This window comes from Mesoplodon densirostris, chromosome 4 (assembly GCF_025265405.1).
Source record: "Mesoplodon densirostris isolate mMesDen1 chromosome 4, mMesDen1 primary haplotype, whole genome shotgun sequence".
Taxonomy (NCBI): Eukaryota; Metazoa; Chordata; class Mammalia; order Artiodactyla; family Ziphiidae; genus Mesoplodon; species Mesoplodon densirostris.
The window spans coordinates 182880144-182951983 of NC_082664.1; the positions used below are offsets into that span (position 1 = coordinate 182880144).

General features: G+C 44.5%; 1 protein-coding gene across 2 annotated transcripts; it reads left to right on the plus strand.

The window, feature by feature from the left end:
* The first annotated feature begins 2976 nt into the window (after positions 1 to 2976).
* On the plus strand, positions 2977 to 28584 carry MAP3K8 (mitogen-activated protein kinase kinase kinase 8). 2 transcript variants are annotated; one of them, XM_060097850.1, is made up of 8 exons: positions 2977 to 3388; positions 8148 to 8509; positions 17143 to 17310; positions 19459 to 19720; positions 21213 to 21319; positions 25341 to 25493; positions 26117 to 26363; positions 27653 to 28584. In XM_060097850.1, exons 2-8 carry the CDS (start codon positions 8171 to 8173, stop codon positions 27781 to 27783), a joined length of 1407 nt encoding a protein of 468 aa, XP_059953833.1. In that variant the 5' UTR covers positions 2977 to 3388; positions 8148 to 8170; the 3' UTR covers positions 27784 to 28584. The 2 variants fall into 2 exon arrangements, with proteins under 2 accessions (XP_059953833.1, XP_059953832.1); XM_060097849.1 differs by lacking the exon at positions 2977 to 3388 and adding an exon at positions 3655 to 3732.
* The last annotated feature ends 43256 nt before the right edge of the window (positions 28585 to 71840 follow it).

Here is a 71840-nt window from a genome sequence, read left to right on the forward strand (position 1 = left end):
AAAGAGGTCATTGTCTAAACCTCTTGATGGGTAAATAGGTATAGCTGCAACAAAAGCCAGACAGAAAAAAGTTATGCTCATGAAATCAGGCTCAAGTTCCTCTTAACTTTAAAAACATCTTGGGCTTCCCTGGTGGCGCAGTGGTTGAGAGTCCACCTGCCGACACAGGGGACACCGGCCCCGGTCCGGGAAGATCCCACGTGCCATGGAGCAGCTGGGCCCGTGAGCCATGGCCGCTGAGCCTGTGCGTCTGGAGCCTGTGCTCCGCAACGGGAGAGGCCACAGCAGTGAGAGGCCCGCGTACCACAAAAAAAAAAAAAAAAAAAAAAAATCTTATTTAAAGCTTTACTGAAATTCAGTATTTAATGACCTTCCTCAAACCCTTTTGTATTTTACTGTTATTATAATTTAAGAAAATGAAATACATTTTTCACCAAGCCATATATAGGTATCCCCTTTTTTCCAGTTTATCCCAGTATTCTCTAAAAATATTATATTTTTTGAATATGAAGAAGACTGGAAAGCAGCGTCCTGTATTCTATTTATTAGTCTAGAGCCCATTAAGCTTACATAGGCTGATGCACTGACTGGGTCACCTACCACTGTTCATCGTTTTGGTTCTGTTGAGTAAATGAGCTCTGATTTCCAAACTACAGACGACAAACCTATTATTGTTCCAACCTGCCAGTGGAGAAAGCCTCTTCAAGTACACTGCAACCTTGCAGCTCAATTTTCAAGTGCATTTTGTTGGGTGCAAACAGCTTCCAGAGCTGTTTTGTAATGTGCTTTAATCAGCCACCTCTGGCTGTGCACACTCCCGCTGCGGTGGTTTCTCCTTGGCAAGTTTAAACCTCACTGTTCTAGCACGCTGAGCAGTATTGCTTTTGCAAGCCTGTGTTACAAAGTCTTGATGGAGAAAAATGCAAGTAGTCTGCAAACTTTTTCTTTCTCTTCAATTGTCCTCTCTCTCCGGTAATCCGGGTCACCAGATCCAATCTTTGCTAGACTTTAAAAATGTATTTTAGTAAAATCTCTTAATTCACCCCACCAGCTGAAATCTGCTACTGCATAAGCAATGAACAGCCAGCGAGAACCCCGCTGGAGCAGCCGTTTCACCAGCTCCCTAAAATGCAACTATATTTGGAAGACCTCTATGTAGGGAGTAAGGCTAATACTTAGTTCCCAGAAGATTAGGTGTGGTTTTCATTAGCTCATCAAGGGGGTGGTTCCATGTTTCTATTTTTAAAATTGCTTATAAAGATCATCCTTCGTTGGTCAGAGACAACAGATAGAGGAGAGACGTCTCTCACGTTATGATTAGAGGCAACAGCCAGGACAATCTGGTTCCCAGAGAAAAGGCGAAGGGAGCTGATGCTACAGTTTCAGCCGAGACTGGGATAATCTGCTTTTGAGTCCCGGCCAAATTCCACGGAGTCCGCGGCCAGGCCAGCCGGGCTTCTCCCCGCCTGGGCGCGGGCTGCATCTACCGAGTCAGGGCGGCAGGGTCAGTCCAGGCAGCGCGCCCTCCTGCAAGAGCAGAAGCCCGGTCCCCTAGACCAGGGTCGGGGGGTGGTCCAGCCCTGAGACCACTTGGAAATGGTACTCGCCCCGCGTCATTCATGCCGCTGCACTCTAGTACTTAAAATAATTTGGGGGATGGCTCAGGGTCCCCAATCAGTCGTCACCGTTTAATTTGCTAGTTGGGCTCGCTTTTACTAAAGTCTCGGGCGTCTGTCAATCCCCTTGTTATCACCAACGCCGCGGGCCCAGAAGCACAAAGAAGTGATGGGCGTTAAGGTCCTACAGCGAGGGCCTTGCTTCTCATCTCAGCTAGCCTCTGTCCGCCGGCAATTCTCAGATGACTCCCTTGGGTGGGAATAACAATTCACTTTCCGTAGGAGAAACGTGGAGAGTCTTCGAGCGGGTCCGCTGCAGTCTTGTCCTTGTGTGCGTGTGAGGGTGCGTGGGCCCGACACGAGCTTGGGGACAGGAAAGGGCCGGACGCGGGCTCAGCGAGGACTTGGAATCTGGGTTCCACCTGGCGCGTCCGACGTCCGGGTCGCCGAGATGGAGAGGGTCCTTACAGCGTCGTACAGCGTCTCTCCCTCTCGGGGCTGTCTTGCAAAATGTCCTGATACTCAGGAAGTACTGGCAGGGCCGCGGGGCTGGGGGGAGCGTGTGCCGCCTCTCAGTGGGTATCGGCAATGTCCTGGAGAGAGGATTTCGTGGAGGGAGGCGCTGTTTCCCTAAACTTCCTTCCGGCTTCGCCGAGAGAAAACGCTTTCCACTCGAGAAGGAAGATCGCTCGAGACGCACGTGGACCTTCTTCCCCAGCGGGACAGAGAATCCCAGACTCGAAGCTGTGGGTTATAGGAGGAGACGGGGCAGATACACTTTGTAACCGGGCGGTGCCACCAATAACCAGTTCCCATAGAGGCTGCAAAGAGCGAAAGCAGCTTTTGCTGGCGGGGACCCCGGCCCTCGTCCGGCGCCCGTCACCTCCCACGGCAGCCTCTCCCAAGCCCTTAAACTGGGTCGGTGCCGGGGGCCACGCATCACCCCTCTGCGTGTGTGACCTGGACCGAAACCTGAGCGGGGCGGGCCGCGGTTCCGGGAAGCTCCCTGCGCCTCCTGCAGCGCGGGGGGGCAGCACGCGGCGCCCCTGTTCGCCCCCCACCCGAGCACATAGACACACCCTCCGGCATGGGGGCGCAGGAAAGGGCCGGGGACCCCGCAGCAGCGCCGAGGGCGCCGGCACCTTAGGAAAGACGAGCTTCCCTCGGCGGCCGGGGGCGGAGGCAGGGCCGTCCTTTCCAGCTCCGCGTCGGGGAGCCCTCTACCCCGCGGCTGCCGGGTCCCCAGGGCGGAGGGACCTCGGGGGTGTTTTTCCAGGCGGTGGTCCGGGGCCGCGCAGCCGGCAGGGGCCCCCGGGAGGCGTGGCGAGGCCGACCCGCTGCCGGCGCGCCCCACCCCCGTCCCTCCTCCAGCTCCGCCCAGCGCCCCGAGGGCCAGCGGGGGGAGGCCGGAATTTCCCCTCGCGGGGGCTCGGGCTGCCCCGCAAGCCAGCGGGCTCTTTCTGTTTACGGAGAGAAAGGGGAAATGGAAGAGGCGGGGAGGCGGCGGCTGGAGTCCGCTGCGCCGCCCCTCGGCCGGCCCAGAAGCTGTGAGTCAGGGGCCGACGAGGGCGGCCCGGGCGCGCGAGAGGCGCGGGGCTCACTCGACCGCTTGGGCCCGAACGGCGCGCCAACGCTCCGGGGCCGGTAGCCCTGGTTCCCGCTCCTGCCGACGCCGGACCTGGGGACCCCGGCGCGCCCGGCTCCCGGGGGCCGCCCGCCAGCTGCGCCGCGAGCCGTCGGGGGACGGCGGCGGGGACGCGCGGAGGCCGCAGGTAAAAGTTCGGGGGCTCGGGGCTGTCGTTCGATCGCAGCCCTGCTGCGTGCCCCGGCGGTTCGCACCCTGAGGTCCGGGGCGCCCCGGCATCCGGGAGGGCTCCGGGGCCCTGGGGGGGGGGGGCGTGCCAGTCTCCGGCTGCGGCGCTTCGGGGCTGCGCGCGGGTCGCGGCTGCAGCCGGCACAGCTGGAAAGCACCTTGCGCAAGGGTCCCACGGGGCGCCGCCCCGCGACTCCTCCCCTTTCCTCCTCCTTCCCGGATCCCTGGCGCGCGAGCAGGGCAGGTCCCGGCTTCCCGCCGCGGGCGCCACCCGCAAGGCTGCGCCCTCCCTGCTCAGACCCGGTGAGTGCGCCCCGGAGGCGCGGGGCCCGGCTGCCGCTGGCCCTGGCGATGGGTGCTCTTCTCATGTGCAAGCCCTTTAAGGCTCCCTTCGTCTTAAGGACCGGGAGGAAGGGAGGGGAGGGGGGGTTAGCGGGGTCGAGAGCCTCCGAGCAGCTGAAACAACTTCACGCTTGCATCCCAGATCCCATTCTGCGACCAGTGGGGTGGTTATAGCAGAACACGAATGCTGGGCTTTTGGCCTGAGAAAGAATGTTAAGGGGGAAGATGTTATTTCACAGATGTTTCCCCGTGGAAATGCAGTATCAGGATTCCGAAGTTCTAGTTCTAGGCGGAGAACCACGTTGAAAAGGAAGCGCAGCGTCCAGATCGTCCCAAAATTTAACGGGGAAGGCCGCGAGCTGTCTTTAAGAAAACATTGCAATGTCAGTTTCACTTTTGGAAAGACGTATTTTGGCCCAGAATAAAGGACTGCTCCGGACAAAAACAGGGAAAGAAGCAGTAATACAGTTGCTTTGCGTATCTGTGGCCTGAGTTTTAGGTACTTGCCAAGTAGAAGGTAATTTGAATCGGCAGACGCCCCCAGATCTGATGGATTGAGGTTGGTGTGCGGTATTTCTGGCAGACGGCCAATAAGGAAAATTGGATGGTTGAGGCATCTAGAGGTTTTGAAGCGGCTGTGCTTCTAATACAGCTAGAATGGCTTCATTCTCGGTTTCTTTTAAAAAATAAATTTGTTTATTTATTTATTATTTATGTTTGGCTGTGTTGGGTCTTCGTTGCTGCGCGCGCTTTCTCTAGTTGCAGAGAGCAGGGGGTGCTGAGGTGCGCAGGCTTCTCCTTGCTGTGGCTTCTCTTGTGGCGGAGCACTCGCACTCTAGGTGCATGGGCTTCAGTAGTTGTGGCTCGCGGGCTCTAGAGCGCAGGCTCAGTAGTTGTGGTGCGCGGGCTTAGTTGCTTCGCGGCATGTGGGATCTTCCCGGACCAGGGATTGAACCCGTGTGCCCTGCATTGGCAGGTGGATTCTTAACCACTGCACCACCAGGGAAGTCCCAATTCTCGGGCTTTTTGAGAAAAAAAATATTATTAGAAGAAGTCTTATTGGAGGTGTGCCCTGAGGGGCAATGTACTATTTTGGCAGAAAAATCTTTTAAATGTGAAGTAACACGAGGTATAATCACCTCTGTGCGGTAGGAGCTACGCCAGTAATCTTGGCCATTGTCATTCGCACTTGCCAGGAAACCCTCGACTTTTGTTTATGGAGATGGAAGTAGCTAAGAGTTTGCCATTATGTTAGGAGAGTATTTCCTCTTGGCTTTACTGCCAATTTCAGAAATTATTTGAAGCAGATAATTTTGACTGTATCTGCCCATTTGTCCATTTCTAAAATTGGTGTAGTCCCCTCCTGCGTTAACAAGTGGGGATTTAATGCAGATTTTCATTGAACACTGTGTGGGGAAGGGTGCTTGCTGTAAAGTGAAATACAGATCTCTTCATCATTCACTTTTCTAGACGTCTACTGATGGTGAATAACGCAGAAATCGTTAGCATCTTGTCTGCTTAATTAAGGTGTGAAAACGCTGAGGTTTTTGCCGGCGCCCTGAGCGGTCGGTCGTCAGGGTTTTCTGGGGCACACGAGGGTTTGCACGCGGGTTTGCGGGAGTGGAGGCTGGCTTGCTAGGGGATTAGTGGCACCGAAGACACACGCCTCCACCTCCCTGCCCTTCCCCAGCAATCAGATTACGGGCGTGTGTGTTTCCGCCTCTCAGGTTTTACATACAAATGTTCCAGGCTTTGTGCAGGATTTAAAAACCAAAACCCGCCTTTCCTCTCCAGATCAGCTAACCGACTTGTAAACTGTATGGACCTTTTCCTCTCTTTCTATAGCCCTGTTACTACTGGGCACTTTACTTTCTCTCTGGCCAGCCATTCGCTAAGTAAATCCAGCAGCTTTGGAACTTTTCAGCCAGTGGGGTCCTAAATTGAGCTGTTGTTGTTTCAATTTCATTTTTTTCCCTGTAAATTTTACAAGTAGAAACTGCAACTAAATGGCCCCATGAAACCCAAGTCCAGTGTTCCTCCATTAACCTAAAAAATTCCTTTCATAACTCAACAGACTCCAAGAGCCTGAATCAGTCTTCCTCAAAGACCAGCCAGGTCTGAGAGGGCGCTTTCCTTTGCTCTCTAGATGTAACTGTAATGATAGCAGCCATCAAAACATTTCATTGGTTTCTGCCTTTTTTTTTTCTTTCTTTCTTTGTCTCTTATTTTAGAAACAGTCTTTAAAACCTTACTGTGAAGGAGGGGGAGGATGGGGGGTTGGGGGGGAATAGGTAGCCGCAGCCCATCTGCAGTTAAGAGAGGCGGCCTAATGCAGTATCTGCAAAGCCAGGGATCCAACCCAGTCCTTCGATGTCACGCGCATCGTAGCAGCTGCAAAAGACATAGTTTACTTACTGTGTACCAGACTCTGCACCCAGCACCTTATGCTCCCGAACTCCTTTGACCCTCACCACCACCTACAAGGGACGTGCTGTTATCACTTGCATTTTGCAGGTGGGGGACGTCGACATGCAGTGAGGTTAAAGTACAAAACTTGCCCAAGATCATGCAAACGCTAAAGGAGGGGCTGAGATTGGTCCCCTGCGGTCTGAGTCTAGATGCCGTGTCATAACTGCGCAATCCTAGACTTCTTTCCCCATACACAATTTGTAGTGGCGCAGGGGTTAAGACTCCGCGCTCCCGATGCCGGGGGGCAGGGTCCGACCCCTGGTCAGGGAATTAGATCCCACAGTGCATGCTGCAACTAAGACTTCACTTGCCACAACGAAGGAGCCTGTGAGCCGCAACTAAGGAGCCCACTGGCCACAACTAAGACCTGGCCCAACCAAATAAAATAAATATTTTTTTAAAAGAGCATTAAAAAAAAGAAAGAAAGAAAGAAATGGATCGTCCAGTAACTTAATAACGACACTAAATTGCATGGTTCTTTTCCCAAGTGAAATTCACCAAGAGGCCTATGTCTGGGTCTTGTGGGCAGGTGGCCCCAAGGTGGAATATTTCCTGGAGTTTGGTGCTTGTGCTCCAGGTTGATGGGAGCCTGTGGCTTTTATTTAGCCCTGTATGTTGAACGCATTGAAGGACTGTGCTTTCAAGAAGCTGAAACACTTGTCAGAGAGAGGCTGCTTCCAGGAGCACAGTAGTTTAAGTAGACATACATACCTTTTCATTTTCTTAGGTCTCTTAAGTCCTTTTATCTTTAATCCTTTGGAATGGTGTTGTTCCAAAATCGTGAGTAACAGGATCATTGTTTACCCTTGATTTACCTTCTTTTTCTCATTTACAGATCCCCAAGTGTGGCTCCTGATTTGTATATAAGAACTGAAATACGGTTTTGGCTAATCAGAGTTAGTTGACCTTGCCCATGTCTTGCTTATGATAGATTTGGCTTCCCTGACTTCTTTATAAAACCACAACTTCTAGAGAGTCATTGATCTAGATATTAAGTTAACCTTCTTGAGTCTTTGAGATGCATGCTTTGTACTGTTAAAGAATCCTGGTCACAGGAGGGGACAGCTGATTACAAGTTAAAGGAATCTTCTCCTTTCTCATACCCATCCTCAGCAGAAAGAGGATTTGAGATTTGCCATCTCCCTTCTAAATGAGCTGTTATTTGTGTCAGAATTATTCCTGAAACTTGACTTACCATCATCACATTTGCTTAGATTAAAATCCATTTGACATGCTTCTGGCTTCAGGGCCTGAATTTTATTTGCAAAGTTAGCTCCTGAATTTGGTAAAGGAGTTTTTTGTTTTTAAGTAAATTTCCACTTTAATTTTATTTATTTATTTATTTTGGGCTGCGCTGTGTGGCTTGCGGGATCTAAGTTCCCCAACCAGGGATTGAACCCGGGCCACCACAGTGAAAGTGCTGAGTCCTAACCACTGGACTGCCAGGGAAGTCCCAAGGAGTTTCTTTTTTTAAAAAAAGCCACCCACGGCCTAAAAGCCACAGAGATCATGCAGGGAAGATTGTCCCCTTGGGGGAGCAGCAGGGCTGGAAACGGTCAAGGACCAGGCGCCTCACCTCCTGCCGCCCTAATTCATACTTACATTTAGTGGACGTTTATTTTCAGTGGCTACAGCTTATGCCACCAACTCAGTGAGTAAGTGGGAAGCAAGTGAGCTCGCTGGATCTCAGGTGGCCTCTCTGTAAAACGAGCGCCGGACTAAAGGTTATCTAAGGTCCCTTTCTTCACTGTCTGTGCACTTGACCTCACACACGCTGTGGCCAGAGCCCTTATTTTATAAACAAAGCCATATAGAAGCCTGTTCCCAATCCTTTCACGTCAGTTTCCCATTGATCTCAAATGCAAATACAAATACAGTAAACTAAGTAGCTGAGGTTTCTTTTGCAGACTCTCTGGAGAGCCTGATAGTGATGGAGTTCATGAGCACTGGAAGTGACAGCAAAGAAGAAATCGATTTATTAATGAAACATTTGAACGTGTCTGATGTAATAGACATTATGGAAAATCTTTACGCAAGTGAAGAGCCTGTGGCCTACGAACCCAGTCTGATGACTGTGTGTCAGGACAGCAGTCACAAGGAAGAGGGGCGTTCCGACTCTGTGCTGCTCAGCGGCCAGGAGGGGCCTTGGCTGTCATCCGTCCGATACGGAACCGTGGAGGATTTGCTTGCTTTTGCAAACCACATATCCAACACCGCAAAGCGTTTGTACGGACACCGACCACAAGAATCTGGAATTTTATTAAATATGGTATGTTTTTTCCTGATCAGTTGAGTGCCGTGTGTTCAGCTTTCTGCTGCTGCAGCACTTAATGCTGAGTGGGATTTGAACTTGGTTCAGACTGGCTGCCAGGTATGGTTTTTAAAAATGGAATATCTGTAAGAATCACCTCCATGTGAAAGGTGCAAAAAAGAGTCTTCGTTAAAAGTTCCATTTAAAGAATCTTTTCCATATTTTAGGATTAGTTCTACAAATAGATAATTAAGAAGAATGAATTTTAATTTAACAATTCACTGAAGAGCTCATTCGTCAATTAGGCCGAAGAGAAAGGCTTCCTGAGATTCCTTCATCTGAGAGGGGAATAAAGACTTTGTCTTTAATTAACATGTAGTTTTTATGTAGTATAGTTGATGTATAATTTTATCTAAGTTATAGGTGTACAATATAGTGATTCACAATTTTTGGAGGTTATACTCCATTTGTATTATTATGAAATATTGGCTGTATTCCGTGTGTTACACGATATATCCTTGCAGGTTATTTTATACATAATAGTTGGTGTCTTTTAATCCTCTCCTCCTTTCCCCTTCCCTCTCCCCACTGGTAACCACTAGTTTGTTCTCTATATCTATGAGTCTGTTTCTTTTTTGTTATATTCACTAGTTTGTTGTATTTTTCAGATTCCACATATAAGGGATAGCATACAGTATTGGTCTTTCTCTGTCTGACTTATTTCACTTAGCATAATGCCCTCCAAGTCCATCCATGTTACTGCAAATGGCAAACTTTCATTCTTTTTTATCACTGAGTAGTATTCCATTGTGTATATATATATATACATGTACCACATCTTCTTTATCCATTCATCTGTTGAGGGACAGTTAGATTGCTTCCATTCCTTGGCAATTGTAAATAACACTGCTATGAACATTGGGGTACATGTACCTTTTCAAATTTGTGTTTCCATTTTTTTGGATATATACCCAGGAGTGGAATTGCTGGATCATATGGTAGTTCTCTTTTTAGTTTTTTGAGAAACCTCCATACTGTTCTCCATAGTGGCTGCACCAATTTACACTCCCACCAACAGTGCAGGAGGTTTCCCTTTTCTCCATATCCTCGCCACGTTTGTTATTTGTGTTTTTTGATGATGGCCATTCTGACGGGTGTGAAGTGATATCTCATTGTGGTCTTGATTTGCATTTCCCTGATGATTAGAGATGTTGAGCATCTTTTCATGGGCCTGTTGGCCATCTGCATGTCCTCTTTGGAAAAATGTCTATTCAGGTCTTCTGCCCATTTTTTAATTGGGTTGTTGTTTTTTTGATGTTGAGTTATAGGAGCTGTTTACATATTTTGGATATTCATCCCTTCCTTATTGGTTGTATCATTTGCAAATATTTTCTCCTGTCCAGTAGGTTGTCTTTTTGTTTTGTTGATGGTTTCCTTTGCTGTGCAAAAGCTTTTAAGTTTAATTAAGTCCCATTTGTTTATTTTTGCTTTTATTTCCTTTGCTTTAGGAGACAGATGCAAAAAAATATTGCTACAATTTATGTGAAAGAATGTCTGTTTAGTTTTTTTGAAGGCTGAATTTTTATGCTTCTCTCGTCACATCTTGAAACGTCACGCTATTAATACTGGCTAAATTCAGTTCTTGCAGAACTGTAGTTTGTGGGCAGTAAATAGTTATCCACAGATTCACTCTCTTTAGTTGACAAAGTATGAATGACAAGGGCTATACTTGTTTAGTCATCCCAAGTATCCAAATAATCCAAAATATTGTGACAACACTTAGTTGCCACAGTAGGGGATCAGGTGATGTGTTTGGGTGTGGTCAGTGTCTTAGTCTCTGAAAGGTGAATGTAGGTGCTGGCTTGAGGTGATTTTTAGAAAAAGGACAATTCACAAAGGAGTGGGTGGGAACTTGCAAAACACGCTTATTGATGAAAGTGCCTCCTTTCCTTTGGTGTATCTAAATGGCAAGACGGCTAATGTATGGGGGGCGGTGCTGAACAAGTAAAGATTCTGGACCGAGTACGTAATTATTATTATTATTTTTTGCATACCACATTCGTTCAGTTCAAAACAACACAGTGATTTAGGTCAGCTGTGTAGTGAATTGTTTTGTTAGAAGCCAGTTGTGTTCAGCTATAGCTCAATTTGCAGCAGAATTGCAAAATTACCTTTTCAAAAAAAAAAAAAACAAAAGATTACATTTTGCATCATTGTATGACTTGCTTTGGTCTGGATATACCAAACTGTACTTGATAGTTAACTTTGCCTTGAGAAGAGTACTTCTGTTTATAAATGGCAAGTCATAATTTGAATAAGGGTTAATACCTATTTGTCTTAGCTAAAATATAGCTGGAGAATTCTGGTTCAAAATAATATATATATCTATAATCAGAAACATAATTGTTTATGTATTTCTCTCTTTTTTAACATTTATTTGTTAAAATGGGTATCTTAAAGGAAAACATGCAGAATAAACACATTATTTTTGCTTGTAAATATGTAGAGACTTGGGCTTATTTCCCCTGGACTATCAGACTGATGAGAGATGGGCCATAGAATTGGGAATGTACAGAAGGGAATTCAGGAAAAATATAAAGAGTACAAAGCAGTAGCTTCCTGAAGGTTTTGGAGTGAGGGATAAAAAAAGCTAATGCAGCAAACGAGAGAAATGAAGGCATTAAAAGGAAGTGAAAATATTACCAGCAAAGGGTAAGAGTAGATTGTTGTCAGTCCTGTCGTGGAGCCTGTGCTCCAGAAATGAATCAAGTCATATTTGGGAGAAAATTTGCAAATAGGACATATCAAAAACGCAGGGATCTTTACAACTTTCAAAAAGCTTTTTGTTTTAAAAAGTGGTCAAGAATATAAAATACAGCAAGAAGACCTAAGCTTAAAATCCACAGGAAAGTAGACCATGCCTTATTTGGCAAGTCACCCTGCGGTTGATGGCTCAGGGGGCTGTGGTTGGCTTTCCTGTCACTGTCCTTAAGGATTAGGTGCATCTCTGTGACAGCTAGTAGCCTGTCACAGCTCCCTGTTTTATAAATAATGGCGCAAGAACGGTGACTTGCCATCCCAGATCATAGCCAGTCCGAGACAAGATGGTGAAGGAGGCCACGCTGGCTTCTGGCTTCCTTCATCCTCACATGTGTTCTCCTGGGAACCATCCCACCTTCAAGACCTTCCTCTTCCCATGGTCTTCCCACGAAGACTCCATCAAAACTTTTCTCTCCTGGCCTTGCTGCTGTCTGTTTCTCTGCTTTACAAGATGGCAGCTAATTATCTACCCAACAGATTGGTTCCAAGGTAAAGTCGACCTTCAAGTGTATCTACCGATGGACCAAATGCTTTCCTTCCAGTATTCATCCATTCATTTGCTAGACAGAGCTCAAACCTCTACAGGGGATGAGGTACTTCTCCAGGTGCTAGAGATACAGTTTGTGTTCCCTGGTAGCTTTTTGCCTGCTGGAGAGGGCAAGTAGACAGGTAATTGTAATGCAGTGTAGGACTTCTCAATACAGCTAGCCCTGATCGCTATGGGAACGCTCAGGCGGGATACCTCACATAACCACGAGGGTGAGCAGGAGGAATGGAGGAATGTCAGATAGGCTTCCAAGAGGAATTTAAAAAAAAAATTTTTTTTTTTTGGTCGCACTGCACAGCTTGTAGGATCTTAGTTCTCCAACCAGGGATTGAACCCAGGCCCTCGGCAGTGAAAGTGCCGAGTCCTAACCACTGGACCACCAGGGAACTTCCCCAAGAGGAACTGATGCCTACATTACTGAGTTGGAATCAGCCAGATAAAGGGGCTGGAGAGCAGAGAATGTTTCAGATGGAGAGAATGGAGGCACAGACGCCTGGTGTATTACAGGCAACCTACAACCACAGCGCCTGTGGAGTTAATTGGACAGGGTGGAGGACCCAGGAGTTACAATCATATCCTGAAGCGCATAGGCATGGAAAATGGTGGTCTGCATGTGTGTGCAAGTGGGTGCTATTTTCCTGAAAATAATATTTAAAAGATTCCACCAACATCCAGCAGGACCTGGGGAAGAAACTTTAGGAGACTAAGCCAGGGGTTGCTTTGTGTGAGGGTGTTACAAGTTACTTATAATCTAGACCAACTCTCACCCTCATCTGGGGATGAATAACCTAGAATGGGTTCTAAACAGTCAACTCTTGGGTGATTGTTTGGGAAGCTCAAGAGCCCCAGAGAGCTTGCTCATAGATGTGGGTGTGAGATGCTGTCCTGCTCCGCAGGCTTAGTCACGGATTCCTGGCTTCTCAGGGTTAAAAAAAACCTTAAAGATCCTTGAGTCAAGCTCTCTGTCTGAAGCTTGAATCACCCCCTTTATCAGCTCCAATAATAGCTGGGGCATTTTGGTCTGTGCTTGGAAACCTGTGATGAAGCATGCATCATATTCTAGGGCATTTAATGTCATTTTGGGCCAATGCTCATTGTAGGGAAGTCCTTCCTTAGAGGGTACTAAAAACCATCTCTGACTCCCCTGACTCCTAAGCCCTACTTCTTGGCCATAAAAATGTGTATATACATATACGATGAGGAGTGGTGAAGATGGCAGGCCCTTGAATTAAAGTGCCCGGCATGTATCTCAGCTCTGAAATGGACTAGCTGGGTGACATTGGGCCAGTCATTACAACCCCTATGCCTCTGTTTACTCATCTGTAAAATGGGTAAATGGCCTCATTCATTCCACACAATGAATGCACGTGACCTGTGTACACACAGCGCGTGTTGAAAGGATGCAAGTGTTGTGCTTGTGGTTGTCATGCGCCTTCCTTACGACAGTCCTCCCAATGTTTACAAAACTGCATGTTCCCCACGCCGTCTTCCCTCTTCTTTCTCTGATGCCTCTGGCTTTGCCTGCTCTTTTTCATGCACTGTGGTGTTACCTTTCCTCCTCCTGTGGGTAGCCCCCTCTGGCCTCAAGCCCACCTTACTGCCCCGAACTTGAACCTGGCTGTCCCTTTGCTGTGGGACCAGCAGAGCAGGACAGAGACGGCTGGGCCTTTGTTCTAGAGCCCATGCCTCTTTTCCTGTAGACCGAGGTCACATCCATTTCCTAGCTGCTACTTCACACGGGACCCTTATGGAATTATTCTCACTGACATACCTACGGCCTTTCTCAAGTGCTGCTCCTGGGCCCAGTGTTGTTCTGTGTCAATGGCAGTGATTGGGATGAGGAAATGGACTGCGTGTCTGCACCTGACCATGGCTTTAGTATGTTAAGGGGTTGGCAGAGGTAACGGTTAACATAGATTTCCATAATGTTATTAGCTTGGACCCCTAGAAAGAAGAAGGAGAAGAAGAAAGGGGAAAAACATTTCAAACCGAAATAGGGAAGGTGTCGGACTTGGGGGAGATCCAGGGACTTTGCAGACCCACAAACGCGCCAGCACTTGCATGTCATACGACACGTTCAGGGACTGTCGTCTGAGGTGGCCTGGGAGAACTTGCAGGATGTTTGGAAGAGGGTCCCCAGAACGCTGGGGATGCTAAACTGGCGTGAAGGAACTGTAGTATTTGATCGAAAGCGAAGAAGGCCAAGTTGTGCTCAGTGACGTGTAAATGTAGACATTTAACATAGACATTTAACAACTGAGGTTTGACCACAGCTCAGCTTTAATTACAGCCTCTGGAAGATCAAAGGCTCTCATCTAAAGAATAGGAGCTGTGGCTTTGGGGTCAGACAGACCCGCGTTTGAATCCTGACCGTCACTGCCTAGTGAGTTCCTTAATCTCCTGAAGCCAGTTTCCTCATCTGTGAGTGGGGATAAAGAGTCCTTACGTCACAGGCCCGTTGTGAGAAATTGCTGAGTTAATGTATGAAGTACTCAGCACAGGGCCTGGCCCAGAATTAATGCTCAGTAGATGGCTGGTATTATTACCCTTCGTCCTGTCGGCTAAGAGGACACTGCATCAGAGTGGGTTGGAGAAGATTTGGGTTGGACCAAAGTGAAACTTTCAAGTGAAGTAAGTCAGACAAAGACAAATATCATATGATATCACTTATACGTGGAATCTAAAAACATGATACAAATGAACTTATTTACAAAATAGAAATAGACTCATAGACATAGAAGAAAAACTTATGGTTTCCAAAGGGGAAAGGGTGAGGGGAGGGATAAATTAGGAGTTTGGGATTAACAGTTACACACTACTATATATAAATAGATAAACAGCCAGGACCTACTGGTTACAGCCCCGAACTTGAACCTGGCTGTCCCTTTGCTGTGGGACCAGCAGAGCAGGACAGAGCCAGATCCCACGGATCTAGAACAAAGGAACTATAGCACAGGGAACTATATTCAATATCTTGTAATAACCTATAATGGAAAAGAATCTGAAAAAGAATAGATACGTATATGGATAACTGAATCATTGCCGTTCACCTGAAACTAGCACAACATTGTAAACCAACTATACTTCAATTAAAAAAAAAATTTTTTTTTTAAGTAAATTTTTTTTTCCAAAGGTGAGTTAAGCCCTGAAGTGGATTCCTGGAGAATCGAATGAAATTGGGTCTGTAAATATTTAATAACAAGGAAGAGGCAATAAAGCGAGTGCAGCTGAGTGCCGTGAGCCTGGTTCTGTCTGCATGTGGTTCCCAGTGTGCTGTAGAAGTGGCCTCCAGGAACTTGAGGTGACCCTTCTTGAAAGGAGGTCATATTTCAAACTTGGCAACGCTGCGGGCTCCACTTAGTCATTTTCCCCTCGGGTCCTGCGCAGAGGCTGCACTCAGTGAATACTAAAGTTTTAAGTGTAGTGACTTCACATTTCGAAGTATTAGCGTCGTTCTTTGCTTCATTCCCTGATAGTGAGCACGCCTGTTCATGGGGTGTAGCTAAGATTAGCAATGGTAGGTCCTGAGTGAATAACGCTTACGGTCACCAGGATTATTCCCAGAGCAGGGCCCGTGTGAGGAGCCCCGTGCATCCGGAGATGAATCGGAGTCTCTACTCTTTACCCCCGTGATCCGCACTCCCCTTCACCCTCTCCCATGCTTGAAATAACTTCGTGTCACTTTGATAGTTTCATAATTCCCGAATTCATAATCTGAAGTCATAATATTACTAATGAAACATAGGTAAAACCTGTATTTTGAGACTAACCCTTGAAAGCATACCCAACAGATTTTTTTAGGTCATGTCTCCCACGGACTCTCTTATTAATTTGTTTTCATTTTATCTATAATTATTTCTCCTCTCAATCTTTCACTTTTGAAAAATTGAGATAGACTTTATATGCAGTAAAATACACAGACCTTTAATATCCAGTTTGATGAGTTTTGACAAGGGTACATACCCTTATACCCCACACTGCTATCAGGATATCTCTCTCTGAAATTTTTTAATTGTTATTTTTATTCATTTATTTAAAAATTGAAGTATAGTTGATTTACAATGTTGTATTAGTTTCAGGCATACAGCAACGTGTTTCAGTTATACTATACTGTGTATATATATATATATTTTTTTTTTCAGATTCTTTTCCCTTATAGGTTATTGCAAAATATTGAGTATAGTCCCCTGTGCTATACAGTAGGTCCTTGTTGGTTATCTATTTTATATATAGCTGTATGTATATGTTAATCCCAAACTCCTAATTTATCCCCCCCCATCCCCTTTCGTAACCCTAAGTTTGTTTTCTATGTCTGTGGGTTTATTTCTGTTTTGTATGTAAGTTCACTTGTATCTTTTTTTTCTTAAGATTCCGCATATGATATCATATGGTATTTGTCTTTCTCTATCTGACTTACTTTATTTAGTATGATCATCTCCAGGTCCATCCATGTTTCTGCAAATGGCATTATTTCATTCCTTTTTATGGCTGAGTAGTATTCCACTGTGTATATGTACCACGTCTTCTTTGTCCATTCCTCTGTTGATGGACACTTAGGTTGTCGCTCTCAGCTTTTGAGTCGACTGGTTTTCAGACCTCTTGTTCAAAGTGTTTACTGACTCACGAACCCTCAGAGGTCAGGGGTCATCTGTCTCTTGTTCATCGCTGCCTGCTCAGCTCCAAACACAGTGCCTGGCACATACCATGCACTCAGTAAATATTAAATGAGTGAATGGATGAGAAATGGTTCTGCCCTTACTTTGCTTACGTGGCACTGTCAACTCATAGCTCTGGCATAACACATTGTTTTCCAGAACGTCTGTGATCATCAGTTCATTTCCCTACTCTCTATGAGTGTGCGTCACCTCTGAGTAGTAGGTATGCAGACTAACAGGTTAGCACATTTTAACTGGAAACGAGTCAGCTTGCATGCACACTTTACATTTCTGCAATGTTTATTTTCAGCCTTTTTGTCACAGCAGTCATGGTGCCTTAGGTAAATCATTTTTAAAGTTCTCTTTGGCAGTGAATTACTCACACGTAGATAGAAATATGATCAGGTCTTATCAGGGATGTGTTTCTGTTACATGCTTTCTCTGTTTTGCTGAAGCTCTAAATGGGAGCTCTAAGAGGCTTCTGTACACTGTTATGATTATATACAGTGACATTAATTTTGAACCCTGCGTGTAGGAATGTGGTCGAACGTAACCAGTTTCTAAAGGGCAGGTCTCAGAAGAGGACTTTGCTGAAATTCTCACCCTCCTGCATTTTTGTTTTGTTGTAGGTAATCACTCCCCAGAATGGACGCTATCAGATAGACTCTGATGTTCTTCTCATCCCTTGGAAGCTGACTTACAGGAATATTGGCTCTGATTTTATTCCTCGGGGAGCCTTTGGAAAAGTATACTTAGCACAAGACATAAAAACTAAGAAAAGAATGGCATGTAAATTGGTACGTACTTCATAACCAGACAGGGTGCCCTGCGTGTTCGGCATAGGGGCTTTTGCGTGTTCGTTTATTTACTTTACTCAAAGCTGGCTACCCTTTGACTGCCTCTTATCTAAGGGTACTGTGTCCAAAAAAAGCATCTGTGTTTTATAGATTTGCTTGCTACCTGGGGCCATTCAGCCCCCAAGTCTGCTTAAGGGCATAGTTGATTTTAATCAGTTTGCTCTGATAACAAAGAAAGTACCAGCTTCTTTAGCGCCAGCTTGGATAACTTCATCCCTCTTGTGGTGGCTGAAGGGGGGCCACCCTGCAAGAGCACATCTGTTTGCTGCTGCTTTAATGCCACCCACTGGGGAGGGGACCAGGCAGGGAAGCAGACGCTGGGAAAGCTGCAAGCCTCCTCAGGACTATAGATTAAAGGGCTGAATTTCAGAGAAAAACCCCATCTCTTTTTTTTTTTTTTTTTTTTTTAAGATGTTGGGGGTAGGAATTTATTTATTTTGCTGCGTTGGGTCTTCGTTTCTGCGCGAGGGCTTTCTCCAGTTGCGGCGAGCAGGGGCCACTCTTCGTCGCGGTGCGCGGGCCTCTCACTGTCGCGGCCTCTCTTGTTGCGGAGCACAGGCTCAGTAGTTGTGGCTCACGGGCCTAGTTTCTCCGTGGCATGTGGGATCCTCCCAGACCAGGGCTCGAACCCGTGTCCCTTGCATTGGCAGGCGGATTCTCAACCACTGTGCCACCAGGGAAGCCCCCCATCTCTTCTTACTGGACAATGAATGCTGAGGTGCCCCACTTTGGAAAACCGTTTGGCAGGATCTAGCAAAGTGAACGCGCACACGCCCTGTGACCCAGCAATTCCACTCCTGCAGCTGCTCGCCCAGCAGGCATGCACACGCGGTCACCAGAGCCACGTGCTAGAGTGTTCATGGCAGCAGTATTTGTAATAGCCCCAAACTGGGAAGTTTCCAAGTGCTGAAATATGGTGTATTTACATACTGGGATGCTGTCCAGTGAAGAGAAGAAATGATTTACAACTTCCTATTGATGATGATAGATCTACATTAGGTTAAGCCAGAGCAGCTGGACACAAAATAAGATCTACTGTATGAGGCTCCTCTTACATAAAGGCCGAAAAAGGCTAACCAAACCCATGCTGTTGGAAGTCCCATTAGTGGCTGCCCGTGAGGAGCAGGGACAGGCAGGGGGCAGCAGGGGGCTTCAGGGCACTGGTGGGCTTCTGTTTCCTGATCTACATAGTGGTTACATGGGTGTATTCAGTTGAAAATTCATTGAGTTTGATACTTAACCAGTTTTGCACTCTTGTGCAAAAAAGTCTGTTCTACTTTAAAGTTTTTTTTTTTTTTTTTAAAGTGCAATAAAACAAACTCACTGGGCTTCCCTGGTGACGCAGTGGTTGAGGGTCCGCCTGCCGATGTAGGGGACGCGGGTTCGTGCCCCAGTCCGGGAAGATCCCACATGCCGTGGAGCGGCTGGGCCCGTGAGCCATGGCTGCTGAGCCTGCGCATCCGGAGCCTGTGCTCCGCAAAAGGAGAGGCCACAGCAGTGAGAGGCCCGCGTACCGCAAAAAAAAAAAAAAAAAAAAAAAAAATCTGGAGACATTATTTATAGCTCTTATTTTGGAGACATTCCATATCTATCTGCACTGAAAGAGCTACTTCTTTCTTTATTAATGACTTCCAATTTTCTGTAGAGTAGATGGCCAGTGCTAATTTAAATGCACTGTTAGAACACAAACTGAGAGACCAGAGACAGTATATTATTTCATGACAAGGAATATTGAAAATATGACCTAAAATCTAGGTGCCATAGAAATTACATGTATAAAAGATGGGAAATTACCTCCTTTGTTTCAATCATCATGAAAAATTCTTTGGTTGGGTATCTATACTCTAAATAAAAGCAGTATTTCATTATTTTGTTTTTTATTTTCTTATTTTTTTTACCTTAAGCGGACATGAATGTAAAGGCATATCTCAAGTAAACATTATCTTAACTCAGGGGTACAATTTCACAACATGTCTGAGTGTCCTTGAGGGCATTTATTTGCCTTCTGGTTTGTGAGTTGACCTATGTTGTGTATTCTTTTCTTTATCCTGGGGTTGTTTAGAATCTTCCTTGTGTTTTGTGTTCTAGATCCCAGTAGACCAATTTAAGCCATCTGACGTGGAAATCCAGGCTTGCTTCCGGCACGAGAACATCGCTGAGTTATACGGCGTGGTTCTATGGGGCGAAACTGTCCATCTCTTTATGGAAGCAGGCGAGGGAGGGTCTGTCCTGGAGAAACTGGAGAGCTGTGGACCCATGAGAGAATTTGAGATTATTTGGGTGACAAAGCATGTTCTCAAGGGACTTGATTTTCTGCACTCAAAGAAAGTGATTCACCATGACATTAAACGTGAGTTCTCCTTGGACATGTCCCTTTTTGGCTTAAAAAAGACTAGTTAGACCTTAGGCACATGGCTCCTCCTTCAATCTGAAGGTGGCAGGGAAGACACCCCTCCCCGCCAGCACTCTCGCCCTTTCTCCCTGGGTTCCTGAGATACATTTTAGAGTCTAGTGGGGTCACGAGAGCTTTCAAAGTCATAAGGAAGGATGATTTTCCAATTGTTGTGCAAGAGATTATAGCCACATATCATTAACGACTGCCTTGTTAATAGGCTTTAAAAATAGTAACATACTTAAAAACACAGTCAACGTTTTTGAAAAACAAATTGCTTTTTAATTTTGAATACAAATTTGGCAATAGTCCATTAAAGAAGCTTTCACTGACTGCTTTCTAGGAATAAGAGATTGTGGGGAAATACATAAGAGAGACCTGCTATGAACCCTTAATATCTAAGGGTAAATTGGACTAGCAAAACTTGTCCTGACAAAAATTGGGTATTTTACTTTTTTGTTTTAGAAAGTGGCTTGATAATACTATGCTTATGTCTTAGAACTTGAAACTCAATATATAAAAAAAATTCTTCCAGCTTTATTGAGAAATACTTGACATATAACATTGTGTAAGTTTAAGGTGTACAAGGTAATGATTTGATATATGTATATATTGCAAAATGATCACCACAATAGGGTTAGTTAACATCCATCCATCTCATGTATTTATGATTTTTCTGTGTGGTGGGAACTTTTAAAATCTATTCTCTTAGCAACTCTCCAATACGCCATTCAGTATTATGGACTGTAGTCACCATGCTGTACGTCACAGCCCCGGAACTTTTTCATCTTATTATTGGAAGATGAAATAGTATTCATCTTATTATTATTTTTCATCTTATTACTTGTAACCTTTGACCACCTTCCCGAATTCCCCCCACCTCAACCTGAAGCAACCACTCTATTCTCTGTTTCTACGTTTGTTTGTTTTTTTCTTTTTTAGATTCCACATATGTTAGATCATGCGGTATTTGTCTTTTCCTGTCTGACTTATTTCGTTTCGCATAATGCCGTCAAGGTTCGTCCATATTGTCACAAATAGCAGGGTTTCCTTCTTTTTTATGGCTGAATAATATTCCATTCTATATACCACACAATTTATATGTATATATTATGTATCACAAAAATGTATATATATACAAATCTTCTTTATCCATTCATCTATCAACGGACACTTCGGTTGTTTCCATGTCTTAGCTGTTGTATCTTGAGGATTATTAATGGCTACAATCATTTATATCCACCTTGGCTGAATTCTTGACAAATCTGAAGTGATTTTTACCTAAACTCTCACCCAGATTCATCCTTCTCTTTTGAACATAATAAGCCCATTTTAGTAGGGGAAGCATTTCAGTCTATCTTTATATGGAACTCGTTGTTTTAAATAATGTTTTCATTTTATTTAGGGATAGATACACAATTTTTTACTGAAAAATTTCCTCTCTTTATAGCTAGCAACATTGTTTTCATGTCCACAAAAGCTGTTTTGGTGGATTTTGGTCTAAGTGTCCAAATGACTGAAGAGATCTATTTTCCTAAGGACCTGCGAGGAACAGAGGTAATTATGTTCACACCAGAATGGGCAATATCTTACTAAGAGTAAAAATAAGATGTGCTAGCATTACTGCAGAAAGGACAAAGAAGGGGAGGAAAACCATTACATTCAATCATTGTTATCATTGGACCATGTTTAATGAGCATTTACTCTGTGCCGTATACTCTTTAGCCCTTGAAATAAATTATATTGTTTAATCCTCACAATACTGTTATCACAGGCAAATACTATTATTCCCATTTTAAAATAAGAAAAGAAGCTTGAAGAGGTTAAAATAAAGTGCCCCAAGTTACTCAGCTACTGATAGATCAGGGCCTCGAAATCTAGTTCTTTCTGAGCCTAAAGTCTAAGGTGTAACGGCTATGTAACTTTTTATTTATTTATTTATTTATTTATTTATTTACTTATTTATGGCTGTGTTGGGTCTTTGTTTCTGTGTGAGGGCTTTCTCCAGTTGTGGCAAGTGGGGGCCACTCCTCATCGCGGTGCGCGGGCCTCTCACTATCGCGGCCTCCCTTGTTGCGGAGCACAGGCTCCGGACGCGCAGGCTCAGTAATTGTGGCTCACGGGGCCAGCTGCTCCCTGGCATGTGGGATCTTCCCAGACCAGGGCTTGAACCCGTGTGTCCTGCATTGGCAGGCGGATTCTCAACCACTGCGCCACCAGGGAAGCCCCTATGTAACTTTTTGATATAACCAAGGTATGTGGTTTTAGCATAACGAATATTACTGCTTCGGTTCAATTACAGCCATAATTGTCATGGTTCTTAAGAACATTTACTGAGAACCGACAGCATTTCAGGCCTCTCTTGAATCCTGGAAATCTTAAAAGAAGTCTCATTGACTGGAGCACAAATGAATCTTATTTGAAGATATAAACTTGCTGTACTATTTAACTCATTTGTGAAGCAAGAACAACAAAAACAAAACTTTCCTGAATCTAAATGGGATTCAGAGAAATGCGGGCACGGGCTGTCAAATAATATATGTAGCGCTCACCGTATTAGGCTGAACAGTTGACCCATGTAGTGAGTGTCTATCCAGCACCTGCTGTGTGAAGACCGCTGTAGGTACCAGGGATGGAGCACAGGGCAAAGCCAATAAGGAGTCTGCTCCGGAGGGAGGACCCATTTTAAATTTACCTGAATTATTAACGTTTAACCGTTTGGTTCACGGTTGGTTATGGTGGGTGTGGGGTTGTATGCATCTGGGAAGTTACATGGGTGTAGAAGCTGCCTTCCTGCCCCTTCTCCGTGACTGTGAGATGATAAACTATCAGAGGGTGAGCTGTCAGAGCCTCCCAGCCCCCCATGCCCTTCTAGCTGTTGAAAGTGCCCTCAGGAAATGGAGAGGGGACAGTTGGCTGGACGTTTGCCCCGAGATTATCAGGTCAGTCCCGGTGTTAATCAGACGATAACCTTTAGTTTAGCTAGTAAATGTATTGCACTGAACTCATGGCAGTGCTAAAAAAAATTGTCTGCCTTTCAAACCAGGATTCTGTAAGCCTTTTCTTAACTCTCTGAAAGCAAAGACTCCCCGCCCCGGGCAGCAGAAGAGATCTTTGTTTTTGCTGTTATTACTGAACTTATTCTGGAAAATACTTGGGAGAGGATTCTGGAGAGTTGTCTTCAAGCAGAATAATGTTCAGAAGAGAACATTATTAATTTATTATTTTTTTTAAGAATGTTTTAGTCACCAGATCTTAGGAAAACTTTCCCAAAGCACAAAATCTAATAAGACAACACTTATGACATGTTTTTTTCGGAAAATACTTCAGCATGTTTTGGCAGTCGTCAGACATTCAGATATGTGACACTCTACCCTTTTTCCTGGAGCCAGTTTGAGAAACAAACTATTTATGGTATTAAAGATGGAAAATACCTTTCTCTTCCCAGCAGGGTGATCAAATTGAACATTTTGCAATAGCCAGAGAAAGACATCTCCTTTCTGGGATTTTCTAGCAGGAAGAGAGTGTGTGCTTGGGTATGAGATAGGAGCACAGCGTCTGTTCCTGAATAGTATTTGGATTGAGGTATTTTCACCAAGTGTAAGTTGCTTTCTATGATGGGCTAAACTGGCCTTGGCGTTCCTAGTTATAAACTCTTCTGATCAACCCGGGTTTGCTTACCCTTGGCACTCACGATCGAAGTGTGAGAGTGAAGTGTGACGGTGAGTTGAAGTGGGAAGGAAAGCTCTCGGCAACCTTGTTATGACTCCTCATCCTTAAAGAGCCAAGAAGGTATAATTCGTCAAGGTCAACCGTGCAGATTCGCTTCCCGTTAGAACTTGATCACTTGGCTACAGATGATTTCTGATTCCCCCAACAGAGCTCATTCAAATTCGGGACATGATCTTGTAACCATATATTGATAATACACATACAGGGTTCATCTGTCCTATCTTTAAGCTATTGTGTTTGAATTCCCTACTACAGAGAAGGAAGGAAAAATCAACGTGAATAGCTAATTAGAATTCCTTTGATTGCATGCTTCCTTTTGTAAAGTTCTTATGTAAGGTCACACGTCATCCTCACGTGCCCGGACACACACACACAAACACACACACACACACACACAGTCTCTTTCCCTTTGTAATAAATGTCTTCAGAGGTGAAGGCCTTGACCCCTGACCGCTAGGCTCCTTTGCTCCAGTGCCCACACCCTCGGGCGCACGACCCCCACAGAGCCAGCCCTGAAAGGAAGTGCCCTTGACCCCCATGCCCTGCTGCTCGGGCGGCTTGAGGAGCGAGGAGTGTGAGCCGTGGGCCCCTGCGGGGGCGAAGGGGAGCTGCCCGAGGGGCCGCAGCCAGGCCTCCAGGTGGGTGGGATGCTGCCGCCCCCGAGGTGCCATCGCACTGTCCCTCCAGGGCCCTGAGCACATCGCTGCCCTTGGTGACGCCCGCAGTAACGCTTTGCCTAACCCTTGCTTAGGGGAGCTGGCAAGGGTGGAGCAGGGTGGGCACTGCTGTTGGCAGCTGTCCGTGGCGCGAAATCTTGTGATTTTATTTGGTAAGAAAGTCCTTCAGAGAGAGAGAGAGAGAGAATCAGTGAGGGAACCAAAGCCAGACAGCCCGGAACTGTGTCGTAGCAAGTACTTGAGGCAAGTTAGGAAGGGGAAACTGGGCAGTTTCCCCAGGTTTTGTAAGCCAGTTCTTTATTTATTTACTCTGCAATGTATTCTGGGAACACTCACCCGCTTTTCCATGTTCAGATGACAGACGGCATCAAAACTTCTTAAAGCTAAATCTTGACAACGAGGGTAGTAACTGCTCTATGCCTGCAGCCGCCGTAAAGACGCGGCTCCCCAGGGTTTGCTCTTTTTCTCTTTTTTACGTTTAGAAACAAACGCTGCTTACAGAAACTATTTCTAAAACTAGCCCTCCTTTTCCAGCATCGGCTCATAAAACCAGACAGAACTTACACAATGTGAATCTGGCATGCCTTTAATATTTAGTCACTGGGCTCCCTGGTAGGTAGAAATAAGAAGTGGTTCATAGAAATGACCGATTAGGATCCCTTGCCCACTATTACACTTTAAATTCTTCTCTTCTGCGTAGTCGGTGTTGATACCCTGGAGACTTCTGCTGCCTTTGGATGACTGCAGACAATTAGTGGTTTGGCATTTTAATGACAAACATGAAATGAGGACATGTATTTCAGTGTCATTTAAATATGAAAGGAATTGGTGTTTTAACAGAAACAGGAAGCGTTGATCTGTGCTTTGCAGAACTTGGATGAGTGGGACTCCCAGGTGGGTTCTCGGCTGTGGCTCCTTTGCTGCCTGGTCTGCCTTGTGTTCAGTCTGTGCGAAGAGGTGTTCTGAGGCTGCAGGGGCCCCTTGGCCAGAGCTGCCTGGGTCCCCGAGGGTCTGTGCTTCTCCTTCACTGAAGGGAACACAGCAATGCCAGGCCCTTCTGAGGGGATGAAGTGTGCGGTGAATATGGTGAAGCTTCCCGAACTGGATTAGGGAAGTGGTACCTAGACAGGTGAGGGGAGTCAGACTGACCTGTCCTGCTTCTCTTTCAGATTTACATGAGCCCAGAGGTGATCCTGTGCAGGGGCCATTCGACCAAAGCAGATATCTACAGCCTGGGGGCCACACTCATCCACATGCAGACAGGCACCCCGCCCTGGGTGAAGCGCTACCCACGCTCCGCCTACCCCTCCTACCTGTACATAGTAAGCACCTGCTCAGGGGAGCTGCTCTTTCTCAGATAACACACCTGAGTGGGATGATGGTGAACTACGACACATGAGGGGAAGCTGAAAGTTCCTCCCACGTGGAGCGATGACCCGTTCCCGCAAAGAAGGCATCACTGTTTGAGCGGGGACCTACCCCAATGTGCATGGGCAGAAATTATAGCTATGCTGTTATACAAGATGCCACTGAAGAGCATCAGAGTAGCATAAATCATTGAGCCAAGGAAGTTGTATGTGTTCTTTGAACACATTCCAAAAAATGATGTTAGATTATAGATCCCCACGGCAGCCTGGAACGTAGTGAAACACGCAGGCCCCCTTTGACCGTGGAGAGGTTGAGAAGTAGACGCTTCCCCATTACTGCACAGGGACCTTCGGCCACTGCTCTGATGGAAAGCTGTTTATTCAAACCTCGCATGTATCTTTGACTGCATTCAACCAAAAGATGGGTTTTACTCGGTTTCCTTAGGAAATGTTACTGAAGGGTATGAACTGTATTTGCTTCGAAACAAAAGACTGCCCAGGTCTTGTAACTAGAGTACTTGTCCTGTCGAGGGTATATTTTCATACCGCTGATGCTAAGAGAGCTGGTTTGTTCGTAGATCCACAAACAAGCGCCTCCTTTGGAAGATATTGCTGAAGACTGCAGTCCGGGCATGAGAGAGCTGATGGAGGCCGCCCTGGAGAGGAACCCCAATCACCGGCCCAGGGCAGCAGACCTGCTGAAACATGATGCCCTGAACCCCCCTAGGGAGGATCAGCCCCGCTGTCAGAGCCTGGACTCTGCGCTCTTTGAGCGGAAGCGGCTGCTGAGCCGAAAGGAGTTGGAGCTTCCTGAGAACATTGCGGGTACGGACGCCCTGTGGTGGGCAGCGCCCTTGCCTCCCTTCTTTGTCTCTGTCCAACTTCTAATAATTAGAGCTCATGAAAGCACTTGGGAAAAAAACTGAATTAGCAGATGCAAACTGGTATACATAGGATGGATAAACAGCGAGGTCCTACTGTAGAGCACAGGGAACTATAGTCAATATCCTGTGATAAGCCAGAATGGAAAAGAATATGAAAAAGAATATATGTGTGTATAACTGAGTCACTTTGCTGTACAGCAGAAATGAACACAACATTGTCAATCAACTAGACTTCAGTAAAATTTTAGAAAATTGAAGTGACTTCCTGCATGCCATAAGTTGTTGGAGAAATTTCAGCAAGAATGTTAGCAAAAGCATATACAAAAAAAAAAAAAATTGGCTGGGACTTCCCTGGCGGTCCAGTGGTTAAGACTCTGTGCTTCCACTGCAGGGGGCACAGGTTCTATCCCTGGTCAGGGAACTAAGATCTCACCTGTCGCGGGGCACGGCCAAAAAGAAAACAATCACAATTAAAAAAAAAAAAATTGGCTAATTTACCAGCAAAGTCTAACTGGTTTCCAGGCACATGGAGATAATGCAGTCTTTGAGAATTGCTCTGCCTTGCTTTTTTGCAGCAGAGAATAGCATTTGCTTTTAAAAACAGATCAAGCATGACAGTTTTGCTGTTAGCGAAGAGCCGGGTTCTTTTTAATGCAATTATGGTGAACCACGCCAGCCCTTGTTTGGAAACATCACGGTGCTGATAAAATATTGAGTTTGAAGGTGACTTGCATTTCTGCTTCCTCTGCTCAAAATCTCTCTGCCAGCTGTGAAGCTTTCGCATTTAGGAAAGACAATACGCATTCCAGGAGCATTGAATATTCACAGAGCAGGGTTTCCAGTTTTCTTATGAAAATCTGGGACATTCTAAATCTATTTGGGTCCAAACCCAGATGTCAAGCCTGGAACTCTTGTTTGCATTTCTCGGCTTCTTGTCTGACTTTTCTGCATTTAAAAAGAATCATCTGGGATGTTGGAAGACGGGCCAGGATTTCTAGCTGATTTCTTGTGGTCATTGACTGTTTTTTGAATTCTTTTGTCTGTGTCGTATCACACAGACGAGCCAATAGTGTTCAACTCTGTGGCTCCTTAATAAAACCAGAGTTTGAATGCTGTTCCATTAGGCCCACCGTTTGTTGTTGTTTTCGTGTTTTGCTGAAGAGCCAGGCATTTATCATTGAACATGTCCCCTGGTCGTTTATTTTATGTTCTCGATGTTTCCCTTTTCAGATTCTTCATGCACAGGGAGCACTGAGGAATCGGAGATGCTGAAGAGGCAGCGTTCTCTCTACATAGACCTTGGGGCCCTGGCTGGCTATTTCAACCTTGTCCGGGGTCCACCAACACTAGAATACGGCTGATGGATGGATGGCGGCATTTGCCCTAAATTAGGACTCAGCATTTACTGGTCTCTGGGAAGCTGATTCTGCTGACTCCGCACAGGGGCTCTGTCAAGTGAATTGTGCGTTTATCGGCTGGGCTGCCACGACTCATGAATGTGACTCCACGTGGCTCCTGTGTGTTGATCTGTGAAGCTGCCCCGGGGCCCCATCAGGCTGGAAGGTTCTCATTTCTCAGGTGGTACGTCTGACTCAAAGGAAGCTGAGAGTTCACAGAAAGATCATTTCCAGTGACTGATTCCATTCACTATGCACTTGGCTCAAAATTTTAAAAATACCAATCACAGGGATAATATATTAGCCTAAAATTACTATTCTCGGTTCTAATTTAAGTATGGGAAGTTCATTTAACTCAGAGTAGTTTGGTGTATATTAGTGTGTATTCTATGATAACTCTTTGAGCCTTTGTCAGTAAATTGCAATATAAATGAAAGCCTTTACATTTGGGGTGACTAGAACAACTTGAATATTGTAGCAATAAGCTGAACTAGTGTCTTAAAAATGGCTAACTGATTAATTAGGAGCCATCCGACAGCAGGCCATAGAGCTGGGTTCTGTTATGTTCCTATGGAAACATTTTGTACTGTACATGCTATGCCTCAAACATTTAAAACGTGATGTTTTGAATGTGGATAAAACTGTGTTAAACCACATAATGTCTGTACATCCCAAAGGATGAGAATGTGACCTTTAAGAAAAATGGAACCATTTATAAATTCTTAATGATGCGACTTTTATAATTCTTATTTCTCTATTTTCTTTAAAGCATTTGTATATTAAAATAGCATACTGTGTATGTTTTCTATCAAATGCCTTCATGAATCTTTCTTATTATATATATATATATATATATTTAACACTGTAAGGTATGTGAGTATTCCTACTTCAGTGTGTTTTTACATCATGCAAATAAAAATGACACTTCTATCCAACGTGACTGGTCAAATCAACTGAACAAATTCAGTATTTTGCCTGAAGTCTTGTAAAGAGTGTGATTCCCAGCTGGCACGGGAATGGGTTCTAGGTGTTGGAATGGAACTTGGAGGAGGTCAGGTATCATGAAGAGGCAAAAGATACCTGAGAGCTTTGCAGTCTGTGTGGCTTCTCTCCTCTTGCTGCTGTATGAAGCCACTGTTATCATCTGGACTGTTGTCTGGATTGTGTTTTATCCCTTTGGTACATTGTGATAGGAAAATAATTCTTGGCTGCCTGTTCAGGCTAAGTGTGGTTCTATTTTGCATCTTGTTTTTACATATTTATGCTACCTCTGAATATCTGCTTGCATTCTCCATGCCGATTATTGTCAAGCGAATAACCAACTTGCCTTTGTAGAAGGTAGATTTCAACCACATCTACCAAACTCTAATCAACACTGTTGAATGGGAGTTTGATCCATCATTCTCTGAATGAATAGTATTAAACACTCGTGTCCATGTTACATAAACACGCCCTCCTTGTAATTCTCAACAGCGCACCTGTGAAAGAGGCATTGTTACCTCTGTTTTTTTTTCAGAGGAAGAAACTGAAGCAGAGTGAGGTTAGCTCAAGATCACAAAGCGAGGAAAGAGACAGCTGGTATTTGCATCCAGGCCTTTCTGGCTGCCATGCTTAATCTCTTCCTCACACTGTTCTTATGATGGTGATAGACCAACACAAGTGATAGAACATCCACGGCACAGAAAGCACAGTGTCCCCAAGATTCAGGTCTCTAAATGAGGACAGAGGTGGAATTACCATGAAGCTAATGCAGCTTCAGCCTCAGGGCTCCTCCCTTGCTTGGGCCCCTCCGTGACCCTGGGCCTGCTTTCATACTCTCCCAGACCAGGCCCCACAAACCTGGATCTGCACTAGTGTACACGTGTCAAGGTGTGCACAATTTTGATGATTTTCATAAAAAACCTAAAGAGCCCATGTGATTTGAGTTCCAGTTAAATTCCACTTGGGGAAGAACATTCCTTTTAAATGAACGAGAGCTCTCGTGGAAAGATCTGGGGGTGTTTGTTTGCCAAGAGGTGATCAGGGTGGAGCGGCTGGGAAGGAGGACAGCCAGGGGAGCTCAGGGCTGGGACCTGTGCCCCACGGACTCGCAGAGCTGTCAACCCTGGAAGCCACAAGGTGCAGCGAGATGGGCCGCCAGACAGCATCAGCTTAAGAGAGGCGAGGAGACCCCGAGAGGGCTCGAGGGAATCCACTGCTCACCTCCTCCTGAGAAGATGAGCAGTGGGGCTGTCAGGCCCACCCGGGTACGTCCTGCTTCAGGCACCAAGGCTTCTGACTGTGTGGGTGCGTCGGAATGCGTCACGGAAGATGGATGGGACCTTTCCAGCTTGGGCCTTGGAGATGGTCTCGTCTAAACCCCTCTCAGATGGCCTGTATATAGACGTGCTCACTGGAGGTCACACAGGCAATGCTGGAGCCGGGTCTTCTCGTGCTCACAATGCCCCTTGTGTTTGCCTTGAGGTCTGAAACAGATCATGAAGACTGCCTACCAGGAATGATCTGGACCTAATGGGGGTTTGCACAGCCTTGGAGAGATGGCTCCCAGCTCGGGGGTCAACCGGTGCATCTACACTCCTGGTGGTGTTTCCACTGGACGTGTGCCGTGTCACGACCCAGTAGGACCTGAAAGCAGTGGGGTGATTTCTATCAGCCCCTGAGCTCTTCCACTATCGACAGACCAAAGCCAATCGATCTTGCCTTGATAGCAAATTTCTGTGGTGTAACTCACTAGAAAACAATGTTTTCTAGACAGCCTGGGGTTTTTTTTTAGTAGGTCTGCAATGTGATTGGAAGTAAAGGTTGGCCAACCCCTGGGGGCAGCCAGGAAGGATTGCACTGCCCAGCGGGCGAGCAGTTGAGTTGAAGCCTTAAGGGGACTTTCTCTGGGCAAAGAACTGGGCTGGCCCCTGCAGGGGACACAAGTAGCGGAGGGTCCTAGCCCCCTCACACATCCAGTCCCTGCTGAAAGGAAGCACATCCCATTTTGGAATTGTTAGAAAATTCTTTGTTTTGATCTATTACTTGCTGTTTCCAAAAATATTTTTTGGCCAAGCATTTATCTGCAGTTTTACCTTTTTGCCTGTGAGCTAGAATTTCAGATGTCAATTTAGTCTCAAATGCACAAGAAAATGATCATCGCAGTAACATGGTTTCAGAACTTCACTTTGAGCCAGAGAGAGGAGAGGTGCAAAGTAGCTGCACACAAAGCACTTTTGTCCCAATCTCACGCATCCTCGCTGGGATTTTTGCTTGGCTCTCTGCGGGGAAGGCGTGCAGGTGACAGTGTCAGAGGGAGGGGGCATCGTGCAATCATGGGCCCTGGAGTAGCAGCTGTCCCCCAACCTCTACAGCTGGAGCTGGGCTCATCCCTCCGTAAGGACCACAAGTTCTCCCCATTTTATCTATATTTCACCTAGATATGGGAAGTCTGTTCTGTCTCACTCCAAAATCAAAGTGACAGATGACCACTGCAAGCGATCACACGTGAGGACGGGAGCGTGTGCTTCATTTATGATCAGTGCTGGGGGAAGTTCTGAGTACTTAACCTTCAGACATCTGTTTAATCAGAAATTATGGAGATAGAAGTGATAAAACCTGGCTTATCTGGGTGCCCAGAGCGCCAAAGCTGATTTCATAAGATCCTGTTAATTCTGGTGACCGTACAAGGGAAGTGAACTGGAAATACAAGCAGTGAGGAATCAGCTAGAGAGCAGAATCGTCTCTCATTACAGCCCTCCGTCCATGCAGAGGTGCCCTGAGTTGACCTGGTAATTGTATCATCCTAGGAATAACACTAAAGATTAAAAGAGATAGGGAATCACTCTACAAACGTTTGCTACTCTTATTATTTTCTTTAATAGATTCATGCTAATTTTTCTCTCTTTGAAGCTTCATGTACTTCAGGTCTCTCTTTCCCACGTGGATGTAGAATTCCAGAGAGCAGGAATTGCCTTGCGTTTCATCGGAACATGTCTCTATAGTGGTCCAGCGATAAACTGCAATAGACTTGGTACTTCTGAGCCTAACTAACATTCTTCCAAGGCATCAGGGGGATGAAAAGGAACACGAAAATTCTCAGGAACAAGAGAGTTAGTGCACACCAGGGGTGGAGTTGATTTCTAGTTCAACACGGCTTCTCACAAAAGCGTGTGTGCGGACTCCAGGGACCGTGAGCCCACGGGCAGTGAGGATAATGGAGAGGTTACAGGATGACAAGAGTTGGTGCCAACAAGGACTTTGCCAACTCTGGGGCTCAGCAGAGCCTCCCCGCTCTCTGCCTGGGTATCTCTTCTGCTTGGAAATTCAGGTCTTGCCAAAGCTTTGCTCCCAATAGAAGAGAAGGCTGGGTGGGGACTCGGGGGTCCAGGAAACGCCCTGGACCTCTCACAACTTCTGGGTGTGGATTTATCTGTGAGTCCTCTCCAGGGCCAGCGAGCAAGAAAGCGCCGATTGCTTCTATCTTAATTAAATTACAGAGGAAAGAGAGAAAGCGAACAGGGTAATTAATTCAGATTTCCTCACTGAAACCCAGAGTTCCTTTTGTCGCCTGGCCAGCAGGCAAGAATGAACAGAAAGATTTGGTAAATACCTTCCTCATTGTCCTCTGCAGCCCCACCCGGTCCCCAGCCCACTGTCCAGAAGCAGTCGCTGCTCCCAAAGCTTTCTGCACATATACACACGTATGTGATTATCCAACACCCTTCCTTGGAAAACAATAACAACAAAATGCATACACGGCAGCATAATGTGTACATAGTTTTACGTCTTGTTTTTTGACAGAATATTTCCCAGCGATGACAGAAGGAAGTGTTTTAATAAGAGCAATCATATTTAACATGTGTCTTGCGTTTGTCTGAGACAAAGCCTTTCCCCAGCTGTTTCTGCCAGGAGGCGGGAGGCTCCAGTCTGGCGCCCCTGCTTTTCTTTCCTCTAGAAATGGAGGGCTGGAGCCAGAGGGCCTCTGGGTTTGCTCCCAGCCATTGACATCTTTAAGATTCATTGTACGTTGAACAAGCCAAGTTTACCGAGCCACAGAAGGTCCAAATTGAACTGTTCTCAGGACAGGGATGGGAACCAAAGCTTCTGACTTCTAACATCAGGATCTTGCCCCCAGACCACGATGGGGCTCTCGAGGGCCTGGGAAATCCCAGAGCAGAAGCAAGACAGCACTTTACACTCCTGTTAGCTTTGGGGTGCACCGAGTGGATAGGACTGAACTGGACCCATCAAGTTTCCCTTCTGTGGGTACCAAGAGGCTGGATCCTGTCTCCAGCTGAGGTCATGAGATGTGACCTATGAGAACAGGCTCTGGGGGAAAGGATGCAGGAAGGAGAGACTCTGTACATGGAGGAGCATCAAGGTGACATTAAAGGAGAAGAATTGATGGTGTTTGATACAGAAACAAGGTCATGAGCTTCTCATTAAAGTTAACAGTGACAAAATACTTTGCTAGGTGCCCACCCTGTGCCCCAGAGCTGTGGAATGCAGTGCGGAGAGAAGGTCCTATTCCAGTGAACGAACTCTATGGCATTCAAACTCCTTTTCATGCAAACTGTGTTGTAGTTTTGATGTTGAATCCATTTCTCGTCAACAGTTCTGATGCAGGGGGTGGTTCTCCACGTCACCCGCAATTCTCAGGCACTAGCTGGCTGTCCTACAATTCAACACGATTCTGACACATTCTACTCAGAGCCGGTATCAGATCCCAAGGAGAAGGGCTCAGTCCTACAAGACTGCCCTCAGCCCCCACTCCAGATGCCAGTCACCAGTCCAGGTTGTCACCTGGGCTTCTCAGGTTCCCACAACCCCCTCCTAGAGTGGCTCACAGAACTCAGAGAATCGTTTTCCTTACTAGATCCCCTGCTTATTACAAGGCATATTAAAGGAATTAACAGCCAGATGAAGAGATCCACAGGGCGAGGTCCTGAACAGAGGAACTTTTGTCCTTGTGGAGTTTGGGACCTCACCTGGTGGCAACTGGAAAGGTCTGGTTGGAACCTGGAAGCTCTCTGAGCCCCTCCTTTTGGGTTTTAATGGAGGCTTCATTACACAGACACGATTGATTGAATCATTGGCCATTGGTGACTGACTCAACCTCCAGCCCCTCTCCCCTCCCTGGAGGTTGGGCGGTGGTACAATCCCAGGGCAGTGAGAGTGAGGAAAGAGGGAGTGAGACGGGAAAAGGATGGGAAGCAAGTCAATGTATTACTGAACTGGCCACAGCTTCAGGAAAAAGCACAGCTCTCCTGTCTCATTGATCAAGGTTTGCCCGTGAGTGTTGGCTTCCCTGCACCACGGGGTTCAGTCTCCAGGCACCTTTGAACAGTTGCTGGGAAACCAGTTTCCATGTGCTCCAGTTTGGCACTTCACTCAAATCCGTAAGTGAGGGAGGAACCAGAGCCTTCTGGGTCCCGTCAGGCCTGGGCGTCAGAGCTGCTGTGGTTCCCACCAGCGAGTAAGCAATGGACGCCATGTTGGCACGTGGCTCCCTGGCCCCTCCACCTGCCTTGGTGGAGACCTGGCATAAGCTGGTGTCAGCTGTGGCAATGGCAGGGGGCTTGGATCACCATGAGCGAAAGCAACCAAGGACACAGGAGACTGGTGGGGTCACGTGACTCTGGGGAGGTGTGTGAATGGCATTCAGTACAGAGTTCCAAGGGAAAGAAGGCAGATGTTCGAGAGACAGAAAACCTTCTAGAGTATCCTTTTCAAGAGATAAGGCAATCAGAAAAATTGATTCACAGTGGCACTCTTTCCAGAGATAGCTACCTAGGGGAACCGGGGGGTAATTAGATAGCTCTGGGCTGGCAGCATCAGAACTGCCACCAACTCCAGGCTGGAGGGATGGGGAGTAGAGAGTGATTATTGAACTCAGGACAGTCATGTAGCAGAGGCCACCTCGAAAGGCACGGTGACCTTTGGTCAAGGGACACAGTCAACCCCAGGGCAATCTCACCAAGGGGTTAGAGGGGTTAGAGGGTAAGAGCTTCAGTCAGAAGCCAGATAGCAAGAGTCCACTGAGGTAGTTCATGTGGTTACCCACCCCCACCCCACCTCCGTCCGCTAAGAGCTGGGTGGAGGAGTTGGGGGGTGAGCATCTGGAAGATCTCTGGCACAGGGTTTCACGGAACCCCTCATCTAGGATTTTCTCATTCCTGCCATTCTTGTGTTTTAATTAGATGAGAGATGACATAGATGCTCAAGTTTATAGCACCAAGAGGGACTTTGCAGGGTTCGTAGGAGATGTCTGGGCCAAGAAGCTTGCGCCAGGCAGGAAAAGAAACACAAACAAATGCCCGGGGGCAGGGATGAGCAAGGCAAGTTTGTGAAGCCTTGAGGGGTGGTCCTGGCCCAACAGAAACCAGAGGATTGTGGGAAATACTGGTCAGTGGGTGGGGTCATGCTTTGAAGGGCCTTGAAAGCAGGCAGGTCAGTTTCCGCTTGATGTGGCAAGAAAGAGTTTCTGAGACAAAAGCAGCCCCAGGTAAGATCGGCCCAGGCAGAACAGAGTGAGCACAGGAAAGGAGGATGGAGCCTGGATCTGAATATGGGAGAGGATGGTAGGAGCTTATATTGTTGGGCCTGGAAGTGAAAGAGAGAAACGAGCTGGTGCTAACAGAAGTTTTATTGTTTTTTATTTTTTTATTTTTTTTATTTTTTAAAGAAGATGTTGGGGGTAGGAGTTTATTAATTAATTAATTTATTTTTGCTGTGTTGTATCTTCGTTTCTGTGCGAGGGCTTTCTCCAGTTGTGGCAAGTGGGGGCCACTCTTCATCACAGTGCGCAGGCCTCTCACTATGGCGGCCTCTCTTGTTGCGGAGCACAGGCTCTAGACGCGCAGGCTCAGTAGTTGTGGCTCACGGGCCTAGTTGCTCCATGGCATGTGGGATCCTCCCAGACCAGGGCTCGAACCCGTGTCCCCTGCATTAGCAGGCAGATTCTCAACCACTGCGCCACCAGGGAAGCCCCAGAAGTTTTATTTTTATTTTTTCATTTATTTAATTTTGGCCGTGTTGGGTCTTAGTTGCACGTGGGATCTTTGTTGCTGTGTGCGGGCTCTCTCTTTGAGGCGCGCAAGCTCAGTAGTTGCGGTGCACTGGTTTAGTTGCCCCTCGGCATGTGGGATCTTAATTCCCCAACAAGGGATGGAATCCATGTCCTCTGCATTGGAAGGCAGATTCCTAACCACTGGACCTACAGGGAAGTCCCAGTAATGTAAGTTTTAAACCCTGGGGGACTGAAGAGATGGGGATGAGTCTGACAGAGAGAGGAAGGCGAGATGCCTGGGCATCCAGGGTAGGGTGGGGCTGCAGCGATGATAGCTTGGGTTGAGACATGTTGGGATTGAGAAAACCCACCACTAATCATCTCTTCTCATCCTGACATGTGCAACCCAGGATATTATCTCTGAAAGGATAGACCGAGGATGTGATGCTGAAAACTCGGCCTCTGTGCACTGGTGCTGAATTGAATCTTGGAGACAGAGTTTTGGATGAAGTAGAAAAGAATAGCCTTATTGCTTTGCTGGGCAAAGGGGGCCGGAGTGGGCTCGTGCCCTCCAAAAACTGTGTGTCCCAACATGGGAGGATTTGATGCAGAGTTTTATAACAGTGGTTCAAGGGTGGAGTTGCTGATAAGGTTAGGGTGTGTGCAGGGCCTGTACTCCTTTAATCTGGCCTCAGGTGGTCTCTTGAAGAGCTTCTCTGGTTCTCGAGGCTATCAAACCGTGACCTTCTCTCTGGAATGAAGAATGTCAACATCTTCCATTTATTGGGGGTTTTAGTTCTGCAGAAGAGCTCAAAGATACTGTTATGCATATCCCTTGAGGCAGAACCAGGACCCTGCCCCAAGGCTGCCCTATTGTTTCTTGGCTGGTCCTCCCTTATCTCTGCATCCCCACCCTTCCCTGATTAGCAACTGTTTGAATCTGCCCTTCGGAACTCAGGGAAGGTCATGGAGGCTGAAGTCTATCCCCTACAAACAAGCAATGGGGGACAGAAAGGCTTCCATACCCAGTAGCCTCACAGGGTCCTACTTGGTTTCAGATGGGGCAGTGGGAGCTGTCCTCCAGGGTTCAGGGGATGGCAGGGCATTGTCTACAGAGAACTCACAAACTATAATGAAATCAGCACAAGTTGATGTGCTTTTGATTACTATGCCCTGATTGGTGATAAAATGCTCCTTCCTGAAAAAAAATCTCTTGATCTAAATTCTAAACAATTGCTGTGGTGACTGTTGACTTTTCAATACATGTGTAAGCTAAAAGTTAGCATATTTTAATTACTTATCCTTTTTTTGTTTTTCAAAAAATTAGTTATTTTTTAAATTGTGGTAAAATATGCTACATAAAATATACAACTTCCCATTTTAACCGCTTTGAAGTGTACAGTTAAGTGACACTAAGCACATTCACGTTGTTATGCAACCATCACCACCACCCATCATCCACAGAACCCTTTCCATCTTGCAAAACTGAAACTCTGTCCCCACTAAACACTAACTTCCTGTCCCCCTCCCCCCAGCCCCTGGTGACCACCCTTCTACTTTCTGTCTCTGAATTGACTGCTCTAAGTACCTCATAAGAATGGAGTCATTACTTATTTAATAAACTTATGGTGCTGACTTAGGGAGCTAATTACAAAGTTATCCCCACAGAGAACTCAGCTCCATATATTTGTTTCAAGAGTAAGTTTCCAATGTGACATAATTGTGGACCGTCACTCAGTCACGGTTGATGTCTACAGCCCCTTGGTCTTTCGCATCCCCATGCTTAAACCGATTCAAAATAAACAATGACTGATAGCCCAGTGGTTTTAGAGAATAAGAAACAGATTTGAGTCACTTCAATTCTGTCATTCTATGTGACCACTTGGAGTTCCTATTCGTGTTTAAAATTTGAAATAGTAAAAAAGAGCTAACCTTGAGGTACAATATTTTTATTTTGTAAGTGTAAAATTTAGTTCACATGTGAAATATTTTAAATTTGAAAAACATCTTTAAAATTAAAATCATTTTTTCTTTTTAAATTACTGATTGTTGTTTTAAGACTAAAATATGGACCAAGAAAATAAAACTTTTTTTTTTGTGGCCAATACCAGTTGCATATGACTTGAAGAGTAAGCTCATCAAGAAGGAAAATGAGTCTCTCACAATAAAGATGGTCCCTACTCTACTGTTTAAAAGAAAGGAAAAAAAGAATAAAACAGGCAGTTGATGTTAACAATATCATGGTTTCATAAATGTCTACCAAGTACCAAAATTACAGAGAACATAGGTGGTTTATTAAAATTATTTCCTTCCAATTTTATTGAGACATAATTGATATACAGCACTGTATAAGTTTAAGGTGCCATGCTGGGGCCCACACCATGCAGCAACAGAACAGCAACATCCTCATGAGGCAGGGCCAGGCAGCCCACTGGACTGGGGTCAGCCCCGCCTACCAGCGTGCCCACAGGAGTCAGCCCCACCACGACAGAAGGGCCCCCACAGCACACATAGCGGCACCCCTAGAGCATGCAGCTCTGGTGACCAGAGAGGAGTGTGCTGCAGGGTCCCACTGGAGTCTCCTACATAAGGCCACAACTCCAAGATCAGAAAATGTAACCAACTTAACTAATGCATACAAATAAAGACAGAGAATTAGGCAAAATGAGGCAACAAAAGAATATATTCCAAATGAAGAAGATTAAGCTCCAGAAGAAGAACTAAGCAAATCAGAGATAAGCAATCTACCCAATAAAGAGTTCAAGGTAATAATCATAAAGATGCTCAAAGAACTTGGGAGAAGAATGAATGAACACAATGAAAAGTTTAATGAAGAATGAAGAAATATAAAGAAGAACCAAGTAGAGTTGAAGAATACAATAACTGAAATAAAAAATACACTAGAAGGAATTAAAGTAGATTAGATGATACAGAGGAACGGATCAGTGAACTGGAAGACAGAGTAGTGAAAATCAACCAAGATGAACAGAAAAAGAAAAAACCAATTGTCAAAGATGAGGACAGTTTAAGAGACATTTGGTACAACATCAAGCATAATAATATTCACATTGTAGGAGTCCCAGAGGAAGGGAGAGAGAAAGGGGTAGAGAATTTATTTGAAGTGATAATAGCAGAAAGCTTCCCTAGCCTGGGAAAGGAAACATACATTCAGGTCCTAGAAGCAGAGAGTCCCAAGTAAGATCAAACCAAAGAGGTCTACACCAAGACACATCGTAATTAAAATTGCAAAAATTAAAGATAAAGAGAGAATCTTAAATGCAGAGGGAAAAGCAACTAGTTATGTACAAGTGAACTCCCATAAGACTGTAAACTGAGTTTTCAGCAGAAACATTGAAGACCCGAAGGGAGTGGCATGATATAGTTAAAGTGATGAAAGGAAAATACCTACAACCAAGAATACTCTATTTGGCATGGCTTTTATTCAGATTTGAAGGAGAAATAAAGAGTTTTACAGATAAGCAAAAGCTGAAAGAGTCCAGAACCACTAAACCAGCTTTACAAGAAATGTTAAGGGGACTTCCTAAGTGGAAAAGAAAAGACCACAACTAGAAATATAAAAACTAGAAAGGAAAAAAGCCTCATTCATAAGGGAAAAGATACAGTAAAGGTAGTAGATCAATTACATATAAAACTAGTAGGAAGGTTAAAAGACAAAATTGGTTAAATCATATATATCCATAATAAGTATATGCAACAAGTGATACACAAAAGAAAAAGATGTAAAATATGATGTCAAAAACATTAAATTTTGGACATAATAAATAAATAAATAAATAAATCTAACTAAGAATAAATCTAACTAAGGAGGATAAAGACCTGGTCACTTAAAACTATAAGACATTGATGAAAGAAATTGAAGATGACACAAACAAATGGAAAAATATATTGTATTCATGGACTGGAAGAATTAATATTGTTAAAATGACCATACTACAATCTACAGATTCAATGCAATCTCTATCAAAATACCAATGGATTTTTTCTTATAACAAATAATTTTAAAATTTGTAATTCTAAATTTAAAAAGCAAAACATTTTATAATTTGTTTAGTTTTTGTTGGAGACAGCTTGCAGATGAGGTTTTAAAAAATGGAACATTCAACTTTTAACCAGCTTTAAAACCTGAGGAAATTGAATCTTAATGTCCTTGAACATGAGATATCAGAGTCACATCTCTCTTGCTTTAGACAAGTGGAAATGCTGGCAATAGAGTCAAAACTCCTAAAAACTACTGACAAAATCCATCAAGTGGAAATAGATTAAGAAAGAAAAATAGTGAGAAATTTTGTATCATCTTTTGAGCCTAATTAATTTTTAGCTAAACAAAATCTTTCTAAGGTTAAAAAGCAGATATATTATCAGGAATAAAAATAAATTTGTTGACACTGGTGGAAATAGCCTCAAACTGCAGTCCAGTTTTGAAGGAATATTTTGTAAAAATTAAAATACTATTCCTTTAGAAGAGAATTTTAATTCATGTGTATTTAAAAGAAAATTCAAAATTAATTTGTTCATATTCTGGGAAGTTACACCAAATTGAAATTAGTGACACATGTTTAAAAAGCAAAATACATGGGCATTCCTTTAACTGCAGTGCTGATATTTCTCACAGTTATTAAATATTTGAAGTGATCAGATGTGTCCATATTGATGATGATAATCAAGTTAAAATAATCAGTTCTGGGCTTCTTTTCCAATTCTGGGAAGATCGCTGCTGGACATATCAAAGAAATCTTGGGGGTTTCCCTGGTGGCGCAGTGGTTGAGAGTCTGCCTGCCGATGGAGGGGACACGGGTTCATCCCCGGGCAAGATCCCACATGCCGCAGAGCGGCTGGGCCCGTGAGCCATGGCCACTGAGCCTGCGCGTCCGGAGCCTGTACTCCGCAACGAGAGAGGCCACAACACTGAGAGGCCCATGTATCGCAAAAAAAAAAAAAAAAAAAAAGAAAAGAAATCTTGGAACAATTGGATGTGGATGGACTGAGCATAAATCTCTGCCATGGTCAAAGAAATGTCAACACTGCAGTTCCGACCAGTGTGCACGGTGATGTCTGGCAAAGATCTAAGAAATTGATCAAATCCTAGTTGTGTCTCTTGGAAATCATTCTCTGCAACTTTGCAGAGTGTACTCTTTTGTGTGTGTTCCTTCATGTGTGATATTGTTGGAATTATGGGAAATTTTAATTAATTCTTAGTAGTCTCACCTCATCAATGAAAAGTGCTACAGATTATAGGTATCAAACCAAAAGTCTTTCCCAGAGAAGATGGGCTCAGTATGAAGCTGTGCATGCCACAGACTAATTTTGAAAATTAATCCTGACTTGGAAGTTGGGAGGATGTGCTTAGGTTTTAGGAAAAGGTCTTTAATCCTGCAACAACAAAATATAAACAAGTGATGCTGACATAGAAAAAGAATTAAATTTTGAAGAAGAATGTAGAGGAATGACAAAAGATGCTAGCCTTACCTTGTCAGAAGAAACCCAGAGGGCACTGTTTGAATGCCCCAATGATTTTCCCCAAGAACTTGATGCTTGTTCTAAAGGAACAGAGCCGATAATGTCAACGTTTATGCTATGATTTTTGGAGATGAAGAAAAACTTTGAAAGATTTTAAAAAATATAGAAGAAATGTATGGTGAATTTTCTGGAGAAGACATTTGGAAGATAATGGAAATTTTTTTTAGTATGAAGGCTTTTGAAAGCCACTGGGATCAGTCCCCAAGAAACAAAAATATTGACAGTGTTGCCATTTCTGGAATTTATTGTGAAATGGGATTTATGGGAATCTCTGCTAAACTATATTCTTTTCCTAACTATTTGTATACCTGGTGTCTCATGTGGAAGAAACTTTTTGCACTTAAAATTAATAAACATTGTTCTTCAGTCAACTATAAGTGAAGAAAGATGGACAAATCCAACCATACCACAGAGGGTATTGCACATGAATATGCAAAGAAGATCAATCCAAACTCAGTCTGTCATTGACAGATTCGCAGGTGTTATGGCTGGAAAACTGAAACTATAATTTATTATTGTCTACTGCAACAGAAAAAAGTATAGTTTTTACCTCTTTCAAAAAACAAATTAATGGGGCCTCCCTGGTGGCGCAAGTGGTTGAGAGTCCGCCTGCCGATGCAGGGGATACGGGTTCGTGCCCCGGTCTGGGAGGATCCCATATGCCGCGGAGCGGCTGGGCCCGTGGGCCGTGGCCGCTGAGCCTGCGCGTCCGGAGCCTGTGCTCCGCAGCGGGGGAGGCCACAACAGTGAGAGGCCTGCATACCGCAAAAAAAAAAACAAAAAAAAAACAAAAAAAAAACAAATTAATGCAATTAAAAATATTAATCATTTGACATTTTTGTTTTTTGAACTGTAATATTTATTTCATTTTTAATATTTTTACTAGCATGGTTATTATATAGTTGAAGCTCAGTAAAAGAACATTGTGCTTCTTTTCTGGTCATAACTATAATTTATTTCATTTCATAATTGTTTTGTCATATAGAGGAAGGGAGTGTTAAAACATGATATGCTCTGGGCTTTATGTTAGGTGTGCCAGTGTGATAGAGTCATCTTTGCAAGTTGTACAAAAACGTCTTTTTTTATTGAGGTATTCAGAACATTGAATATCTTCTTAACTCTTGATCAAAGTTTGAGATTAGACCTGGGGCCCGGGTCCTGCTTTACATCATCCAGATCATGGTATAGCAGACTGTGTATCACAAAGCTCACTCATAGTGGGTTCTTTAATAAACAGTTTTTGAATAAATGAATGAATAAGTGAATGAAAGACTTCTATCTGGCAATCTGCTTCTGCACAAAGAAACATGTGGAATTTTAATAAGACTTAGAAGAGATTTAAAAATACACCCAAAAATGTACCAAGGATGGGATAGTTTATTAGTATAAGGTTTCTGGAAGTTCTATAAACTTTGGTGTGGTTTTTAATATCTTGGCTGTACAAAGCATAGTTTGCAAGAAATTGTGAACCGTGGAAACGGTGTTTCCTTAATGAATAAAATTTAATTTGAGAGGAAGCTAAGTGGTCAAGAAAGATGACACAATAACAAGAAGAGTTGCAACGAGTAGGAAATAACATGGAGAAGCAGGAACACCACCTTTACCTAAATAGTTATAGAACCACCAACACTTGTTTCGGCTCTTTGATACCCAAGCTGGAGAAATGAGGTTTAGTAATTTATGACACTGGTGTGAAGCTTCCCAGAACTTTTAGTTCCAATCTTCAATTGGGGATCCATGACATCTGACCTAAAATAGCCCAACAACTCAAGAAGGGTGGCATATGCTTCCTTCCTCTCCCGTACTCACTGATGGTAATCAAGAGGTAAGCTGAGGAAACTAAAAAAAGGTCCGAAGAAAAAGAGGAAGTGTGTGAAGAGGGTTGATGTGAGTTTTCAGTCCATTTTCGGTTAGTGTGTATGCTGTCAATATACCACCACGTTCTCTACCCACTGGGACTCCCGGCTCCTTTCGGAAACACACGTGAACCTGTCCACTGGGTTTTCTTTATGATGTGAAATGTGCCACAATGCTGAGAGCGCCCGTGGGAGTTTGGTAGTGGATGGAGGGGTGGGTAAACTTGGACAGTCAAGCCCAGGTGGGACCTCCTAGCCAGCCGCTGGTCCTAATAGGCCCTGCTAAACCTGTCGTCTGGTTAAGTGCTTGGATTGGAGGCATGAAATATGAACTAGAGTCGGAACAAAGAAAATGTAGGGCTAAGTACGTAGAAGGGGCTGCTCGGTTAGCATCCCAAAGGGTTTCAGTTTGTGCAGAGGAGAACCCAGGAGAAATATGTTTACTGCAACATCATTTATAGCTGTGAAATGTCAGGAACAGTAGGGAAAGGATTAAGTAAGTTATGGTATCTCCTCTTATGAATCTCATGGTATCAGTAAAAAGTATATTAGGGAGAGTTAATAATTAGACAAGGAGTTGATCCCTGCTTCATGACTGTAGCTACAGTTGTCTTACAGGAAAATCTAATTATGCTCAAAAGGAAGTGTCTGGCGCTCTTAAGATAAAATACACACTCAATAACCTGGCTCACACCGTCTATTATTGCCTCTCTAGAATCAGCCTTTAAACTTCTCTTGCCCTTTCCCCTCTATGCTGCACACATGCTGTTTCCTGTGCCTAGAACAGTCTTTCCCTATTGCCAGGTAACCCCTGCTAATTCTTTAGATCTTAAGTAGGACCTCGCTTCACTGCGGGGAGCCTTCCTGATCACCCCCTCCAAGACCAGATTTTATGCTTACGCTCAGTATCATGAGTGCCCTGTTACTTCTGACATTAGACCATAAACTCAAGGAGGGTGGAAAACATTCTATCTCCAGGACCTGAAACAATCCTTCACACACAAAAACATACAATGAATATCTGAGGAACGAGTCTTAATAGTAAGTGAAAATGGGAGGATCTACAACTGTATATGTAATATGATTACAATTAAAAAAAAAACAACCCGCACCTTTTAAACAGAAGAAAAGATATACTGGACAGCAAAAGTTAATATTTCAATTGACAATTTTCTATTGCAACCATGTATTATTTTCACAACAACAAAGAATACCTTTGTTATTTAAAAAATACAACAGAAAAGAGGAAACACTCTGAATTCAACTGTGCCGTTGAGAATGGGGTTTCAAGCATAGTGCCTGTATCTGTGATTTGAGTTTAAAAAAACAAAAAGCCTGGGGTAATCTCTGGTGGAAGGAAGTTACATTTATATAAACTACTCACATGCAGGCCACAGCGGAGGTGGGCCCAGAGCGAGAGGGGAAATGAAACACAGGGCTGGCAGGGGACCGCTAGGGCAAAGCTTGCAGGACAGGTTTTGGGCAGGAACAGGGGTGGATCAGTGCATGCTGAAGAAATTGAAGGGATGCTGAAGAAGTAGCTGGGAATAACCATGAGAAGAGGGAAGGACAGGCAGAAGCAGATAATCCCCACTGGGGCAAGGATGGGCTCACGTGGTTTAGATCCCTAAAGGGAAAGAGGGAAGGAGAGGCACAGAGGGAAAATCCGTCAAGTGGAGGTGATGGAGGTGGTGGTGGTGGGTGTATGTGTGTGGGTCTGTGGATCCAGGGCACACGGGCAGCAAGGTCCTCGGAAAAGACCCCAAGAGAAATTTGAAGAAGGAGACACTCAACTTGACCAAAGGGAGCAATCATACTTTATCTGAAAAGAAGCTCAAGGTACACAAAAGAAAGGTGTCAAAGGTGAAGGAAACTTGGGAGTTCAACTCAAATGAATCAATTTCCCACGTGATAAAACTCAGCTGAAAGTTGAGAGGCATGTGACTCATCCAGGGAGCAGCAAGGGACACAGGGGAGGAAGTGGGGAGATGGGTGCGGGGGCAGAGATGAGAAGTTGTTTGTTGTGCTAGAACAACGGGGTGGAGGTGAGTGTCCCCGACAATTTCTGACTTGTTGGACGGCAGCTCGGGCAGTTATATAGTGACAACTCCCAAGGACCTTCCTAAAATAACAACCTCACCAGCAGCTGATAATCACAAATAAAACAATAACGAAAAAGGAAACTAGAGTGAGTTGAACTGATAGAGCGTTGCACACTAAGCAGGAGAAAGCACATCACCCACGGGTGAGGAGAAGAAACCTGGAAGATGATGGATGGCCCGTGGGGTCCAGGAGACCCAGGGTAGAGGAGTCTGTGGGACTCTCCACCAGCACCTCCATTCTCCTGGAAACGGCCCCTGCCTTTCTCGCTCTGGCTCCAGCTCATCCACTTAGGGATGGAGAATCAGATGCAAGCTGGTTCCTGCCTGGATTTTTGGACTGGGGACCCAATGCCATGGGGTTAATTACCTCAGTGTCAAAAGCACTAAGGTATGTCAGACGTTCACCAAGCACACCAGTTAAGCAAAATGAACTCTTCCTCACCCAGAGTCATCAACAAAAACTGGCCGAAGAATCTGAGAATGCACCAGAAACCACCCGGGTACATATATCACCAAGAAGCCTGTTTCCTGCCTTAAGAACCAAGCTGTTGGGAGATCTCTCCCCTGTATCCAAACAGAGATCTCATCAATGCTCCAGACAGGATATGTGCCTTGACCCACTGTGCCCTCCCAGCCAGGTGTGACCTCAGGGACTCCTGGTGGTCATACCCCAAGTTCATACCTAGGAATTGATGGAAATATGGCTATGGCTCCCCAGCACCCAGGTGTAAAACTTGGGAGCACAGAAACCACATTTCCTGGCATGTGGTAATGCTAGGCATCCAGGGGGAAGACTCAAGCTGATGACCCAAATAGGTCAAGAGATGCAGGCAGTCTGGGGGCACTCATGTCTCTGGTTCCAGTCTTTCCTCAGGATCAGCTGAATCACATTATCAAAATTTTTCTTAGCCCCTTGAGTCAATGAATTCCCCATTGGAGCTCAGCTGGCTTGAGTTGGGGTTCTATCTCTTACCATCAAAACAATACAGAGAGGCTGGTGAAATCAGTGTGGGCACTTGCCAAAAAACATCTAGCTGCTGAGGAAGAAGAGCACAAACTTCACAGCAGAAGCAGGCTGGTAAGGGTCTGGGTGTTCAGGACCCAGAAGTTCTTGCTCTTGACTTTGGGGCTATGCCGGTGAACGCTGCTATAGGTGACTAAAAGAAAGACAATCAGATCAAGCTGGAAAGCTGGGACAGGGTGGATAAAGAAGGTACCAAAAAAAAGCTGGGAAGTTGATGGGGGTAAAGGCAAGGATGCAGATGCTACTGTTTTCTGAATGGCACCTCCAGGGACCATGACCATGAATAGGACGGCAGGTTTAACCTCCAGATTAGGGAGCTCGTCATTTAGAGGAGAAATTTGGCTGATCTAGGGAATGGTCAGAGACAGACATGCAACGCATGTGACTCAAGAAAACATGCATCAGGAATAGTGCTCCAATCTGCAGGATTAGGACAGAAATGTAACTCGAGAGGAAATTATACAAAATGACAGTCGTATGGTAAATCATATGTCTGCACACAACGGGGTGACCATAAAACCCCACCTGCAACAGTCCTGGTTTACACCTATTGTTCTGGCATAATTGTTAACAGCACCCTCCTTCACACTCAAAGTATCTCAGTCTGAAAGATCAATTCTACCGTCACCTTAGTGAATAGCTAACTTGCTACTGTGTCACAATTGACGGGAGTGTTAGATTTCAAGGTCCCAACTGAGGAAGGGGAATGGTACCTTTTGCCCTGAAAAATACAGGGGAGCCACAGAGAGCAGTGAGAGGATGGGAAGGAGGGAAGTGGCAGTTTGGGGAAGAAAGAGAGGAAAAATGAAACTGCTGTCCATAGTTGGTAGGAAAAAAGAGGAAGATATAAGGAATAAACAAAATGGTATGGAAAAAAACATCAGCAGCTAGAAGAAAACTGCTGAGGACAGAATGGGTGGAGCTGCTGGTGAGGTCTGGTGAGCTCAGAACCACAGGACATGTGATCCCGGGCACAGCGGGATGACCTTGGGGGACCCTGAAGTATCACTGATGGAGATTAGTGAGTCACAGAGGTAGAACGAGACCAGGCAGAATCCGAGGTTGTGTCATTTGCTGCAGGCACTCAGGTCAGCGTGCGTCACTGCCAGGGACCAGAGCTGTGCAGAACTAATGATTAACCAGTTCAGGACCAAGGTCTGGGTCAAGGGGAGAAGATGGTCACCAGGGAGCCCTCTGAGGAAGCCGTTGCTCTGAGGTTCTCCCAAGGACTCGTGCTTTTTATCCCAAGAAATTCAAGGTTATCGGTCAACCTTGACGCTGGAATGGACAACAAATCTTAAAAATATGAACATCATAGATCAACCCCTTAACTCGGGCGGACAAGGAAGATGAGATCCAAGTGGGTTAAGTGGCTTGCAGTGTCCAGAGAGCCCGGCAGTGGCAAACCTGCAGCTAGAATCACGGTAGCCTCATTCTCAGGGCGGCACATGTGTGTATCATAAAGAACACAGTGGTCCATGAGATGCTCCCAAGAAGCCCTTCCTTTTGGAGATTAACTATGTACCCTAGAACAGAACACGGCTTCAGAAACCTTGAAGTGAAAAATCAGCTTAACCCAGGATTTTCTGAACTTATCTGATTACGATACCTTTTTTTCATGGAACATGGAATTTCATTTTGAGAGGCACATCTAAGAACATACTTTGGAAATGCAATCTGTGTGGTCCTTGGGGGCTTAGAACACACCTGATTTCGCTGGGGTGGAGGGTGCTTCCTTGTCTCCCAGGAGCCTTTGCAATACAGGTCTGAACATGCAGTCGTGCTCTTTTGGTTGGGAAGCGTCTCAACCAAAGTCCATATTTTTGGTGGGTTTTATTGGGTCCTAGCGTCCTTGTGTAGTGTGTTTTCCATTTGCCATTCCAGATCCGCTCTCCACCTTTTCTCCACCTTCTCTGTACCAAGAGGCTGACCTATATGGACCACATTAACAGATTCTGGCTCCCTTGCCACTCTCCTCCCTGGTGTCTAGTTTGGGCAAAGGGAACCCATAGGAGGTGAGGGCAAAACATGAGGTCGGGCACTTAGTTCCTTGGTTCCCTCCCTCAAGCCAAGATCCCAGGTGCTTCCAGGTGATGCTTGTTCTCTCTCCAGGCCAGTGATCACTCTCTCCATGTCCCTTGGGCCCTGGGGTGGTAACAGCGTGCCCCCTGCCCTACACCTTATGGTTTCTCTACACACTTCCCCCACCAGGTCCTCAAGTGGGAAAGAGCTTGGCACATTAAAACAATGGCAGCAGCCATGTCCAGATCCACATGGTGGTGAGAGGCAGAACAGGACCGTGGCCGGGAGGAGCTGGGGTCTCTGGGGCCAGAGCACACAGGGCTGCCGGCTCCGGGGACGAGAGCCTTTGGCCTCCTCCTCCTGGAGACCCCCAAACAGGCATCTCCAGCCTATTTACCCGAGTTCTAGTTACCTGCACCTGGGAGCCCCATGTGGGAGCCAAGTGTGGGTCACATGGAGACTTTTCTTCTTTTTGTCTAAGCCTGCTCTTCCTCTCACGTCCTAAGGAGCCTCATGACAGACGAACCTCAGAGATATGTCAGGGTTGGTTCTAGACTACCGCAATAAAGTGAATACTGCAATAAAGTGAGTCACACTGAGTTTTTGGTCTCCCAGTACATAGAAAAGTTATGTTTACACTCTACTGTAGTACATTAAGTGCGCAATAGCATTATATCTAAAAAATGAATTTACACACCTTAATTTAACAAATACTTTATTGCTAAAAAATGCTAACCATCATCGGAGCGTTCAGTGAGTCCTAATCTTTTTGCTGGTGGAAGGCCTTGCCTGCATGTTGACAGCTGCTGATTTTGACCGGTAGCTGACAGCTGGGCTGGCCGTGGCAATTTCTTAGAATAAGACAACAGTGAAGTTTGCCGCATTGGTTGGCTCTTTCTTTCACAAGTGATTTCTTTCGCACGCAATGCTAGTTGATAGCACTTTACCCACGGTACAACATCTTTCAACTTTGGAGTCAATGCTCTCAAACCCTGCTGCTTTATCAACTAAGTCTATTGAATATTCTAAATCTTTTGTTTTCATTTCCAACAATCTTCACCAGGAGTAGATTCCCTCTCAAGAAACCACCTTTTTTGCTTATGCATGAGAAGCAACTCCTCATCCATTCAGGTTTTATCATGAGATTGCAGTAATTCAGTCCCATCTTCAGCTCCACTTCTAGTTCTCTTGCTGTTTCCACCACGTCCGCAGTTCCTTTCTCCACCGAAGTCTTGAACCCCTCAAAGTCATCCGTGAGGGTTGGAATCAGCTTCTTCCAAACTTCCGTGAATGTTGATATTTTGACCTCTTACCGTGAATCATGAATGTTCTTAATGGCATCCTCAATGGTGAATCCTTTCCAGGGGGTTTTCAATTCACTTTACCTAGATCAGTCAGAAGACTCACTGTCTGTGGCAACTATAGCCTTATGAAGTATTTCTCAAATAATAAGGCTTGAAATTTGAAATTACTCCTTGAGCCATAGGCTAAAGAATGGATGCTGTGTTAGCAGGCAGGAAAACAACTTTAATCGTATTGTCCATCTCCATCAGAGTTCTTGAGTGACCAGGTGCATTGTCAATGAGCTGTAATATTTTGAAAGGAATCTTTTTTTCTTAGCAGTAGGTCTCAGCAGTGGGCTGAACATATTCAGTAAACCATGTTATAAACTGATGTGCTGTCATCCAAGCTTTGCTGTTCCATTTACAGAGCACAGGCAGAGTAGATAGATTTAGCATAGAGTTCTTAAGGGCCCTGGGATTTTCAGATGGTAAATGAGCATTGGCTTCAACTTCAAGTCACCAGCTACCTTAGCCCCTGAGAGAGACAGCCTGTGCTTTGAAGCTTTGAAGCCAGGCATTGACTTCTCCTCTCTACCTATGAAAACCCTAGATGACATCTTCTTCCAATAGGAGGCTCTTTCATCTACATTGGAAATCTGTTGAGTGTAGGTACCTTCATGAATGATCTTAGCTAGATCTCCTGGGTGACTTGCTGCAGCTTCTACATCAGCACTTGCAGCTTCACCTTGCACTTTGATGTTCAGGATTTGTACCAAACTTTGTTCAAAGTTTTCCTGCTTGTAAAGCTGAAATTCCATTTCAAAAGGAGAGGAAGAGAGGAAAGAGAGAGAGAGAGAGAGAGAGAGAGAGAGAGAGAGAGAGAGAGAGAGAGACTCTTCCCGGCTACGATGTGATGCAAACCACCTGGTCAGTCAACACCACAACTGGGTCCCAGCAGAGGGCCTCCCAGGGTACTTCCGGAAGGAGTGTCGGGGAATCACTCTAGCGTGCAGCTCTATTTGCAGGGCCAGAGAGAGGAATTTCCCCCGCCTGGCGCTGACCACTGTTTACCTCTTTGAGGGACTCTGGGCACCTTGCCCTCACCACTTCCTTCTCATGCCCTCCCTTGCCTTCTCTGCCAATCTAGAAACACTACAGTTACTAATGCCTAAGTCTTGGAGAAATTAGTCATCCTCATCTAAAAAACAGCTTTAATTCTAAACTGCTGCCTGTAGAATTGGTTACTTAGGACTAATAGCTGTTTAGACCTAAATAGAAGAGTTTAGCACCATCTTATGTATTTTTTTTAAATTTTGTGGCCACCAATCCCTGAAAAATGAATTGAGAATATGCTATAAGGTGAAAGGATCATAGCAGAAAGAGGTCTTAGGGAAGATTTAGCAGGATTCTGTTAATTTAGAGCTGTAGAGATGATCTTCCCAGAAGGTAAGCTAATGGTCCAAAAAACCCAGAGCTGCCAATAGTCAAATCCAGAAGACCCCAGTTATCTCTGACAGCTGGCCCTGTCCTGTTTCTAGAACAACATGGTTCAAAAGACACTGAAGAAAAGCCTGTTATATCACAGTTTGGAATGGAAGGCTGAGGCTGGATGGATTTAAATTACAGATACTTTTTTTTTTTTTTTCTTTTTTTTTTTTTTTTTTTTTTGCGGTATGCGGGCCTCTCACTGTCGTGGCCTCTCCCGTCGCGGAGCACAGGCTCCGGACGCGCAGGCCCAGTGGCCATGGCTCACGGGCCCAGCCGCTCCGCGGCATATGGGATCCTCCCAGATCGGGGCACGAACCCGTATCCCCTGCATCGGCAGGCGGACTCTCAACCACTGCGCCACCAGGGAGGCCCTACAGATACTTTTGAAAGCAAGATATAAGAAGTTTAATGTGATAGTAATTAGGGAAACTATGAAGATTTCAGCCTGGTGGATTTATCTTCAGAATTCAACAGAGTGCTTCAATGGAAGCCCATTTGGGCAGAGACTATACATTCTTAGGGGACAAACCCTACCATCCGGGGGACTTGTGTGCAGTGCCCACCATGGGAACTTGGACCACAGGGGCTCAAAAAGCAGCTGCCACAGTGCCCCATTGTCTAGAACACTCCAATGTCCAAATACAAAATTCTGGAAAGATAGTACTCTGCTTGGATTTGAATAAAATGGAAGACAATGTTGTACAGAATAAAGAATTCCAAACTTCAGAATTGGACAAAACTTACTACACTGTGAACTTAAACTGTCTGACTGAACAAGTCCTCACCTGGAAAGTGGGGTTCAGAGTTTTTACCCCATGGGTATGAGGATAAGATGGGATAATACATACAAAGTAACAGCAATGTAGGAAAGTCAATGTAAGATAATTCTCTACCCTTTTAACATTTTAAGGTGTAGAAGTCAAGACTAAAAGGAAGCTGCAAATAAAAACACATTCTTATCCTGAGTCTGAGGCGATGAGGTGCTCAGAGGAGATGAAACAAGACAGGCAGGAACAGGGTACAGAGGAGACAACACAATTTTCAAGATAATTTTCCTTAATTTACTCTCTTTGATACAGACCATTCTTGGCCATGTCCTAATCTAGACCCCCATTAGATTAGGTTTTATATATTGGGTGGGGCTAGGCTTGTCTTCAAAAAAACCTAGCCTTTCTATTTCTTTATTTGTAAAAGCTATCATTTTGCTCGTAATGAGAGGAGAATAAGGCTTAACAAAGCTTTCAAAGCCAAACATTCCATATTGATCCTTGGATACGTGAGATCCACTTTGAGTTGGTGAAAATGTTTTCAACAGATACTGCAGCTTAAGGAAGTGTTGAGATGGTAAAAAATCTATTTGCTTAAGGAAGTAAAGGAGGAAAAGGGGGCAAAGGAAGGAAGGGAGAAAAGAAGGAAAGGAGGGAGGGAGGGAGGAAGGAAGATGTCCTCTTCAATTTCCCCACGTGGAGTTAAGGAAGTGGTCAAATGAGAGACACGTGGAGAACAAAGCCCGAGAGAGGGAAATGGGAGGTGGAAGTTCAGAACAGGTAGGCTTTCCCTGGAACAGCTGCAGCCTGGAACTATCAGGGAATTCCTGAAGCTAGAAATGGAGTTCTAAACGGGCCCACATATTTCTAACTCCTTCCCCTAGGCAGAGTGTAGTTTAGTGTTTTTCAGATTGTGGTTTCGAGACCTCTTAGTCTGCTAGGGTGGCCGTAACAAAATACCATATACTGGGTACCTCAAACAGCAGAGGTTTATTTCTCACAGGTTCTGGAGGCTGGAAGTCTGAGATGAGGGTGCCAGCACCATTGGGCTCTGGTGAGAGCTCCCTCCCTGGCTTGCAGACGGCTGCCTTCTTACCATCTAACTGTGTGATCACATGGCTTCTCCCGGGTGTGTGCGCACCTAGGGGAAGTGATGGAGAGAGTTCTTCCTCTTCTTATAAGGACACCAGTCCTATCGGATTAGGGCCCACCCTTATGACCTCATTTAACCTTAATTCTGTCCTAAACACTCTATCTCTAAATACACTCACATTGGGGGTTTGGGCTTCAGCACCTGAATTTTGGTGGGGGAGACCCAATTCAGTCCAGAGCATGGGGTATGTAGTTAATTTAGTGGTTTGCAATGAACATTTGTAAGAAATTGAATCCAAGTAAACAGAATGAAGTGGCTTGCCCACAGGGCTGCTAGGTACAGATGTGCAGGTTGTGCACTGCACACTCTACGAATGTCGTTTGCATTATAGTCTATGAGGATTTTTGTGCACCACCCATGGGACAGTAGGAGGTGGGTCTTATGTGAAATGAAATGCATTTCTTACAGTCACAGTCAAAAAAGTTTGAAAGCTCTTACTGTCGTCGTGTGTCATTTTTTGGTTGCCCAGCATTGGAACTCCCTTTCTGGTGTTGAGGAATGCCTAACTGTGGGAATCTTGATGGGGCCAGGGTCCTGTTTTCCTCTACAGAACCCAAAGTGGGAAAAGTATTCTGTCCCTGTTCTCCCTGGGACACAGAGTATGAGCTCATTAGCAGGGCAGGGTCAACTGTTGCTTCTCACCTAAAGCTTTGAATCTTGATGGGGTGAAGGAGAGGCTCAGGCAGGTAGAGATTCCTCACGGTGGCAGAATGGGGTTGAGTGGCAGAAGAACAACCAGTCGAAGGTGGACAGTAGCAAAGGCCAGTGGCAGGGTTCTAACTAGCATGACTCTGTGATGTGCTCAGATGCCCAGCCACCTTTGGCTGCTACCTGTTTTCTGATGAGCCATTCAGTATGTTTCCAATAAATTGCTTTTTTGCATACATTTGCTCGAGTTAATGTTTATTGTTTGCCACCAATAACTCTGACCAAAATACACTCATTTTCCTGGGGTGCTGAACTTTGGGTGTGATTCACCCATCCCCTAAGCCTAAATTTTCAAGCAACCAAAATGTATCGTTGCAAATAAAGAAGTAAAGAAATAGACGTAAGAGGTACAAACAGCTATGTATAAAATAAATAAGCTACAAGGTTATGTTGTACAGCCCAGGGAATAGAGCCAATATTTTATAATAACTTTAAATGGAGTATAATCTATGAAAATATTGAATCACTTTGTTATACACCTGAAACTAATATTTTAAATCAACTATACTTCAATAAAATTTTAAAAAAGAAATAGATGAAAAGAGAAAACTATATATTCTTTTAAGGTATTTTTTCAAAGGTATGGTTTAACAAGCTTTGTTTCAGGACAGGAAAAATGAAAGAAGTAAGCATTTCCTTTTATTGCAGTGGTGAAAATACCAACCATGGGCTACATGGTCAAAACCACTGTTCTGTGATTTTTCTGATGCCCTATTTTGACTGCTATGAGTTAGCATTTATTAGCATTAACTGTTCTCCTGAGGCATTTACTATTTATGTAACATCCACAGCAATCAAGGCAATATTCAGAATATATGCAGAAAATACCCAGAGGACCTTCCAAAGACCAGGAACTTCATTTATTTAGTTTTTGCTAGAGTAAAAAATGATAACCCTTCCCTATCATTTTTTTTTTTTTTCTTTTTTTGCGGTACGCGGGCCTCTCACTGTTGTGGCCTCTCCCGGTGCGGAGCACAGGCTCCGGATGCTCAGGCTCAGCGGCCATGGCTCACGGGCCCAGCCACTCCGCAGCATGTGGGATCCTCTGGGACCAGGGCACGAACCTGTGTCCCTTGCATCGTCAGGCGGACTCTCAACCACTGCACCACCAGGGAAGCCCCTTATCGGGTTTTTTGATGTTGCTTTATTGACACAGTGTATAGAGGAAAAGAAGCAATTGATAAGATCATTTCAACAAAGGGGGCATTATTTTCAGGCTTTTAAAGTAAATGTTCCAGTTTGGCATAATTTTATTCAGTTACCCTTTCAAGAGGGCTTGTGTTTATATTTTGCACTTTACCTGAGTAGAAAAACATCTCATTTCTCGTACTTAGGAAGTGGTTTCAGCACTTGGAAAGACCTCAGTCACAGGGTGTGATAAGCAGGCCTGGCCAAGCAGGAGGTTCTGACAATACCTGCCCCAGGCAACCCACTGAGAGAAGGAACCATCCAGAAATGACACATGTCAGTGGCTAAGGTGTAGCCGTTTGAGAGTTTGCATCAATCTGCCCAAATGAATGACGAAAAGCCAAAGAAATCACTCAATCTAGTGTTTATGCACCAAACGGTTTCTTATAAACCCGTTCGCTGGTTACAACCGTTTTCACCTATTAAGACAGGTCTGAAAACTCCTGAAACTTTAGCTAATTTCCAGTTTGTCACAATAGCATTTTTTCCTTCCTCTCTCTGACTTTTCTGTATCGTTTGAACCATTGTCTCCTTGTGCCTCAGCCATTGTGAGCAGCATCACGCCTCTTTGGCACATACTTGCTGGGGACGCGGTGCCCTCTTTTCCGGTGCCCTCTTTTCCGTCAGCCTGCAGCCCCTCTGGCCATTTTTTGTTTGATGTTTGCCTACCCTTGAGGCTCCTCTCTCTATGTAGCCAAACTCAAGTGATCGTGAGAGAGTTCCATTTGGATATCTGAATTATGAGTCAAAGTGGATTTTCAGCGCGAGAGTGTACACACACACACACACACACACACACACACTCTTCTAGACAACTAGCTTGAGTGATTTCTTTGGCTTTTCGTCATTCATTTGAACAGATTGATGCAAACTCTCAAACAACTTAATCTTAAGCACTGACATGTGTCATTTCTGGATGGTTCCTCCTCGCTGGCTGTTCCCGCTCCACTTCCTTCGCTGCTCAGCGCTCAACCCTTAAGCTCTGGGCTTCCCTGGGGTTCTGCCCAAGGCCTGTCCGCTCCAAGCTCTCTTCCCAAACCACCTGTTCCCAGGGGTTTCAATGACCCATGTCTATGTGTTAATGATTCAGATTTGCATGTCTAGGCCAGATCTTTCCGTTAAACCTGTGAATCTAATTGCTTCCTTGACGTCTTGACCCAGAGGACTTTCAGACAACGTCAACTATGGTCCCTAAAACAGAACACATTCGCGTCTTTTGTTTCCACCCTGCACTGAGGCATGTGCTTTATCAAGATGCACAGCCATCCTTCAGGACCTCAGGATGCCGGCCAGCATCCGGGACACCCCTCTTTCTCCCCCTCCGGCTCCCGGCCCCACCCTCAAAAGTTCTCAGCATCCTAGACACGAATCGTAAACGTTAATCTGAGACATCCTTGCACTGAGAACGATTCAGGCTTCCCATGGCTCCTAAGTTGAAGCCCCGAGATGACGTGGCTCACAAGGTCGTCCGGGTCCCCACTTGATTGCCCCGGCGCATCTGCGTCCTTGTCCTCACCGATCACCAGGCTCCAGCCGTGCTCACCTTGCGCAGCCCAGGGTCAGACATGCCCGCGATGCTCGGTCCAGCTCACAGGCTCTGCCCTCAACTCGCACCCACCTAACTCTTCTCTCTCCTCCAAGGTCTCCTTGGGTCCTTCCTGTTTCTTCATACTTGGGTTTCTCCTATTGTATTCTTTTGTTCGGCCACATATTTTTATTTTTAAAATATTTATTTATTTATTTGGCTGCCCTGCATCTTAGTTGCGGCATGCATGTGGGATTTAGTTCCCCAACCAGGGTTGGGACCCGGGCCGCCTGCATTGGGAGCTCAGTCTTAACCATTGGCCACCAGGGAAGTCCCTGGCAATGTATTTTTAAATGAAAGTTATAGTTGTGCATGGTTTAAGAGTTAGATTGTTCTTTATGGTTTTTAACCCCCAAATCCCAGTTGGCCGAACTGCCCCCTCCATTTTCTGCTCCCTAAGGGCATCTAATACTTTCAAAAGTTTTAATTGATTCTTTTGGTAACATTCACCTCATCACTAAATAAAATACTTACTACTTGATTTTCCTGCTTAGGCGTTATCTATTGATTTCTCCATATAAAAGGTGACGATTTAATTCTCCTTCCGCACCAGCCTCTATGACATCCTCTGACACTTTCTGATTCTCTGTTCTTCCAACATAAGTTATAATTTCAGTTAGGTTACACAGTGTGGTGTTTCTATTATTATTATGCTTTTTAGAGCTGAGTCATGTAGCCGTGGATGAAAAATGTCGCCTGCCATATCAGTAATAAAGGATGTTGCAGGCAGCAAGCCAGCAGCCACTGTAGCTGCCCTGACTGTGCACCTGGAAGAGACTCAGGATGGAGAAAGGCAGGATCCTGGCCCTAGATAGCTAAGGTCCGTATCAAAGGAAAGATTTCAGTGAGCCCAGACTCTTGCATCCTCCCAAACACAGAAAAGCACTAAATTCATTAACTTGAGGTGTCTGGTTTTCTTTAATTAACTGTCATCTTTTGATGTTCTGACAAACTGGTCTTTGTTGCAGACCCCCCTTTATATCCTGACTCTTCCCTCACTTCTTCGGAATGGTCCCCAGAGACTGCCTCCCAGGCTGAAGTCCTCAGTATGTCCACTGAATAAAACATAATTCTCAACTTTTAGATTGTGCATTATTATTATTATTATTTTTTGTGGTAGGCGGGTCTCTCACTGTTGTGGTCTCTCCCGTTGCAGAGCACAGGCTCCGGACGCGCAGGCTCAGCGGCCATGGCTCACGGGTCCAGCCGCTCCACGGCATGTGGGATCTTCCTGGACCGGGGCACGAACCTGTGTCCCCTGCATCGGCAGGCAGACTCTCAACCACTGCGCCACCAGGGAAGCCCTGTGCATTATCTTTTTTTTTCAGGTGACAAGCCTGGCTATCAGCCTTCTGGGAACCAAGCATGGAAGATGGTTGGAGTCTCAACGTTCAGTATGTCTTCAATTAATACTTCTTTTCTTGGAATCTAAGCATCACCCTTGATGATTATGCCTGGTTTCCCTCAGTCCAGAAGCCTTCTGTTTTCCTCTTTCCAGAGAATAACCCTCCAGTTTCGCACTAGGGCAGGGAGGGAAGTCTTAGGAGTAAAGGAGTGGATACAGGGGTCTGACTGCTACTTAAACAGACTTTTATTTTTTCTTCTTTTTTGCGGTATGCAGACCTGTCACTGTTGTGGCCTCTCCCGTTGGGGAGCACAGGCTCCAGCGCGCAGGCTCAGCGGCCATGGCTCACGGGCCCAGCCGCTTCGCGGCATGTGGGATCTTCCCAGACCGGGGCACGAACCTGTGTCCCCTGCATTGGCAGGTGGACTCTCAACTACTGCGCCACCAGGGAAGCCCTTAAACAGACTTTTAACCAAATCTCCAGTTTTCAGTTCTTCAGAAGTATCCGATGATGCCACTTCTTCAACCTTTGGAAGTCTGTAGTTTATGTAAGGTACTTTCTCGACTTTTCCCGATACTGGGTTAGTGTTCAATTTCTTGGTTCTGCTAAGTCAATTACCACCTACCTGTCTGCTTCCCAATTCCCCCCTCCCCATTTTTTTCTGGTCTTTATGCCTTTAGAAAATCCTTCGCTGTTATATTAGTGGTGCCTTAGGAGAGTGTGGAGACTAAGGCATGTGCTCAGCCCACCATCTTTAACTGGAAGTCAGCTGTACGAGCACAGTGAATGATTTTAAAAACTCTATTTCTAATTTCTCTTAAATCCAAAACAAATCCTTATGCATTAAAAAGTTTTTTGGATATGTGTGTAGGTTTTATTGTCTATCAGTTTCATTTTTCAGTAGTAAAGGAAGCTTTTGGTATAATGTTCAGAACCACTGAATGACAGTATGTAAAGTATGCATGATTTATTATCTACGTTCTGCCACTAAAGGATTACTCTTTATGCTAAGCTTCGCTGAACACACAGATGATTCAGCAAGTAATTATTCGGAGCAACTTAATCTTCAGTCTGTAATCCTTAATTACAGAAAAGTAACGAAACTTTTACTTTCGAAAAGTAAAACTTCGGAAAGTAAAACTTCCATATTCCTGTGCTTCCTCATATGCTATCTGTTCTTGTTTCAGTTTTTAAATGGAGAACAAATATCACTGGAACAATCTATGTGCCTGGTGTTAGGTTGCCTGAATGCACAAAGTTCTCCAAGCCCAGTGGGTTGTGATGGGTGCATTGGTTAAGAGCGGGGTTTTGTAGGAATAGACGTGGCTTCAAAAGTTGACTTAGCTCTCTGAGCAAGCTGGGATCCTCAGAATTTCATATGGAAAATGGGGATAATTATGGTGCTAATTCATAAGGCTGCTGAGGGGTTTCTGTGAGGTAATGCATGTCAAGTACTCACTGTGGCCCCTGTGTAGATGATGCTAGCTGTCCGGGAGGAGCAGGTAACGATGTGGACCCCGGGATGGACAGCCCAGGTTTGAGTCCTGGCTGGACCACTCGTGACTCACTCTGTGACTTAGGCAGTTATTTAACCTCTCCACGGTTTGGTTTTATTTATCTGTAAAATGAGGATTATAATTTGGCTGCCTCAAAGAGTTAGGAGGGTTCAATGAGGCAATGAACATAAAGTGCTGGGGCCGTGGCCCGACCTCGCTCACAGCTGGTTATCGGTATCCCAGAGGGTGTACCATCACCGGATCACTCCTTCATTTCCTTGCCGGGGGGTTCAAGGAGATGTGGTTGGAAAATTGATTCTGGTTCCTTCGGAGCAGAGGTACATCTGGAATAAATGTTTTAGTTTAGTCATCAGTGCTCGGCTCTTCAAAACAAACAAAAGCTGCTCCTGAAGAGTATATTTCAGAAATAAATTCGTGGTCAGCATCGTCTAAACTTCAGGATAGAATCTAAACTCTGAATCCACATTAACTGCCTATTGGCCCTTAAGAAATCTTTCAGACGAGAGGTCCCCAGCTGGTTCCACAGCTCAGGAGAACCAGAGGACAGCGGTAAGTGAGTGTTTACAAAGCTCATGTGAGAAAACAAGTGTCTGGTTAGATTCCTTAGAACAACAAGAACCACAAAACTGAATCTAGGTTGTTAGTTGTTTGAGGGCGAGGGGGTGACGTTGGGATGGCTTTGACATTCGTTTTGAAGGAAATCAGCAGGGGATGACGCTCTGGGGACTGGAAGCTGGGATCCATGATGCAGACAAGGTGGTGCCACCCAGACACAAGGTTCATTATCATTTAAAGGCTTTCCCATAATGCCTTCCTGCTTTGATTCCCCCTCCCCCCATCGTCTCCTCCTGGGCCCGAGGAATAGAAGATACACACCTTAGCCCCTTCCCAAAGGAGAAACTGACTCCTTGGAATTGTTCATTTTACTTGGAATTGGTATCTGCCTCCTAGGAATTGGTAATTTTACTGTAGCTTAAAAAGTATCTCCAAGTAAGCAGATTTTTTTGGCTTCTATTGTATCTGGGAAAAAGCCAAATCAAAAAAAAAATATTAAAAATCATGATTTGACAAAGATACTCAGAAAGCTGACTGAATATTTAGCTCTTGTGTTAAAAAATAACACTGGCTTCTTAAAGGACTTTTTGGTTAAATCTATCATAAAAGAAATCATTCACTAGAACAGACTAAACTCTAAATTGCTTTAAAATGTGCTTGTCGTAATTCTTTGATTGTTTAGGAGTAGATTTTAAGTACTTCATGCAAAGGTAATCCAAACAAGCATGTCAATTGGTAAGTCATGTAAACATTTTTTCCTTTTGGTACACTGAAATAATTAATGCATGCCTTGTTTTTCAGTGTGTAGAAGGAGCACTTTATTAAATAGGTGACAAATATTTTGGTTGAGAGGTTTCAAGATATAAGACTCGGCAGGGCTGGACTGGGAGTTTGGGGTTAATAGATACAAACGATTATATATAGGATGGATGGACAGCAAGGTCCTACTGTACAGCACAGGGAACTATATTCAATATCCTGTGATAAACCATCATGGAAAAGAATATGAAAAAGAATGTGTGTGTGTGTGTGTGTAGCTGAGTCACTTTGCTGTACAGCAGAAATTAACACAACATTGTAAATCAGCTAGACTTCAACTAAAAAAAAAAGACGCAGATGGGTGGTTTTGTAAGAGTTCCCAGAAGGAGTGAAGATGGCAGGAAGCACCCCAGCCTCCTCCACTGCCCAGTGCACACGCAGGACTGTGGACATGCTTCACAGGATGGTGACAGTGAATGTTTTCCCTGAAGCTACAGGAAATGTAATGTCAGTGCTCGTATTTTTTTCCTGTGGCTTCTTGAGATTCCTTTATCTATTGCAATTTTTTTTTCCCTCTGAAGGCCGCTCCTCTGATGGACTTTCTCTGTGTGCCTTTACTTTGTGTCTGAATCCAAACACACCCTTTCCTTGCGGGGATTAGTGTGGGCCAAGCAGCCCGAGGGTGGAGAGGGGTTGGGGAGAGTGGCTGAGCTTGAGACAGAGGCTTCTAGTAATTTAGAATTTCGAATAAGAGCTCTCATTTTCTCCAGGGCACATGTCGTCTTTTCAGACTTAAGTTTATTACGACGGCATGGATTGCGGGTCCAGTCATCCACGAGTCGTGCAGCCCTTTAGTTATCCTGGGTAATTTGTAGTGAGTTCAGGAGTTGACACTCTATTCACTCTCCTTCAGGAAAAACTGCTCACTCTTTGCTTGCTTGCTTTTTTGTTAGAGGGAGACACACAAGTTACATTTCTACAATGCTTTTTGCTTTTCCAGGTGCACTTGCTGATGGCAACACCTAGCCTGCCCATCGGAAGGGAATTGTCCCCTTACCAGCCAATGTCGGGGAGATTTGGTTGGCTGTTCAGAACTTTAGTTTATTCCTTCCTAAAGCATGCACAGTAATAACTCTTAGAGGGCTATCAGGAAGTTCAAAGGGCTTTGCACATTGCAAAACTCTACTTATGGAGAAGTGTTTATTCTGAACATAGCAGGTGCTTGAAAAAATACTGATTGAGCCTATTATGCAAGCCCACAGCCAGCTTGCACATTCGGTATTTCTTATTAGAGAGTCGCTTGCAGTTTAACAAGGGCTCCAAGTTCCAATCGTTTATCTTCTGGCTGAGCTGGACCGCCCATGTTTGTCCCTGGCTCCGTCTCTTACCAGCACCCTGACCTAAGACAAGTTAACGTCTGTAAGGGGCGAGTAGTAACACATGGGTTCTTACTGCCGACAGAGCCCACTTGCTTGGCCATAGCTTGTTTAATTTCTGAAACAAGAGTTAAAAAACCCCCATTGAATTTACTGATGAGATGAGATGATATATGGGATTTACTTCAAAATAACCCAGGGGATGGGGTGGGGGAAGTAGGGGAGGGTGGAGACAAAACGAGATAGTCTTTGAATTCATGGCTGCTGAAGCTGAGTGATCAGTACCTGGCAGTTTGTTCTAAATAATTTTGAAATATCTCATAACAAAAAGTGAAAACAGACAAGCGAAAGATTCCTTCAAAGGATTCAGGATGTAACAATTTGGAAACCAGCTTCTGAAATCCCATTTGGTGTGTTGGTGCTTTTTTTTTTTCTTTTGCTTTTATAAACAAGGAAAAAACCCCTCAAGTACTTGAGCCAAGTGGGGGAAATATCAAGCCAGAGATTCTCCAGAGTAGCTGTTGTCTGACTCACCCCATCTCCCGGGCCATAGTGAGGTTTTGTCTAGTGGACGGGGTATTCCCCTGTCCCATGCTGGCCTGTGGTGACTCATACACCAAATCAAAGGTTCACATCTAACTGTTATGGGCATTGATTATCAAGGTGGGAACACACAGGCCTGGCTGAAATGAGGAGAGGCTATTTAACACCCCTCTTTAAAGGTCACAACTTTCCTCCAGAGAAGCTTGCTCTCCATCTGGAAGCTTCTGTCTGATGTCACTCTAGCTAGGAACTTAAAAGGGGACATTTCCTAAAAGTACACTAAGCTCTTCAGTGACATTCATCTTAGAGTTAAAATCTGCCTAAAGGATAAACTGACTTGTTTACTTAGAGGAAAGAAATGCCTGGTGAACAGGGAACTCATCATAACCTTGGCTGTTTAGAGTGTCTGGACAGTGGACCAGCTATGGCACTTGGCCTCTGACTTCACGAGACCGTAGAACAGGACAGACCACCGCCCTTGATCTTGGCCCAGTGATCAGACACGAACAGGTCAGGACACCCTCTTCCACAGAGGCCAAAAGCAAAGTCAGAAGTCTTCCTCACTCAGTGCGCCAGGCAGCCACTGCCCTGGGGGGCAAGTGAGATGAACTCTTTTCCTACCCTCGACTCAGTCTTCTGCTTTTCAAGCCTGGAAACTGAGCCTCAGGGCAGGAGTTGCAGGGACAAAGCGCTTCCCTCAAGCCTTCCGGGTCGTGGCCAAGCTGGCTTTGAGGCCACCTCTCTCTGGGCCCAAGGAAGCAATACCTGCTCTACGTAGAATTTAAAGATACAAATCAAGCCAAAGATAAAAATCAAGCCATTGACACAACTGTGTCCTGAGAATAGGAGAGCCAACATTTGCCCACATTAAAATTTTTTTATTGAAATATAGTTGATTTATAATATCCTATAAGTTTCAGGTGTATAGCACAGTGATTCAGTTACACGTATATATCTGTGTGTGTGTTTATATATATATTCTTTTTCAGATTCTTTTCCCATATAGGTTATTACATAAAATTGAGTATAGTTCCCTGTGCTATACAGTAGGTCCTTGTTTGTTTATCTATTTTATACATAGTAGTGTGTATATGATATTCCTAGCCTCCTAATTTATCTCTCCCTCCACCCACCACCCCCTTTCCCCTTTGGTAACCATAAGTTTGTTTTCTGTGTCTGAGTCTATTTCTATTTTGTATATAGATTCATTTGTGTCATATTTTAGGTTCCACATAGAAGTGATATCATGTAGTATTTGCCTTTCTCTGTCTGACTTACTTCACTTACTTCACTTAGTATGATAATCTCTAGGTCCATCCATGTTGCTGCAAATGGCATTATTTCATTTTTGTTTATGGCTGAGTAGTATTCCATTGTATACATGTACCACATCTTCTTTATCCATTCATGTGTCGATGGACACTTAGGTTGCTTCCATGTCCTAGCTGTTGTGAATAGTGCAGCAGTGAACACTGGGGTTCAGGTATCTTTTCGAATTGTGGTTTTCTCAGCGTATATGCCTGGGAGCGGGATAGCTGGATCATATGGTAGCTCTGTTTTTAGTTTTTAAGGAACCTCCATGCTGTTCTCCATAGTTGCCCACATTTTTTGTACTTTGAAATAACTGTGGGGCAAGTGTGGCATCTCCATTTTCCACAGAAGGAGGAGAGTCCGTCCCAGATCATGGAGATGGTGCATGGCGGGGCTACGGTTAAAACTTTCTTTACACTCCAAAGCCGTGCTCTTTCTATTTCACTGGAGAAAATGAGTAGACCCTGGATATGGTGGAGGTTGTTCTAAAGAAGTGGGGTGGTAGGAATTCCTAGGGAATCGGGTCATGTAGTATTGCCCTCATTTTCCCAGGATCCTCTGCAGTTCTCCAAATCTGCACTCACCCTGGATGATAACTTTCCTCCCTTTCTCTCAAGTCCTTAAAAATCTTCTTAAGGCTCATCTCAAATGTCACCAGCCTTTCCTGATCTTCCCAGTTATAATATTAATTCTATTCATTCTTCCCTGGTGCAGTTTTCTTAAACATTTTGTCTCAGAGTTTTCTTTTCTTGTATGTCTCACTTCCCTCCCTAGATTTCGAACAGCTTGAGGCAAAGGATCCTGTCAAATAAGTTTCATTTTTTAATTTAAAGATAGTGAACTCTTACATATGTAGAAAAGAATCAAATATACTTGTTCTTAATGAGGCTGAGGTTATTAACCATCCTGCAGACTGCTCTGGTCCCACATCCTTCTCTCTGCCAGAGCTAACTGGAAACAAGGTCAGACTGTCTGTGTTCTGCAGCAACTTGCTTTTAAAATTTTGAGGCTTCATTCATACTGATGTTTGTGGCTGTAGTTCATTCGTTTTATTTTTATTTATTTATTTATTTATTTATTTATTTATTTATTATTTTTTTTGCGGTACGCAGGCATCTCACTGTTGTGGCCTCTCCCGTTGCGGAGCACAGGCTCCGGACGCGCAGGCTCAGCGGCCATGGCTCACGGGCCCAGCCGCTCCGCGGCATGTGGGATCTTCCCAGACCGGGGCACGGACTCGTGTCCCCTGCATCGGCAGGCGGACTCTCAACAACTGCGCCACCAGGGAAGCCCCATTCGTTTTCATTATGAATCTGGTGATGTACAGTGTTCCATTATAAGAAAATACCATGATTTATTGATCAGGTCTCCTATCAAGAAACGACTGGGTTGTTTCTGGCCTTTTTGCTTTTTCAACAATGCTACCAGGAACATTCTTTTTCTGTCCTTTGGTGCACTTGTGCAAGAGATTCTCTGGGCTTCAGTTGCATGTGTGTGTATGTGTATCTAGTTTAAAAATCTTTTCCTACTTTGGGGTTGTAAGAATATTTTTTAAAAGCTGATTGTTTTGCCTCTGACATTTAGTTTCTAATCTACCTGTAATTCATTTTGTGTATGATATAATGTAGGAATCCATTTTCTCCTTTTTAGCTATAATGCATAACTGCCCCCTTGAATGAATAGCCCCTTTTAACGAATAGTCTATTTCTTCCACATTTATTTGCAGTGTCCTTGGTGGAAGCTGCAGTATTGCTAGTCCTTGGAGTGCAGCACCAATGCAACTGCACAGATTCTTACCTCTCTTACACTGGGCTGGAATATAGGTGGAAATAGATGCATTGGCTTATACAGTATCTCATCTGTTTGAAAGGTATACATTAGTCATCAAAGAACTATGGAATAGAGGGCTTGGATTGATGCTTTGAAGGAAGAAAATGTCAGGCTCGAGGCTATCAGTCATCAGTTCAAAGCAAAGTGTGGAAGCAGGGTTTTCTTGGCAGCAATAAACAAATCCTAATTTCTCCTAAAGTTAGAGGGCATACCAAGCTGAGTTCTGAGCTCAGGAACCGATTGGTTGAGCAGCAGAGCTTTATGGAAGGTCACATTCTCAGCCCTGATAAGTCTCTTGCCAAAGTCAGCGTTCTGGTAGGAAAGAAGTAGAACCTTAAAGCTTTGCATGGGGCAATCTGGTTATTGGTATTTATAAACCACCAATACACAAATTCCCCTAAACCGTCTGCAGCCAGGGAAGTGGCCCACTCCCCCTCATAAAGAAAAGGGCTCTTCCCCCCTTATAAAGAATAGCGACCCCTCTCCTCCTGAGGACCTTGCAGAAGCCTTAACTGAGGCAGAGGCTGGTCAGGATGAGGCTTGTCCTCCTCAGCATCTGCTCTTCCCTCCCCTCCCCTCCAGACCACCAGACCCATTCGAGGTTAAATCCCAGCCTGGCGTGTGCTAAGTCAGGAGAAGGATGTACCTTCCAATCACTGCAGGCTCTGGCTACTCAGTCCTGGCAGGAGCAGGAAGTCTGTATCTGGAAGTGGCTTTTGAGGGTTCAGAATCAAGGTGGATCGTGTGTGTCTGGATAAGGGACTGTTTGTCAATATGGAGAGACTCCTGTTAAGTAGGAGGCACCACCTTGGCAAGGGCCCAAGAGTGAGGACCTGGCTGCCTGGCATCGCTCAGAAAGAGTGATGGGTCATACTCACTGAAGCAGAGATGCTGCTGCCATGGCAACAGTGGAGGAAGGGGTCAAAAGGCCCTGAGAGGTGGGCCTGCTGCAATGATTTGCTATGTAAGACGGGGAAACCACCAGCTGATGTTGCTCCTTGGGAGCCCCTGAAGGACAGCTGTTTACTAAGATAATAAGGGATGTGCTGGCTAGGGGAGCACTGACTTTGCTGGCAAGCTCGGTGGAGGTGGTCTTCTGTACGCCTGGGCTGAAGGGGAGAGATATTGTTCCAGAATTGGGATCCCTAGCATTTAACCCTCAGAATCCAGGTGCGTGTAATGACCAGAATGGGCTGCAGAGTTTGAATAGCTCTTATCCATAGAGGTCCATAACGATGGTTACTAGAATGTGCTGGGCCTCAGACAAGAGAGATGGACAGACTTCAAAGGTATTAGTCAATAAACAGAATCAAAGGCCCTCAAAATTAGGTCAGCAGAAGGCTGGGGTCAGTCACCACAGTGGAAAGTTAGGGCCCTTGCTTTTTTTCTAAGTAGCTTTTAGACCTAAAACTTATCAACTGAAGGAGAGGCCGGCTCGCCATAAAGGACCCTGAAGCATCACGGAAATTGCATGAAGTAGTGATTTTCCTGGTCCTTCCCCCCAAAATTTACTTGGGTACAAAATACTGAAGAAAGTGGTACAGCCACACCTTTTGAGGACTACTGGATACAGGGCAGGTTGAGCTGATACTGCCGTCCTGAGTAGGGGCACTTGGAAATCAGGTGGTAAATGGAGTCTTAGCCCAGGTCCATCTCGTAGTGGGTGCACTAAGTGCACAGACTCACCCAATGATTTTTTCCTGGATTCCCAGATGTATGATGGGAATGAACATACCCAGTAGTATTAAGGCTGACTCCCTAGGCTGCCTAAAGGTAAGACCAAGCCTGGTGCAGTTGATGCTCCAGAAATTCCTCTGGGATCAGACTAAAGCTAGACTCCAGGTAGATCACGTTCTTGCTAGTTTCTTTTCCTGCCATATCCTGCTTCCCTCACTTCCTTTTTCCCAAAAACACTCTCCATACAATACATGCATCTGAATTCTGTTTCAGGTCTTGCTTTTAAGGGAACTTGACCTAAGGTATGTACTAGCTCAACTGGTTTCCCTTCATTATGCCTTTGCTGTTGTAAATCATTAAACTCTTTCAAATTACCCCATTTGAGTGTGCTTGGATCCTGACGAATTGGCTGAGTTTTTTTTTTTTTTTAATGAATTGTTGGTGAATTTTTATCAAATGTTTTTACTAAGATCAAATCCTTTTTATAAGATAAACATAGTTTTCTCCTTTAATGTATTTAGTGATAAAATATGTGACTGTTTCTAAATTAAGCCATCTGGCTGCATTCCTGGAATGAATTCAGTGATGATCTGTTTTTTAAATGTGTTCTTGGATTCATTTTGCACATATTTTGTATAAAATTTTTGCATCTGTATTCAAGATTAATATTTTCTTTCTCATACTCTTTGTATGATTTGATGATGATGAGGTTATATTAATCTCATTGGATCTGTTGGAAAATTTTCCTGATTTTATATATTCTCTTAAGGACTTAGTATATTCAAATTTTTGAATCCTTGAATAATTGGTAAAACTTGCCTGTAAAACTTTGGGGCCTGAATTTTCTTTGTGGGAGTATACCCAATTACTGGTTAGTTTTCTTTAAGGGTTCTATGACTATACAATATATCTACTTTCAACATTAACTTTTTTGTACTCAAGAAATAATTGATAAATGAATGAATTACCTATTTAGGCATGTGTTTAAGGCATTATGCCTAAAAAAAGGAAGTTAATCTATCAACTAACAATAAACAAACTGAAAAGAAAACAATAAAATACTTGGGAATATACTTAACCAAGGAGGAAAATACTTGTATACTGAAAACTACAAAACATTGCTGAAAGAAATTAAATATAACAGTAAATGGAAAGACAATCCATATTCATGAATCAGAAGATTTAAGATTGTTACGATGTCAATAGTACCCAAATTGACCTACATATTCACTGCAATCCCTATCAAAGCTCCAATGACATGTTTGCAGAAATAGAAAAATCTATCCTAAAGTTTATATGAAATCTCAATAGAGTTTGACCAATTCCCAAATAGCCAAAGCAATCTTAAAAAGAAGATTAAACTTGGGGTCCTCACACTTCCTGATTTCAAATCTTACTACAAAGCTACAGTAAACAAAACTGTGATACTGGCTTACAGACAGACCTATAGACCAATGGAATGGAATAGAGAGCCCAGAAATAAACCCTTTTTATATATAGTCAAATTATTGTTGACAATGATGCCAAGACTGTCCAATGGGGAAAGGACAGTCTCTTCAACAGATGTTGGGAAAACTGGATATCTACATGCAAAGAATGAAGTTAAACCTTTGCCTTATACCATATACAAAAATTAAATACCTAAATGTAAGAGCTAAAACCATAAAACTCTTAGAAGAAAACATAGTGAAAAATCTTCATGGCATTGGATTTGGCAATAATTTCTTTGATATGACACCAAAAGCACAGGCAGCAAAGGACAAAGAGTAAATTAACTGTAATACAGTTAAAAACTTCTGTGCATCAAAGAACACAATCAATACAGTGAAAACATAACCCACAGCATAGGAGACAATATTTGTAAATAATTTATATGATAAGAGATTAATGTCCAGATTATATAAAGAACTCCTACAACTCAGCAACAACAAAACAAACAACCTGGTTAAAAAATGAGCAAAGGACTTGGAGACATTTCTCCAAGGAAGGTACACAAATTGCCAAACAAGCTCATGAAAAGATGCCCAGGATCACTCATCATTGCTTGAATGCAAATTCAAACCTCAATGAGAGACCACCTCAAAATCATTAGGATGGCTAATATATACATATATTTAAAAAAAACACCCAGGAAATAACAAGTGTTGGTGAGGATGCAGAGAAAATGGAACACTTGTGCACTGTTGGAAGGAATGTAAAATGGTGCAGCCACAATGAAAAATGGAATAGTGGTTCCTCTAAAATTAAAAATAGAATTACTGTCTGATTGAGCAATTCCACTTCTGGGTATATACTCAAAAGAATTGCAAGAAGGAACTTGAAGAGATATTTGTACGCCCCTGTACGTAGTAGCATTATTCACAATAGCCAAATGGTGGAAGCAACCCAAGTGTCCATCAACACATGAATGGCTGAAAAAAATGTGGCACATACACACAACGGAATATTATTCCACCTTAAAAAGGAATGAAATTCTGATACACGCTACAACATGGATGAACCTTGAGGACACTATGCTAAGTGAAATGAGCCAGTCACAAAAAGAAAAATGCCATGTGATTCCACTTATGGAATCATGAAATTCATAAAAACAGAAAGTAGGATGGTGGTCTCCTGGGGCTGGAGGAATGAAAGAATGAAGAATTATTGCCTAATGGGTAAAGAGTTTCAGTTTTCAAGATGAAAGGGGTCTTGGAGATGGCTGCACAATAATGTAAATATACTTAATAACACAACTGTACACTTAAAAATGGTTAAGATGGTACTTTTTAGGTTATGTGTATTTTACCACAATAAAAAGGGGAAAAAATGTGTTGGTTTATTGAACGAATCTCCTCAGAGCTGTGATATGATATATCATTGACCTCAAGTTTTCACTTCTCTCTTTATTCATAACTTTTGCCATCTGACTTTATAGTTCCTCCCAAGCAACAGAGCATATTTCTGTGTCCCTTGTCAAGCCAGCCTAGATTAGCCGAGCCCCAGAGAATCTGCAGATGCATGAGCGGTTATAAATGATTCCTGTTTAAAACCACTGAGTTTTGGTGTGTTTCTCAGCAATAGCAAGCTAATTTAAGTGTAAACCCACTTCAGATTTTAGAACAATACCTATAATGCCTATGTGCGTTTCAAACAATAATAACACTCACACTTAACATCAAAACTAACAGAAGAGCATATATGCATTACCCCAAGTTAAGAAATAAGCATTACCGGACTTCCCTGGTGGAGCAGTGGTTGGGAGTCTGCCTGCCAATGCAGGGGACACGGGTTCGTGCCCCGGTCCGGGAAGATCCCACATGCCGTGGAGTGGCTGGGCCCGTGAGCCATGGCCGCTGAGCCTGTGCATCCGGAGCCTGTGCTCCGCAACGGGAGAGGCCACAACAGTGAGAGGCCCGTGTACCGCAAAAAAAAAAAAAAAAAAAAAAAAAAAAAAAAGTTAAGGTTTTAAACATTGTAAATCAACTATACTCCAATAAAATTTTTTTTAAATAAAAAAAATAAGTTTTTAAAGACGTTAACATGGCTGCTTAACATCTCTTTCCTAGAGTAAGCAGCGTCGTTCCCCCAGTCATGGAGAAATATACTTCATGGAGTTGGGTGCTGCATAGTTAAGGCTTTAGTCTGACAGTTCTATGTAACTGAATGTGCTCCAGTGGAAATAATATACTTAATAAGGACCTGGACAGGGAGCTTGCCCACCAGGCATTCTTACTGAAACTCTCTATGCATCACGGACTCCTGGGCACGGCGTTTCAGGTAACCCGGGCAGAGAACACAGGCCTCTGAGGCTCTGTGGTCAGCCCTTTACAAGAGCCACATCCACATTCTGTGAATCTGTGAGATGTGCAGGCTGGAAGTACCACGGTTCACCACGGCAACTGCCTGACTCCCTGCCCGAGATGCTCTTCTCTGAGGCCTCATGCGGCTGGGTGTGCCTGGTGCCCGAGTCCCACATCCAAGGCAAATGGAACTTGGCCAGACAGAGGCTGAGGAAAGACCCAGACCTTCACGTTCCTTCCGGGGAGGGTTCACCCTGGCCACATATGTACTTTGTGGTCATTCAGGTCATTCCTCAGGGGACATTAGAGCAATGCTCATGGCATTCTTTGGGGGCCCTGGTGGCTGTCACAGGGGCAGAAACACGTAAAGACTTCCCTGGATGAAACCATGGTCTGTTGACTTTTGCCTGTTCCATCAGGTAACTACTGATCCACGAGCAAGAATGAACTTGGTGCCCTCACAGAGCTCGGCCTTGTCCTTTGTTCAGAGGGGAAGAGGAAACAAGACACAGGCCCTGCCTTCTGGATAACACCTCTCTAGAGAAGGGTTTCTGAACAGTCATTCATTCATTTATTCAACAAATATTTTTTTGAGCACCAACTACATGCCGGGTCCTGATG

What these genes read in the sequence shown, in the direction of transcription:
- MAP3K8 (XM_060097850.1), top strand. Translation starts at nt 8,171, where the DNA reads ATGGAGTTCATGAGCACTGGAAGTGACAGCAAAGAAGAAATCGATTTA. An exon ending in CTGGAATTTTATTAAATATG is followed by an intron (nt 8,510 to 17,142) that starts GTATGTTTTTTC and finishes GTTTTGTTGTAG; the next exon opens with GTAATCACTCCCCAGAATGG. An exon ending in GCTTCCTGAGAACATTGCGG is followed by an intron (nt 26,364 to 27,652) that starts GTACGGACGCCC and finishes TTCCCTTTTCAG; the next exon opens with ATTCTTCATGCACAGGGAGC.